We start from the raw sequence: 60,948 nt of genomic DNA, 5'->3' as shown, positions 1-60,948 counted from the left end.
AAGCAACAATGGGTGGGGTGGGGGAGGGGCTTTCCTGTGTCTGCCCAAGAGCTGATATGACGAATTCCCTCAGACAGGTGTTTCCTCCTGACTCAGGCATCCCAGAAACTGAGGTGAGCAGGTCAGTGGTTACCAGACGGCCTCAGGGAAAAACAAACAAACAAACAAACAAAAAAACCAAGCAAAAAGCTGTCCACTTCCTGAACTGCTTTCCTCGCCCTCTTACTTTCTCTGGTGATAGCAACTTAAAAATAGCATGGCCTCACATGACTGGAGTAGCATCATGGATCAGGAGGAGTTTTGAATGAAAATACAATGTTCTTTTCTCTTTTTTTTCCCTAAATAGGCAGAGGTATTTGATTTGAAAATAAAATGTTATCCAAGTCATAACAAGAGCTTCATGGCTTTGATGGCTGTCCTCTGTGGGGGAAAGAAAAGTCTGCTCTGATTTCTGGGCTCAGTCCACTGAATGAGGAAAAGTACACTAGTGATCTTGTGCACGTGGACGGACACAGACCTGGGAAATGTGCCTTCTGCAGCCTACAAGGAGTCATTTTTCATACTTCCTCTCTTTTTAAACAATGTATCTTTTTTAAAATTATGTGAACGTAGGTGCGCACAGGTGTGAGTGCTGTGCCTACAGAGTCCAGAAGAGGGCGCTAGATCTCCGGAAGCTGGAATTACAGGGAGCTGTGAGCTGTTGAATCTAGACGCCCAGACCAAACCCAGGTCCTCTATAAGCAGTGGACTCTTAACTGCTGGGCAATCTCTCCAGCCTCATTTTCTTAGAATTTTTGCATCTAAGTCGGATCATATTGGCCGTGTGGAAGCTGGACCTCACAGCCTGGCTTTTCCCACTCTCGCTGACCTCCAGCTGTGCAAGGGGCAGAGCCATTGCAGTTAAGTAAGCATCCAATTTCTTTTTTGTGAGGGGTGCTGCTCTTTCTGGAGCACTGGGATAATCTCAGTAGCTAGGAAACAGAGCCAGATGAAGTCGGTGGCTTTCACAGAAACAGGACTCTGGGCTCCTAGCAAGTTCTCGTTGGGCTGTTTTTCAGCATTCCTGCCAGCATTAGGCTGTGAAAGGTGATTTCCCTCAGGTGCAGACACATCTCCTATTGCTTTGCTGTTATTGCTCCTATTCCGCTGGGCTGTTGTCAGCTCTCTCTCTCTCTCTCTCTCTCTGTGTTCTTGTAAATGTGGAGGTCAGAGGTCAGCCATAGGTCCCCCCACCCCGTTTTTTTTTCCAGACGGGGTGTCTCGCTGGCCTAGACGGGCTGACCAGCAAGCCCTAGGGATCTTCCTTTCTCCATCTCCTCAGTACTAGCATGGACCACTATTTTTGGCATTTTAAACAGGTTCTGGGATTCAAACTTAAACCCCCACCCTTGAACATGGACTTTAAGACTGAGCCACCCCTCCTGTCCTGGGTATATGCTCCTGAAATCACCCTAGGTCTCAGCTTCTCCTACTTCTCCAGGGTCTACACTTATTTGTGTGGGTCTGCTCACCCACACAAGCGTGTGGGTCTGGGAACCCTTGCTTCTGAACCCAGACAAAATGTCAAATGACCTCGCCACAAGAGGAGAAGACACAGCTTTTTAGTGGAGCTGTGATGAATGACTCACTGAGTGATATGATGCAACAGAAAGACGGGAGAGCGGCCCCATACACTACAGGAAGGCCTTCTGCCTTCAGCGAATAGCACTGCAAAAGTAGTTTATTCACCTGGTGTAACTCATCCCCGTGGTTTACTGCCTCTGTCTGCTAACCTAGGCCTAGCTCTGGAAGCTTCTGATCTCTGTACGATCTAACGTAGGCCTAGAGTGTTTTCAGCCCCTGAGACTTACTGCTGAATGAGTTTACCCTTTCTAGGTCTTCCTGAGCTCTGGATGACTGGTTCAAACGAGCCGTTCTGACTCAAACTCTGCTCTAAAATGACCGATTCCATCTGGCTTCTCTCTCAGCCTCTGACTGAATTCTTCTGTTTGGCCTCATATTAACGTTGGTAATCTGTTCTAATCTGGCTCCTTCTTGTTCTCTGGTTCCATCTGCCCTCGCCTGTGTCTAGCTTGTTCTCTCTCTGCAACCTATCTCTCATTGTCTCTCTCTCTGCACTGCCCCAGAGCAGGGCATATCCCATTCTGTCAAATCTTTCTCTGATCCGTCCGTCACATCTGCCACTCAATTAGACATCACTTTCAAACATTGGTATTTCATGCCTCAGAGTGAATATTAGGTTTGATTTACGATTTTTGAAAACTTGAACCGGCTCAGTTAATAAGGTTCTTGTCTCGAAAGCGTGAGGACATGAGGCTAGCTCCCCAGAACCCATGTGAAAAGCTGAGTGCAGAGGCACGTGCCTGGGATCCAGCAACAGAGAAATGGAAGGTAGAGCCCAGAAGGCCTGGAAGCGAATGGCAGAGTTCCCAATAACCAAAGACCCTGTCTCAGGGCAGAGGTAGAAGGACTGACACCGAAGCTTGTCCTCTGACCTCTGTGTGCACACTTTGCTACCTGACTCCAGTACAAAACTAGAAATCAATAAAATGTCACGAATACTTTGGTAAGCAGGCATTAAACATGTTATTGGTCCTTGAAATCTATTACGTTTATTTATCTGTTATTTGTGTATGTGTGTGGGGGCGCACCTGAGGCAGCTGACTCTTTCCATCTACCATGTGGGTCCTGGGAGGTGGGGCGGGATTGAACCCAGGTCCTCTGGCTTGGTGGCAGACGCTTCTATTTGCTAAGCCATCTCGTCTGCCCAGTCCCTACTGTCTGAATTGAGCTAAAGCTGGCTTCCAATTTCAAACTGGCAAGTTATGAAGAAGGAGGATTTCTTTTTTTCTGAGGACGGGGGTACACCTGAATTAACTAGGTCCCTCTTGATGGCTTCACACAATGCTTCAGGCACACCCTTACTCAACAGACTTTTGCTGACCTATTGTCCGTCCAATTAACTAGAGATCTGTATCTGCTGGTAAAGCCTGTTTTCCTCAGCCTGTCTGATAGGAGCTGCCAGAGTCCTTGTCTGTGTCGTAGCCCTGCGCTGCAGAACCTTACCCACTAGGAACCGGGCCATTCTGACTCTAAGCTGTGTTCAAACAATGCACCAATTTTCGGATGTGCCCCTCCTGGGAATGCAAGTGCTGGCAGCTGCCCTGAGTTCCCCAGTACCTTTCCTTCTCCATACCTGGCAACTATCTTTCTGCCTTGGAGCAAGAGAAGTTTCCAGATGCAACATTTGAATCTGTAGTACCGGGTGACTGAGATGGGTCGGCGTCAGAGCAAGAATGGTGAAGGTGTGGTCATTTGATTCCAGAAACCTGGGGCAACTTTATTGTGGTCGGGAAAGGCCCTACAAAGGACAGGGACCGTGCAGTAATGATTCCAGAAGTAAAAACAAAAGCAGAAGTAAGAGTAAAACCAAGAGTATGTGTGTGGGGAGGGGAGTGAGTGGGGGTGGGGGTGGGGGTACGTCAGCAGAGTTGAAAGTGACATGGAGAGAGAATTCCAAAAGGCAGGTTTGGACGGGAGAGCTTCTTGTTTCATTGGTGAAAAACAGACATGGTAGATTCAGAATGATGACCATGGTAACAGAAGTCAAGGGACGGAGATTCCCAGACCATTTCAGAGCATGTGCCGTAAAAAGAAGGGGATTTCCAGAACACAGAAAACCAGGTGGAAAATCAAGGCACTGGGGAGGGGGATTCTGGGGAACCTTTGTGGAACTTCAGCTTTTCAGGACTCACATAAGACCTTGGATGTGCAGATGGAGCCGGGAGAAGGCAGCCCCAACGCCTGGAGGAAGGAGGTGGGTGGGGTCTGATGTGGCTCTCACTTGGAGCTGTCTGGGAGGATATGCAAATGCAGGGCCGAGGGAGAGAGTGGAAGGGCTGGATTGGCTGTGGTTGAGTTTTGAGGAGGTTGGTTTGGGAGCTGCCTGCCTGGAAGCCCTGCTTAGAAGTGAGCTGGATTGCCTGCTTTGCTGTCGGTCTTTCGGATCAAGAGTTTCAGGAAGATAAAGGCTGCTGGGATATTTTGCCCCCCTGTATTAAAACTAGCCCCAGCCAGTCAGACTGGGAACTTACTGTCTGTTTTCTAGGATGGGTTTTACTGGTAAAACTAGATGTGTCCTAGACTCTTAAGGGGACTGTTTATACTGAGTATATTTTGAATGCCAGCGTTCAAGTGGGAAAAGGAAATCACATTCTAAGATCAGCAGGTGAGAGGCAGGACTCTGCCCTACTTTTCTCTACGTGAGTCTACCTGTTTGTAAATCTTAATCAATCTCTCTCTCTCTCTCTCTCTCTCTCTCTCTCTCTCTCTCTCTCTCTCTCTCTCTCTCGTGTGTGTGTGTGTGTGTGTGTGTGTGTGTGTGTGTGTGTGTGTGTGTGTGCGCGCGCGCGTGTGCGAGCTTGCCTCAGTATACACAAGTGTCTCTGTGAGTTCGTGCTTTTCTAAATGCTAGCCCTGGCCCTCATCTGATTGACAAGGCTTGTGCTGGGCATGATGAGAAATCAGGCTGCTTGTTTGCAATTTCTTATTTGTTTAGGGTAAGGAAGTAAATCAATTGCAGACTTTTCAGGAGTGGAGGGCGAGGGATATTTACTGTCAACAAGATAAGGACAAGGAGATATAAAGACACTGGGCACCAAGGTTCACCTGGTGTCAGGACAACAGGATAAAGAAAAAAACAAAAACAGGATAAGCTCCAATTTGTTTTCATCACGTCTCCTTTTTAATCTTTCTGTAGTTCCCTGAAAGATGGCAGATGAACTCTCCCGTGTTGGGAAGGAGACCTGCAGTGAGCAGGTGAGAAGAAGCCACGTCTCTGGTCCATGCTCGCAGTTCCAGAGACGTTTCATCCAGAGAGTATCATTGCTGAGGAAGCTCCCCACTAGATTTGTCCTCCATCCAGAAAGGAAACAGAAGGTTGCTGCTCTCCCAGGGAATGACCAAGAAGCCATGAAGTGTCTTCCAGAGGGAGACTTAGACCATTGTCTACTGAGTAAGGTGAGTCAGGGCTGGCCTCTCTTAGGCACACCCCCTAATCCTCCACCCCACGGACACTGATCAGAAGGAATCCCCTGCTTCTGGAGACCATAGACGGTTCTCAGGAGCATAGGACAGCTACCCTCAGCACACTGAGGAGGTTAACTCCGTTGGGTCTTATCTCTGAGGTTCATGTGGCCAGCTAATTATCTGAGCCTCAGACTTCTTTCCATAAAATGAAAGTCTGAATGGGATCACTGGGAAATGGCTAGCCAGGCACAGGCACAATGACAAGCTGGGAGTACATGAGTCCTTGCCTCAAAAAGAAAAACATACAAACAACCCCCCCTCCCTGCAAAAAAACAAAACAAAACAAAAAGAAAGAAAACAAAAACAAAACAAAGAACTTAAGACAAAGTTTTTTTTTTTTATTTTAACTACAAAACCGATGATTTTAAAATATTGTTTAGGGGCTGGAGAGACAGCTCAGCAGTTAAGAGCATTAATTAACTGCTCTTAGAGGACCCAAGTTTGATTCCCAGCATCCATTTGGTGTCTCACAACCATCTGTAATTCCAGTTCTAGGGGATCTAATGCCGTTTTCTGTCTCCACGTGCGCCAGGCACACTTGTGGTGCATAGACATGCATTCAAGAAAAACACTTATACATGTAAATTTTTAAAAAATCTTTAAAAAATATTATTTCATTTGCAAGCTGGGCACGGTGGTACCCACCTTTAGTCCCAGCACTCAGAAGGCAGAGACAGGCAGATCTCTGTGAGTTCAAAGGCCAGCCTGGTCTATCGAGTGGGTTCCTGACTAGCCTGGACTATATAGTGAGACCTTGTCTCAAGAAAAAAGAAGACAGACAGATAGGCAGGCAGACAGACAGAAAATGGGAGAGGGGAGAAAGAAAGGGGCTAATTTCAGTTTTTGGCTCATTTGATGTTAGACTTTGTAGGGACCTTAAATACTATTTAATTTAACCTTTGCCATTGTTCCACTTACACACACACACACACACACACACACACACACACACACACACACACACACGAAGCCTCCAAGGCATATCGTTAATGTTTAAACAAAGAGGTTCAAACTGAGAGGTGGGGGACTGGCTTTCGTGTCTTTACATATAAACAAAGCAAAGATTATTATCACAATGAGACGTGGGTGCACTTTTCAGACATCAAGGGAGAATAAGGAAAATCTACCGGTACCAAAAACAATCTCCAGCGAAGTGGTTCCCCAGTGCTCCTCCACACAGAGGCAGTGTTGGCGAACATCTTCCTGGAGCCCCATGTTTTCTGGAAAACCACAACATTCCAATATTCTTAGCTCGGCATTCAAGCATTTTCCCCTGCCCAGTCCTCTGACGTCTCTGGGCACTCTCACCACCGGAAGTCGTGAATGGTTTTCCAGGCTTGGAATCCAACCTGGATTCTGGTCCAGACCAACCTGGTCTGTTTGGTCTCTAGAGCACATTCTAAAGCTTTCTCTCAGAGACATTTCAAAATACGGAGATATATCTGCATAGGAATCTAGGCTTCTGTCTCCTGTGGGGATAAAAAGAATCAGGGTACCTGGCAACCATAGGCCCTATGTCTGGCCTGGAAGTCTGGCCTGGAAGTCATGGGCTGAGTGTTTGTTAGCGTGTGTGACAGCGATGCAACCCCTTGTTCTGACAGCACGGTCCTGGTTCATCTCTTGCCTCCAAATGTGGGTCAGCCTCTTCGGCCCCCAAGAGCTATGTCCTAAACAGACCTTAGGCCCAGCTTCTCTCTTTCTTTCTTTCTCTCTCTCTTTCCCTCTCTTTCTTTCTTTCTTTCTTTCTTTCTTTCTTTCTTTCTTTCTTTCTTTCAATTCTTTTTGGTTCATTTTAATCCTCTCTCACGCAGCTCAGAGTTGGCCTAAAAGGTTCTCTACCACCCAGGCACAGAGCACTTCTGTCATCCTGGGGACTGTGGGGCTGATACTGTTCACTTGTTAAGCACCGACTTTTCCTAGCCCTGCCTTGGCTGCTGACTTAAACCTTGGAGTTTCCTTCTACCTTTTCAGAGGATATTCCTTTCCTTCCGGATTCCCAGAGTATCTTGCAAATATGTGGTCTGAAATATCTTCTGAGTCCCTTGGAGATTAAAACAAACACACACACACACCAAAAGGTGTTGACAGGCTGAGGTGCCCATAACATTTATTTAAGGTAGCCATCAACCAACCTTCATTTTTATAGAGGAAGAAAGAGGCTCATGGAGGTGAAAGGACTTGGCTGGAGTCCTGTGGCCATGTGGTGAAGGCGCTGGGGTTTCACTGGGCCCAGAGATCAAATCCCCTCTGCTGAAGTTCTCCATCTCACAGACGCACATGGAACCCCTGCTTTATATCAAATCCTGCTTTGTGGTTTGGAGGAGCTCAAAACCAGAGAGATGTTCTGCTAAAAGGGAAAGAAATGCTATGTGTGCCTAAAGGATGGCCTGCCATCGCTACAGAGTCTGTTCTTAACCCGGAGGAGGAAGGGGCTGTTTCGTGTACAGTCAGGGTGTTAACTGCAGTGTGCAGCAGACCCCAGGCTGCCATGGTGAACTCTGAAGAGTGAAGGAAGGGGGCCTTGGCTTTGATGAGAGAAGGAAAAGGGATGGAGATGAGGGCTTAGAGGATGTGTTAGGTTTCAAGTGATGAAACCCATTTACCCACCCACCCCCATTGCATAGGGGTTTTGCGCTCAGCTATGCTTTCTTTTAGGGAGCAGAATCTGAGGTAGCAAATATGATCTGTCTGTCATCTGCTAACTCTGGTGCAAGTTATTTCCTGAGCCTCCTTTTCCCCATCTATAAAGTAAGAACCATCAGCATATGCTACAGCATAGGAGGCCCAGGCGCTCCTGGAAAGACTGAGAAACCCCAGCTCCACAGTGCTGCTGCCGCTCCTGCTGTATGCGGAGGACAGACACCAGGTGGTTGAGGCAATCCTCACAGAATTAGCCTTAGCAGAGAGGAAGGCCCAGTGTCTCCTCTACCTCTGTCACTAAATGTATGTCTTTCTCTCTTTAAACTGGCAAGCTCTCAAGGACAGGAAAGGAGCCTGTTTACTCTGTGTAACCGATTATTGGACCCAAGCAATCCCAAGATTAACAGCCTAGCTTTCTGTTGTCTGGGAGGAGGTTCTCAGCCATTTTCCTCCTTGCCCCCTACCCGGCTGAGGCTCATGCACATGGACCACCTGCTCTGGATGCAGCCAGGCCCCAAACAGCTTTTCCCAGCATGCTGCTTAAGTGCCCTTCCACGGAATTCAAGGAAGGGGGTTGCGACACCGTGAGTCAGCACAGTGCTGTTACAGGGAACAGTCTTGAATTCCCAATACTTTATATTTGAAACAGTAAATTATTCACAAACCTGAACTATTAATAGTAGCAAATGACTTGTGGGTCAACAATAAGCCAGAGGCTGGGAGGGAGGGAGGGAGGGAAGAGGGAGGGAGGGAGGGAGCCAGGGATGAGACCAGGACGTGATGTCAGGCACGTAGACACACCTGGAGAGGAGGCCCTAGGCAAAACTGTGGTGGGAAGGCGTCATCTGCTGCTCTGTGTGACCTTGGAGCATCCAGCCTTCTGTGCCTGGTTGATTCAGTATGGCTTGGTTTTTGACTAGGCTCTGCCACACCACAAATGTAGCCTTTGAAAAGAAAGAAAGGACCCCTTTTGGTCGGTAGACTTTATCAGCAAGGTAGGTGAAACCTGACTAGGCCCCCAAGATCAAGCTTGATTGAATTATGTTTCACATCCGTTTTCTTCATTTCCCGCTTATACTTATTTTCAAGCTTTTCTTTGCTGGAAATACATTTGGTGAGGAGTCTGTATTGCTAGCTCATTGACACCTGAGGGACTATTAAAAAAAAAAAGGATTCTGAATTGGTCTTGGAGGGACCTGCACTGTGGTTAAACATCTGTCTTTCACCAAAAATCACTCCCTGCTGTCACTCTCAGGCCCCATCGCTGCTTTTCCTCACCTAGAAGTTGAATCTGAATCCTCTTGTTCTATCTCTCCGGGTTCAGTCAAGACAAGTGAAGGTCATAGTCCAGGGGAGTACCAGGGTCCAGGCTGGGGTTACAACCTGCCACGGGCCTGGGAACCCCAGCGCACATCATTTGAGGTCCATAGATGGCTCGGTGATACTCTGCACTGGTGAGGACCTGACACTGCTGGAATGGCCAGTGGTGTGGGAGAACCGGGCCAAGCATCACCTAATGAGACTGCACCCTGCTTCAGCAGCCAAGTCTGGGACTCTGGTCTATGCCCACATCACTGCCTGGCCCCTGCCGGGTTACCTTTGTATGCTTGTAGCACACAAGAAGAGTCAGTAGCACCGGTAAAACAGCAGCTCTAGGCTTGTTTCATGAGGCCTGACTGCAGGCTGAGGCCTTCTCTAGTCAGGAAGAAGATCCGAGGCCCACTGTGCCCACAGCACTGTCATGGAGGGTGTGGCAGGCAGGGAGTGCTGGAAATGGCATTGGAAACCCCGCACCTTTGGTCTAGTTCTACTTCTAATTGCCAGGGTGACATAGGAGAGCCACCTGCTACTTTGGTGCTCTGCTCGGTGATATCAGATAAGATGAATTCTGACGTGGACATAATTCTGAGGTTCTAAGTTTAAGGCACCTAAGTGTAAGAAGTAACAGAGAAAAATCTGTCGTCTTACCTTCTAGACAGCTGAGTCCTCTGTGCTGACTTTCATGTCTGCAGATCAGAGCGCATCAGGACGATGAGCTAAGCACCCAGATAATGAGAGAGGTTATAGGCACCTTCCAGTGTGTGTTCAATCTTGTCCTGCCTAGTCACTGCCCAGTCTGTGGTCAAGTTCGTAATGAAGAGCTTTTCTCCCCAGACGGGCTGATCCCCTGGGCGCTTTGCCCCGTCCCTTCTTGGTAATATCAGCACTATAATGGATCTTCTCTTTGTGCTGGTTATTTTTTCCTACTTGACAAAAGTTCAAGTCTTTTTTGTCTTTGTTGCTGTTGTTGTTTTGGTTTGTTTCTTGAGACAGGGTTTTTCCATGTATCCCTGGCTGTTCTAGAACTCACTCTGTAGACCAAGCTGGACTCAAATCAGAGATTCCTCCTGCTTCTGCCTCCCAAATGCTGAAATATGCCACCATGCATATTTGCACCTAGCACATAGCTAGGGTCATTTTGAAGAGGGAACGTTGGTTGAGGAAATGCCTCCATCACATTGGCTGGGGTGGCATTTTCTTGATTGATGATTAGTGTGGGAGGGTGCCGCCCACCGTGAGCAGTACCACCTCTGGGGAGGTGGTCCAGGGTTGTACAGGAAAGATAGCTGAGTAAGCCCTGGAGAGCACAGGCGGTAAGCAGCTCTCTTCCGTGGCTTCTGCTTGAGTCCCTACCTCGCCTTCCCTGCTGTTAGAATATGATTGGAATGTGTAAGCCAAATCACACACGTTTTTCCATAGAAATGGAAAGCAACCTAGGACGCTTAGCTTCTTAATGTGCGTGTGTGCTTGTGTGCATTGGATTTCTCACATTCGAGTTCTATGGGATAGATCCATTCGAGATCCATGAACTTAAAGATTCGAGGAGTTTGAGGTTATTAGCCTTGACCTCCCATGCCAGCCATTCTGACTGCAGTGTTCTACCTCGTCAGAACACCTCACATGGCTTTTTATTATGTTACTTGTAATGAACCTATGTAATTTCCCCCCACCACACTCATTTAGCAGATTAGACCCTGTTCAGTGCCCTGTAATCTAGCAGCCTGAAAATATGCATTCCCACCTCAGGCTGGAAAATTTCAATGACTAAAACCCCACCTAGCTTCCACCCTTCCTATTCTTACCTAACGCACCCCAAACTCAACAACCCCAGCCGAACACGATCCAGTCTCTCACAACTAGACCACCCAGACCCCCCACAACCTGGCCATCTTTGCACATGTACCCAAGCCATCCCTCATTCCCTGGGAGATGCCACCTCTCCAGCTTCCTGTTTCCATATTGCCTTGCTCCTACCCTGTGAAGCAGGAAATCTCTCCGGTTCCCAGCATCCCTTCTCATTCCTCTGTCTCCCCCCTCTTCTTTCCCTCTGAAGTGATGTGGTGAGTACCTGGAGATTTGCATGAGCCTTCCTCCTGGGAAATCCCTCCTCCGTGGTGTGCAGCCTCTTCCTCTCCAACTGGCACTTCCCTCTCCGTTTAAACATGCCCAAGTCGGTGTGTCAGTTTGAAACAAAGCCTCTGGCCTTGTGGGTTTTACCTGTTTGCCTCCGTGGTCCAGCTTCTTGAGGAGTGGTGATCCTTGGTCCTCATGAGTTCCCCATCCTGCTCTGGTTGGGAAACTCTGCAGACACTTGTGGGACCCTGACCTCCTCCTCTATTTTCCAGCCCTGCCACCTTACACACCACACATAGAGACAAGGTCCCATGTATCCCAGGACTTGTTGAGAAGCCAAGAATGATCTTCCTGCTTCTACTCCTGATGCACCAGGACTACAGCCGTGCACACCACAATCAGTGTCTGTAGGGCTGAGGTGGAACCCAGGGCTGTGTGTATGTTAGGACAGGGCTCACTCTGCCAACCGATACAGATCCCTGGCCCCTGGCTAATGCTGTCTTACTTTCTGCCTCCAGGAAGGACCCTTGGCCTCCAGATTAGACAGCTGTTCTCTTGCTGTTCCCCAGCATCCCATGAATGCCTTTCCTCAGCACCTGACTCTGACCATTTTAGTTCATCTTACTTGTCACTCTGTAAATCTCTTACCATGGAGTCAATAGTTCTGGCAAAAAGTGGGCATTCGGTGAAAACTGCCCAAACGGACTTGAATTAGGCACACAGGGGAAGCTCTATCTGTGAGACCCTTTAACTAAAGGTTCCCCAAAGCACCCTCCTTTATCTCTGACATCCTGCCCTTGTGTGTGCACCAAGGTGCAGAACCCCCAGAGGGCACAGCCATTCAAAGAGTGTCCCTCAACCCTGTTACTCACACTGACTATCTCAGGGTGGGCACGGCAGGAATAGAAATGGGGGAGTGGCTACTAGTGCCAAAAAGAAGCTGTTACACTGCAGATACAACTGCCGTATTCAAGATCAAGCAAGATGCATAAACCTTAAAAAGACAACTTTGTGGATTTGGTGTTTCCCATGAGATTCTCTAGCCTGTAGAGCCAGGGACCTCATTTTTGTCTCTTGCTACTCAGTGTAGTGTTGGCCATCCGGCCCGGACGAGTTTACTCTCCAAAGACAGGACTTTGTACATATCAAAGAGATCTCAGCATGCAGATTGGGGGTCCCCTCTCTGTTGTATCTGTCAGCACCCCACACTTCCCCATGACGGAGCTCTCACACTTCTGTCCTCTTATGTAGCTTCCCCAGTGCTGGAAGTGTATAGTCATGTCTGCTCTGCTGTGACACTGCATGAAGCTGTACCTTGCAGACAGCCAATGCTATATGAATATTTATCCACGGACTAAGTCTAGGGGCCGTGGATCCTGTGCAAATGGGTGTGGTCTCAGCCTTGCATTCTGCCTCTCTAAAGGATGGCTCTGTGGCCATCTCATGTGACCCACACTGGCCTTGAACTCGCTGCAGAGCCAAGGTTGGTCCTGAACTTCTGATCTTCCAGCCTCTATCTCCCATGTACTGGGATTACAGGTGTGTGCTACAATGTGCCTCCCTCCCACTGCCCCACACTTATCTCCTGCCTTTGCTGTTGCTTTAATTGCTGTTACCTTTCCAGACTCTGCCCAGGAGTAAGTCCTGGATAACTATTGAGCAACAGTATCTGTTTCAGGAGAAAGCAATGTCATGTTGGTCACTGTCCGGCCAAAGCAGCTCGACTCCATTGGAGTCCTGAGCCCTGGGGCAAGATTTTTGCCCTGAACTTGGGTCAGGCGTCACTCTGCTATGTCTTTGCTTTGTCACCTGTGTGCTGGTGCCTTCCCGGGCTCTGTAACTGTTTTCCTGATCTCCTCACACCCAGATGGACCTGAGGCAACAGCAGATTTCTCAGACAGTGGAAGAGGTACAGAAAATCGTCCACCTTCTGACTACAGAAATCAGCCACCACGACAGTCGATTCGAAGCAGTACCTGCCTCTGACACATACAATGACAGCATTAAGGTAAGCAAGGCTCTCCCTCTCTGAGGAGCTCCAGGAAGCACCCAAACCCTTGTACAGGAGGGACTCTATGTGTGAGAGGTACTTAGGCTACTGAAAACATAGTTCTGCCCCAGGTTTCCACAGCTGCTCCAGGCACAGTTTACACACATGAAACATGAAGTTTCTCTTGTGAGAGTCCACACACTCCTAGACCACAGAAGCTAGGGTTGAGGAAGCCAAAGGGCTTGACTGATTCCTGTTTGGCCCTAAGGCCAGATCTCACTCCAAAGACTGATGGTGAAGCATGCTGCCTGGGGCCCAAGCTCAGTTAAGCATCTGCTCATTTGTTAAACACAACTGAATAGATGAGAAGCTAGGCAGGGGAAGGTGAGGGAACCAGTGGGGAAGCCTTTGAAGGTGATAGACTAGGGCTCTGAGGCAGCTCTGAGGAACTAACTGTAGGAGTGCATTGTGGCCCCTCCCTGCTGAGGGATCCCACTGAGGCTAACCACCCAGACCAGTGCATGGCAGTCAGCAGGGATCTCTCTCAGACCCTAACCCACTCAGCCTGTCAGCAGGACATGCTCTTCTCCCCTGAGAAACAGGAAGGGAGGCTCTGTGTCCCTCTGAATCCTCACTACTCTTGATCTCCGTTTTTCTGCATACAAACCTCTTTCACCTAGCATTAGTTTTTCATGTTTTCCCACCAGTCTGTAAGATCCTTGATTTTAAGGCCTAGTGTATGCACATTCAGCCTATGAAGAAAGAACCTGGCACCAAGAAGTGTGACTGGCCCCATGCACCTCAGGCTGGTGGATACAAGGTCCACTCACAAGGTTCTAAGACTTGTGGATTTTGAGGCAGAATCAGATTTTGGGAAACTGATTCTAGGGTGAAGATTGTAAGACTAGCATTGATCCTGTCGTTTTAGAACGCTTGTCCACGTCTTCCTTCCCAGGTCAGTCTCAATCAGGCAAATACAGCTCAGGACTAGAGAGAGCAACACTGCATCACTCTCCCCAGACCTGAGCCACAAGCGTTCCCTTATATGGGCCTAGTTAGATTGATAGCTCAAAATATATCCCGTGTTAAACTAACATTATGTCCTGTATATTAAGCTTTGAAATGGGATTGCAGATATAGCTTAGTTGGTAAATGCTTGCCTGGCATGCTCAAAGCCCTGGGTTCGATCCCCAGCATACCTGTGACCTCGACACATGGAATCAAAGGTTGGAGGATAGGGTGCTTGGTCACCTTTGACATCTGTTTTAGTGTGCTGTTTTACTCTACTGTTGCTCTGATAAAATACTGTGGCCAAAGACACCTATGGAAGGAATAATTCTTTTGAGCTTATTTTGGTGGCTAAGCACACAGTAGGTGAGGCAGTGGGAGCACACAGTGGGTCTTCAACCACAAGCATGAAGTAGAGTGAACTGGAAGTAGAGGCAGGTTCTGAACTCTCAGAGTTCACCCCCACCCCCACATACTCATACTCATACTTCCTCCAGCTACCTCTCCAAATAGTGCCCTCACCTGGGGACCTGAGCTCTGAGGGAACATCCAGATCAAATTTGACACCAGCCTGAGATATGGGAAACCCTGTTTAAAAAAGCCAAACAAAACAAAAGACACATAAAACGTCTTTAATTTTACCTTGGACTAAATTGGACAAGTCTTTTCTGCTCAGCGTTTGTGTGACTGGAAATGCAGTAGTTTTATCTCGTGTTGTTGTTGGGGGAATGTGGGTGTGGGTGGATATATCTGTTCAGGAGTGTGCTCCGTGTGTGTGGCTGTACCTGTGGAAGCTGTAGAAGGCAGCCTGGGCTGTCTTCTTGGTGGCCCTGGATTTACATTTTGAGACAATGTCTCCCACTGAACCTGGGGCTCCCTGATTCACTGATAGTGGATATAGTCAACAAGCCCTAGGGACCCCCCTGTTTCTGCCTCCCCAGTGCAGCTTCACACCTGACTCTTGGGAGGTGCTGGCGGTTGGCGCTCATATGACAAGCACTGTGTTGGCAGACCCGCCTGTCCAGCCCCGAAACTCACGTGCAAGTGGACTCAAATCACGTGAACGCTTTGCATTTGTAGTTTAGGTGTCTGACCTCCCTGTTTAATCCAACCTCTGAACACCAGAAGTCATATGGTATCATCATCTAAAGCTTCGAATGTTCTCTGAAAGCGAGGTGGGGTCAGTTGCCGTTGAGTTGGTCACTGCCAGACCAGGGACCAAAGTTTGCTATTGTTGGATTTTCTATAACTTTCTTCAAAGAAGATGTAGCTGGATGAACAAAGAGGCAGGCAGGCAGCTGCCTGGGCACAGACAGAGTTCAGGGTCCCTCGGGAATAGCCACACTGTTACCCAGTTTACTGTGTCCTTTGCCTTGTATGCCTGCCTGCTCTCTTCCTGGACTGCTTAACTGGTTTCTGGAAAGCAGGAGTGGGTGGATTTACATCCATTTTCCCACCGAACGCAGAATCATCTCAATGGCTCACATTGTCCAGACAGACAGACTTTCTTCTCACCTTGGATTCTGTAAGGGTTAGTCATTCACACTGACCCTGGGTCATGGTGACAGACAAGAAGAAAGCATGACACTTTAAAGCCCTGTCACATTCTCCTTAATACCAGAATGCTCAGCTACCCCAAGGCTAGAACCATTGAACAAACTGCCACAAGAACTCAAAGTTTCTCCTCTTCCATTCCCTGTCAGTCTCCCCAGGTGGTCTGGAGCCCCTCTGAGCTTTAGGTCCCTCAATGGGGAAGTGGCATCCGAGTTACCTGTTGGTGTGACTTCAGGGAAGGGATGGGCACAGCCAGAGATTTGGGTTGTGTGTGAGGCTCAATGGATTTATTTCTGCTTTCCTTTCTTCTCCTGAACTTCGGGTTCCCTCCAGAGTTCTGGGTTTTCTTCATGCTTAACTTGTGGCCTCACAAACCCCAGAGCTCCTTGAGTCAAGTCACGCTGTCTGCCACAGCCCCACGTGGGTCAGTGGCAAAACAAAACAAAAAAACGTACTTCTCAGCGATCCCCAGGCGTGTTCTGCACACCTCATCACATTGCTGAGGGTTGCACGGTCACTTGAGCTGCCTGACTGGACAGGTCTGCACCCCTCTGCCAATCGCCTCCCCCAGGGTGTGAGCTCAGTTCCTTCTCTCTGCTTCTGACCTCAGGTTTTGGCCCCCAGCCTCTTCCACGTCACTGTCCCACTGAGAGGCCTCGCAGGGTACAAGGGGGTCCGGACACCACGCTGGAGATACTACAGCTTGCAAGGCACCAAGCTCTCCTGCCCTCTGCGGGACCCCGAGGGCCTGCAACAATGGCTGGAGACTGAGACGTTCATGAAGACCCTCTGGCAATGGCACAAGGCGGACGTGAACATTGAGGGGGACATTGTGCCAGCCAAAGTCCTCCAGATATTCCGGATGCTGGTGGAAAATGCCGTGAGAACCTGTCACCTCTCAGGTGAGCTGGTCAAGGGGAAGGGAGAGGGGAGCTATAGCCAGTCACCTTTTGCTCTCTGGCGATGGTGGGGGAGGGGGCACTAGTCTGTTAATGAAACCCCCAGGGCAGGGATTCATTCTCCTGAACGTCTATGACTTAGAAATTACCGTCCTGACAAACACACCTCAGGCTGTGGGTTTGCTCCTCATCCCCAGACTCATTGCACTTATCTAAAGCAGCAGATTACTCACACCCCAGACCATGGTTATCAGCACATTTCTGTGCAATACCAAGCATCTGACTGACTGCACGCAGGGTGTGGAGACTGGATGCCTGGAAAGCACCAAGCTACCACAGCAGAAGCCTGAGGACACACTGACCTTCACAACTGCAAACACTGAAGCCACAATAAGCACAGGGTGACTTATGCACACACAGATGCACACACATAAACACACATGCGCACGTGGAAAAACTGACTAAGTTCCTTAATTATGAAAGTAGTTATAAACCGGTGAGGAAGGTGAGCTGATGAACAGAAATAATGGCACACAAACAGAAACCAGAAAGGAAGGAAAGACCAACCACACAAGCACAGGGATCTTGGGGGAAGAATATAAATAGTTAATATGTAATATAAATGTTAAAAATTCCAGCAGATGCCAGGCACAGTGTGGCTGGTGCGTGCCTGTAATCCCAGCACTGGGAAGGCTGAGGCAGGAGAATTACTACAAGTTTGAAGCCATCCAGGGTTACATAGTGAGAACCTATCTTATAAAATTAAATATTTGGGGCCAGAGAGATGCACAGTTAAGAGCAGGGGCTGCACTTGCAGAAGACCCGAGTTCAGTTCCCAGCACCCATCTCAGGTGACTCACGTCCACTTTAACTCCAGCTCCAGAGGATCTGATGCCCTCTGCTGGCCTCCATGGGTACCTGCATGCGTGTGTACGTAATACACACATCATATAATTACAAATAAATCTGAAGGAAAACAACAATGACAAAGAATCCCAACAACAATAGGAGCATTAAAATTCCGAGCAGATTAACAGCTATCAGAAGTCTGAGCAGGGTGGCCCTGTGGGGTTGGGTGGGTCAGGTGAGATGGGCTTTCTCCTGTTCTTGGGAGCATTTCACTTTTAAAGGACAACTTGTCCATTATTTATCTTTATGAAGTGCTTACCTGGCCATTCAACAAATAAGCTTTTGCAAACACACAAAGAACTGTGACCAAGAAGATCCTCTGCTCTAGGTTTGAAAACGGTAACCAACTAGGAAAAAAGAAATCTAACTATCCAAGAAAATTGGTCCAGTCCATGATGGCACCTGTGCCTGGCAGACTGCATGCAGCCCCTGCCAAGCGAGACACACGCGAGCACGCACATCTTATGAAAAATTACACAAGCTACAGAACTCGGTGTCAGATGATACATTTGTAAATGTTTGTCTGAACAGAATAGCTCTGAAAGTCCCCCATCCTGGTCATATCTCATGGGTGCTATAGAAGGCGCTTGTGTGGATATTTAATTCTTGTGGCAACCTGAGACTGGGGTAACATGCAGCTTAGCTGGTGGAATATTTGCCTGGCATGGACAACACCTGGGATTCGATCACCGGCACTGCGTACATCTGTCACGTTGGTGCACCTCTGATCACTGCACTCTGGGAGGTGGAGAGAGGGAGGGTCAGAAATTCAAAGCCATCTGTTTGCTGCATAGAAAATTCAAGGCCAGCCTGGGATACTGGAGACCTTGTTAAAATTAAAAAAACAAAAAAAAAAAAAAAGAGGAGGAGAAGGAGGAAGGAAAGAAGGAAGGGAGGGAGTGAGGGAGGGAGAGAAGAGAAAGAGTTCTTTTCTGAAGCTGCCTGAGGGTCACGCACTAGAGCCACACACATCTGCAGAAGCAGAGAGTAGTCCAGGCAGCCCAGCTCCAAGTTCAATGCTAACCTTCAGAGATGCTCCACTAGTGAAAGTTGGGATGGGAGCGGCAAGCAGGGCCAGGCCAGTGTGGCACTTTCAGTGACTAAAGCTGAAGCCACACTCCTTATCCATGTCTTGTCGGGGCCTCTCTGGTGAGATGTAGACCATGGGCCATTTATCACACCTAGCTCAGGACAGCTTGCTTTCCCCAGAACAGTCAAACACAGTTTACAGCTTCCTTTCCCCTAAGAAGGAAAGACTGAAATGACAGACCTTAGTTCAAGATACCCACCCTTATCTGTAACAAAGCCAAAAAAGAAAAAGTCCAAATCACCCATGTGTTGGGGCTGGAGAGATGCTCAGTGGTTAGAAGCACTTGCTGCTCTTGTAGAGGACCTGGGATCAGTCCCCAGGATCCAGTCTGTTATCTCTAGTTCCAAGGGATCTGATACTTTCTTCAGGCCTCTGCAGGCTGCTACATGTATGTAGTGCACAGAAACTTGTTCAGGCGCACAAATACACATAGATTAAAATAAAATAAAAATCCATTGTTTTGAAAAGAGAACCCCTGGCAATGAGGTCAGGCTGGCTCATGAGCTGGAAAACTCACCACACATTTCTTCTTCTGTGCCTGCTTGGAAAATGAAATAACGGAAACTCCCTTCCATTCACCTGGCCCCTTCCAGCTGTGACCCCTCCCACCCACCTGGCCCCTTCCAGCTGTGACCCCTCCTACCCACCTGGCCCCTTCCAGCTGTGACCCCTCCCACTCACCTGGCCCCTTCCAGCTGTGACCCCTCCCACCCACCTGGCCCCTTCCAGCTGTGACCCCTCCCACCCACCTGGCCCCTTCCAGCTGTGACCCCTCCCACTCACCTGGCCCCTTCCAGCTGTGACCCCTTCCACTCACCTGGCCCCTTCCAGCTGTGACCCCTCCCACCCACCTGGCCCCTTCCAGCTGTGACCCCTCCTACTCACCTGGCCCCTTCCAGCTGTGACCCCTCCCACTCACCTGGCCCCTTCCAGCTGTGACCCCTCCCACTCACCTGGCTCCTTCCAGCTGTGACCCCTCCCACTCACCTGACCCTTCCAGCTGTGACCAAGAGACTGATTCAAATGAAAAGCAGGTTAGTAGGACTCCCCTGGAAGGCACCCAGGGAAGGGTGGGGTCAGTGCCAACCTTCCTGACATGAGATCGAAGTCCTTACCCTCACCTGCACAGGGATCCCTGCTAAACCAGCACTGAGACAGAAATGTTAGATTCCATCTCACAATAACCAGTACACTTCTTTTCCATCTTATTCTCTGACCTTCCTTCATTGAACTTTCTGAAAAGAACCTATCTATCAATTTGAATGGAAACCTGCTGGGTTATAACCCAGAGGTATTGTGATCAGCGTTGAGGCCCTAGGTGGAGTCTCCCCCGACACTCACATATGCATGCATACATGATCTCCAGCATAACACAAAACACGTGCGTGTGCACACGCACACACCCCAAAATAATATGTGCTTCAAAGCTTTGGAGTTGTGGGGAGAAAAGGCAAAGACCCACCCGCATGAGCCTTCCTTGTGACACTGTGATGGGGCAGACTGTCTGGTGTCTACAGAACTGACACTGACAGTCGCACTTACAGCTTCCAGAGCATTTGCTCACTGCTTCCGGCCCTGCTGCTTGTGCAGAGCAAGGCTTTCTCTTCTCAAGTGTCCCTCTGGTTCTCTCCCATCAGGCAAAGTCACTGTGCTAGAAAAACGCACTACTGTTTGGGTTGCTGTGGAAACGTCCACAGGCCAGGTGGAACTGGAGCTGGCCCCCACTGTGGAAATCCCCACCACCTGGCCTGAGAAAGCCCAGTGGCCTCGGTGTCTGAAGCGGTGGCCTTCCCCAGAGAGAGTGGAGTGCATCAAGGTATGGGTGAGCAGATGGGGTTCATTTGGTAGAGTGCCATGAGCTTTGCCAATAACATTGAGCACATTACTGAGCATGTAGTGTCCCTCCCACCATGGCAGCACTGACTGAGCTTGTCAGAAATGCAGGTTTCTTATCAGAAACCCATAGGCGAAAGCTGGTAAGTCCTCTAGGGCTTTGACATTGGTAGAAACAACTGCCATCAAGGGGTCTGAGCCACCCCTGCTCCCTGAGTGTACCAAGATGCTTTGCATTCTCCCATGATGCCTTTAGGCCTCAGTGTTTTGGCATCCACATTTGAGTGAGAATAGTCAGTGTGTGTTTGTCTTTTTCTAGCTTATTACATTATGCATATTAAACTCCAATCCCATCCTTGCCCCTGTGAATGACTGAATTTGATTCTTTTTATTGGCTGAATAATATTCCATCGTATAGACATACCACAAGATGTGGGCAATGGGTCCCTCCAGCTGTCTGAGCTGTTCTCCACGTGAGCCAGCTTCCTGTGTCTCACTTCCTATCCTTCTTTGTTTTCAGTCATTTGGGTTTAACTTGGTGGCCCAGTCCACCTATCACTGGCAGCTGAGCTTCTCCCAGGCAGAGCGGGTGCTGTGTGAGCAGCTGGATGAAGATGGAGGCTGCCGCAGGCGGTGTTTTCAGGTCCTGAGGCAGCTGAAGGAGGATGTGTGGTGTCCAGGGAGGAGGCCGGTCATCACCACCCACCACCTGCAGGTGAGCACGGGTGTGGCAGGGGGTGGGGGAGGGCTGTTGGGGCAGCTGTCTCTAGGTAGGTCCCAGTGTATGTGTGATGGGATCAGGATAGAGTCATGGGAACTGCTTTCAATTCCCAGATCTCCACACCACATGCGTCTCTGCTCATGGAGACACCAACCCCAGCTGTGCATCATAGCAACTAGGTTTTCTTTCCTGCCTTCCTGACCTCTGCTTCTCAGCCCCGTTCCCTCCTCCTTTCGTAACACTAGGATTTATTGAACAAATTAGCACATTGTATCCCATCACATTTGTGAGGTGTAGAGTTGAGACACACCAAACATCCACCATGTAAAGCCAGGTGATGAGCGTTCCCCTCTGGAATGTTTATCCCATCTGTGTGTCTTTGAACTCCCCTAGTTATTTCAAAAAACTGAATGGCTGTAAACTGCAGGCCTGCTGCCATGCTGGAGAGCGTGTAAATGTGTTCCCGCCATGGATTTTGGTGGAACCGTCCAACCTTCCTTTGTCCCTTCTCCCTTCCTTCCTACCTTCTCACAACTGCTGTCTTCTTTTGTGGACCCCACTGTATCAGTGCTCATGTGACAGAGTGTGCAGTGTTCATCTGCCGTCTGCTTCCTTATCTCCTGGGCTCCCCACCTCCTCCACGCTGCCGCGTGTGACAGGATGTCCGTGGATGAGCAGTATTCCACTGTGTAGACGTACCACGTTTTCTTTATTCTTTTGTGGATGGACACTTAGGTTAGTCATTTTTTCTGGGCTAGTGTGAATAATACCGCAGTAACCACAGAGTGTAGGATCTCTTTAATATTCTAATTTCTTTACTTCTGTATATGTGTCTGTGTAAGTATACGCTATGTGTGTGCAGGTGCACTAGGAGGCCAGGAGAGGGCGTCAGATCCTGGAGCTGGTTTATAGGCCATTGTGAGCTGCCTGAGGAGTCCTGGGGACTGAGCTCAGGTCCTCTGGGTGAGCAGATGAGCATCAAGTGTTCATCCATCCAGGACTTCAAATATACACTCTTTTAAAACTGATTACTTTTGGTTGCCATGTTTAATTGCATATATAATTGGGTTTGGTGTGACACCTTTGCATATGTGGACAAGGTACATCACCCACATCCAACCTCCCTTTGCACTGCCCCCTTCCCCCCACCCTGTCCCTCCCCAATCCCTTACCCCACCCCAACCCCCTTGCCCACCCCCTCACCCCAACCCTCCTCACCCCACCCCCTTCACCCCATCCCTACCCAACCCCCCTTCACCCCACCCCTCTCCAGATTCCCAGCCCTCCTCCTACCGTATTCAGATCGACTTTATCTTTTAGTTTCCACATGTGGGAAGGAACACGCAGTGTCCATCTTTCCAAGTCTGGTTCATTCTACCTAACACATGTCCTTCCATATGGCTGTAGAGGACAGGGTTTCATTCTTTCTGGATGAACAGTCCTCCATTGTGTCTTAGTGCCCTGTTTTCCCTGTCTGTCGCTGTTGGTGACACTTGGCCTGATTCCGTACTGTTCTTGACACCAGTGTCAGTCGAAAGGATGGCAAGCAAGGCAGGGACCGAGCCTCGCAGAGCGTGGTAAGGAGCGCATCCTTAGCCAGGTGCCCACGTGACCAGCAAGAGCAGAAGGATGTCTGGGAATATGAATGGGCTAGCCTAGCCTACACAGCTTCAGGCCAGCCAGGGCTACATAGTGAGACCCTGTCTTGTATTTTTAGCCACCAGTGAGAGGAACTGTTATTTTGATAAAAAGACAATGAAAATTTGTATTTTACAAAGAACTTCAGATTGGCTGGTAATTGGAAGGCACAGACAGGTTAGACTGCCACCAAAGTGTGGTGGGGAGGACGGTGGGAGGGAGGTGAAGCTGAGTGGCAGGTCTGAGAGGCCAATGAGCAGGAAGATGGGAGGTTGAGTTGTGAGTGACACTGCCCCAGGTTGTATCTGGCACAGCTGGCTGGATACGCCGGTATAAAGGCGGAGCAGGTTTGTGGCAAAGGCCATGAGCTCAGCCTGGGCATGTTGAAACTGAGGTAACTTGCCAATACCCAAGACTAAGCAGGTCAGAGGCAGAGTCTGGGCTGGAGAAGGTACCATGTGAGTCCTCCATCTTACTCAGAAGGTGGCTCTGCTCTGAGCACTAGGTGGGGGAGAGGCAAGAACAGGGAGGGACCCTCAGGAATCCCCAAAGCACAGATACGTGCAGTGCAGAGGAGTAGCTGGGTTGAGAGGAGAAGGCTTGGAAGACCATTGTCTCAGAGGCCAAAAGAAGAGTTGGTTAGAGAGGGAGGGTGAGGGCCACTAACTTTCTGACCCACTGGCAGACAAGCAGGGGTGAGGCTGAAAGGGCCTATGGTTTGATGCTTGGAGATCTTGGGCTAAGAGGGTAGCATTCAGGATTAGTGGCAGAAGGCTCCCCACTGGAGTGGGTGAAGGGACAGAGTGAGTGGGAAGAGAGGAATTAAGCAAGGCCTGCAGGGGAGAAGCTGGCCATGGGAGAGCAAATAGCTCTGACCAGGCCGAGAAGGTGGCCACTTCTAAGAGGTGAGTCGCTCCTGTAGGGTTCCTGAGAGGCAGAAGCCTGTGAGAGAGTGGTGGATACAGAGAAGAGACCGCCATATTGACAGAACTCTCTGGTCTGGGAGATGAGGGCTTCCATGTATCCCTGCTAGGAGGCAGGGGGCCTCTGCTTGGATGGTGGTATGACTCACCAGGAGAGTGTTGATGGTTGGGATGTCAGAGGAAAGCAAGAGAGAATAACTTGGAGGTACGAGCCAGTTAGGTGAGCCCCAGGCCCAGGTGAAGCAATGGGTCATTAGTTCCTGGTGAATCCAGTTTTCCCAGGATGCCTTGTTCCTCCTCCCATGTAAACTCAACTTGTTCCCAATGTCTCTCTTCCACAGACCGTGCTCTTCTGGACTTGTGAGAAATACCCCCACCTCAAGGACTGGCAGGTCTTCCACCAAGCGTTCCTGCGCCTCGTCCGGAAGCTGCACAGATGCGTGAGCCAGCACTTCCTGAAGCACTACTTTGTTCCAAAGAGCAACCTCTTTCAGTCAGCTAACCCAAGTGAGCTGGATGCTGTGGCCCAGAAAGTGGCCTTCTTCCTAAAGAATCCACAGCTCGAGCTGCCCTGAGATGGTCCCGGGAAGCCTTGCTTCATTTCTTCCTGCTTGACTTGGTTCTCAGGGTGGTTCCTTTGACAGCTGCCGGGATCTGATGCTAGAGAGAGACCGCCAATGACAGAATGAGTCAGCCCAGCTCACGAGAGACAAAACTGCTCCTGCCCCTGGCCACACAAGCATTTCAGCTTCCCTACCTCTCCTGGGGACAGCTCTCACCCAGCTTCCCTAGTGACTGATTTTCCTTGCTCAGGAGGTAGACTCAGGGCAGGCCAGGCTTTAGCCTGCTGCTCGTGAATTCTCCAGCTGGCTGGACCAGAACCCATACAATGACAGACAGCTCATCGGTGACTGCTGTCCTTCATGACTCTGTGCTTCAGCTCCAAGCAGAGGCCAGGGGTCCAGGCTCCTGAGCTGTTCTGCTGCCCCTCTCTCAAGTGTGGGGAGTCATCGTGAGGCTTAGGGAAAATCCTAGAGAAGGATGCAGCTGGAATTCTCTCTACCTGTCACTCTGCCACGGTCAGGCCTAAAACTTGCTTCCATTTCAGGAATGAGCTCTGTGCTGTAGCCCTGCATGGATCCCCTCCATGTCCTTCACATCTGGATGTTAGCTCAACCTGTTCAGTCACTCACTGACACATAAATACACACTAAGCACTGAGAATACAGAAATGAAGAAGACTCACTGGAGAAGACAGAAAGCGAACAGCAGATTGATAAAGTCGGTCACCAAACACAGAAGGAGTGAGGGAGAGAGTGTGGACTGCTAAGAGAGGCCAGAATGGTGACCTCAGGCAGGCTGGGGTGGGTGGGCAGGCATCTCTGGCTGTGTGAAGCTAGGGCTGAACCAGTACTGTTGGGTCCTGGGATCAAAGGTGCAATATTTACCTACAACAAGAAGAAAGATTTCGTGGTCTGAAACACATTTCAGATGGTGGCTCTGGTGACTGTGTCAGGAGGTGCGGAGGTCCTTACTCTTCAGAGAATTTCAAGCCCCACAGCATCACACATCTGTACAGTCTGGGGATTGTGCTCTTAGAGCAAATGGCTTCCTTTGACATTTTCCTAATGTTGGATCCGAAGGACGACCACCAAAGATCTGCTCGTCCCCAAAGACAACCAGAGCCGAGATTCGATGCAATCAGCAAGAGGTTTATTGATTCCGGCGCACCAGGGTTCCTCAGCCTTCAAGCAGGAGAAGGAGAAGAACCCTGTCCTACAGATACAGGCTACTTTTAAGCACAAAAGCCACAAAAAAACCACAGGAATGGGGATGGGTACATCGAGGCACACAAGGATTGGTTGGAACCATTTGCCCTTTAACTTCATTGGTTCACATCATGGTCACATTGTCTTTGGTGACTGGAGCAATGCTGTGGTTTTGGGTGGTAGAAAGTCCCTGACAGTCCTGCTTGTCATGAGACTACCACCTGCTGGTCATAGGACCACGAGGACAGGGTATAACTAGGTCATAAAACCACAAATGGGTAACTGGTGGAATTCCCGGCAGGGGAATTTTTCTTAGGGGAGGGGTGTAGCTTGTGGAATTTTCCTTTAGTTCTACACTAATGCTTCTCAATTCCAGGGAATCCTTTGTGAATTTTGAACATTCTCCCTAAATTTGCTTAACAAAGTAATATTCTTAAAGGCACAAACACTGCTTTGGAGGCTTTGAAGAAACCTGCATGTGGAAGGCTGAGCCCTAAACCTTTGACGTGCTGAGCGTGTGCCCTGCCAATGAGCTGCATTGACCTTTTATTTAGAGGCTGGATCTCACTAAGTTGCCCAGGATGGCTCTATTTTTTTATTAGTGTTTTTTATTAGAATATATTAATTACACTTAATGATTTGTTTCATGTGTTATTTTCGTGCATGTATAAATTTTGTGTATGTGTGTGTGCGCATGTATGTAAGCCAATGACTTTACTAAGGGTTTTATCCAGAAACATGGGTCAGAGACAAGTTACAGAGAATGGGCACCTTCTAGTGGCTACACCACTGAAGGAACTGCCATTAACCGCTTATAAATCATCAGAAAGGAATGGGAACTTGTGACAGAATGGTGGCAGTCCAATCTTGTATGAGTGAACATGGCATCTGAGTGTTGAATAGTATCATGACTACATTGTAGCTGAAGACAGCAGTCCACAACACTCCACCCCATCCATCAGCTGTCCTTTCTCCATCCCATGACATTTCCCAAGCTGGCTTTGAACTTACCCTGTAACTCGGGCAAGCTTTGAACTTGCGATCCTCCTGCCTCAGCTTCCCAAGTCGCTGGAATGATAGTCCTGTACCACCACTTCTGATTATGTTTTAGTGAAAAATCAATATTGTTTTCTTTTTTTCAAAAGTGCTACAACAAAATAGTGAGAACCCCAGATAATCACTCAGTAAATCATAGTTTTAAAAGGTTGAAAACATGTCTTACTTAAACTGTGTGACTTTTTTTTTCTTGGAAGCATGAAGAAAGCAAATGTTGAATCACCAGGACTTCTAGTCATTGAAAGCATTAAAATATATACACAATAACAGTAGCAAAAAAGAAAGCTGGATGTGTTGTTACTTAAAAACTGTGTGGACTTTAGAAAGCGTGGGCCCAGAGGCCTGTGAGACTAAGTGTTTTCCCATTAGAGCTGTGCACTGTGGAAGTTGTAGAATGTTAGGTCAATTCCTGGCTGTTCCTACATCTGGCCAGCAGAGGGCAGCAGACACTCACAAATGAAAAGAGCCAGGTCCTACAAGTCTTTCATTTTCAGGACTGTTGGTCTAAAAGCCAAGCCCAGCTTCCTGCTAACAGGTGGTTTTCTACTGTTGCTAAATTTCTAGCCTTTTATAGTACCTTAGCTAAAGCTCCAGTCTATGCTCAAAACTGAGCTCTGAAAGGGGAGCCTACAGAATAGCCCAGCCTGGACACTGCAGATGTTCAGCTCCAGGGTTTCTGAGGCTGGATTGCACGGGGCCGCGCAGCAACGTCTGATCACAGCGTTCCTTGGCTTTGGTCAGTTTCTGTCTTCATTTTTACAATAACAAAGATATGTTCGTGTGTCTCTATGTATACATGCCATGTGTGTGCACGTGCCTGAGGATTCCAGAAAGAGGAATTGGATTCCCCCTGACATGGGTACTGGGAACTGACCTTAGATCCTCTGTCAGAGCAGCAAGGACTCTTAGATGCGGGCCCACCTCTCTGGTTTTCTCCCTTCCTTTCTTCCTTCCTAAAAATTCTCCAAAGGACCTTTTCCATCTCCCACTCACATCCAGTAGTGGGGCTATGCTTGCTCAGGGAACGGTGGCATTCAGCCATTCGGATGAGCCTGGCTGCGTGCCTCTTACCTGTGATGCTGGGTGAGCATATGGCCTTCACCAGTTGCTTGTCCTCTCTGAGTCTTCAACTTCCCTGTCTCCCCAAACAGCTGCTGGTGCATAAGTCATATCCTCCCCGAGTTCACCGACTGAAGCCCTAATCCCCCGCATCCCACAAGACAACTATTAAAGAGAGAATTAAGTTAAAGTGTTGTTGCCTGTTGGGAGATCCTTAATCCCGAACGGATGGTGGCCTCCAAAAGGCACTAGAATTCACAAAGGTGGCACTAGAGATGTGCCAGAGAGAGAGAGAGAGAGAGAGAGAGAGAGAGAGAGAGAGAGAGAGAGAGAAGCCACTGTATGCCAGAGGACAGAAAGGACTGGTTACAGAGACCACAGAATTTAGCCCTGCCCATACCTTGACCTTGAACTTGTGACCTCCAGACCCTTGACAAAACGTCTTTAAAAAAATTCTCCGAAGCACATTGAAATCAATAAAGGGGACAAATAGATATGGAAACCTAGTCCTTGATACAGGATGACTTCTGTGGAAATACTTGTCACATCTGTCTTCTTCCTTATGCACCACCCCTTACAGCCACACCACCCCAAACACACTCTTCAAAACAATAAGCAGCCCTGGGAGGACAGGGGATGTAGCTCAGGGGCAGAGCACAGGTGAGCTGCTTTGAGGTTTTAACTTATTTTTTATATTAAATTCTGGAGTGTTTGTTTTTTTAAAGAATATAGGTAGGTCTGTAAGAGAAAAAGAGTATAAATAATCTAAACTACTATAGAAAAAGGCCTTTGCCGCAGGACCCTTGTGGTTTCCGCCAGAATGGGCAATTCACAGAACTTAAGAAAATGTTGGTTGTATCCAGAAGCAATTTCAGAAACAGACCTGAGGTTGACAGCGGATGTTCAGTAGGACCCCATGGGCAAAGGTGATCACTGACAAACACACTGAGTGTGTGGTGGTTTAAAAAAGGTGATCACTGATAAACACACTGAGTGTGTGGTGGTTTAAAAAAGGTGACCACTGATAAACACACTGAGTGTGTGGTGGTTTGAATGCATATGGCTCCCTTGGGATACTTTGGGCTCCCTTTGAATACTTGATCCCTAGTTGGTAGAACAGTTTGGGAAGGATTAAGAGATGTGACTTAGCCGGAGGAAGTGTGTCCCGGGGGGCAGCTTTAAGGTTCCAGCAGTCCACCCATTCCCAGTTAGTCTTTCTCTGCCTCCTACTTACAGGTAAGGAGGTAAACTCTCAGCTACCACTCCAGCACCATGTCTGCCTGCCATGTCTCCCCACCATGACAGCAGGTCCTGGACTCATGTCCTCATAAGCCTCGAAGTAACTATTTTCTTTTACAAGTTGTCTTGGTCATGGTGATTTGTCATGGCCATTGAAAAGTAACCAAGGAAGGTTGCTTAGTTGTAGTCACATTCTTAACCACAGAGATGGTCTGAGAAACCCCACTCCCTTCACATTCCATGCAGACAACTTTTAAGGCAGCATTTTCTCCTTAATTCTATACATGCCAAGAAGATATGTGAATATAAAAGTTCAATAAATGTCAGGTCACCTGGTCACATGCTGCTTAACCCTTCTGTGTTTAGGATTTCCCTGCATTTTCCCAACATTTACTGAATGAGTTGTTTTAAATCTCCCATGATGTCACAAGTCTTCAGTTTCTTATGTTTTCCATTGAGCTTTCCCTTCGTGTTGAGACTATGTTGTTAGGGACATGTAGGTTCAGTAGTGTTAGTATCTGTCCAGACAACAGAGGCCTTTTCTAACCATGTAATGCTTTGCTTACATTTTGTTGGAAAGGCTCCATCTTATTTTGGTTAGCGCCTCTCAGCTTACCTCTACCTTCTGATCAGCATTCTTTTGCTTTTGAACCTTAATGGTGGAAACTGAGCTCATTGGCTTGTGTTTTGGGGGGCTGTGTGTTTATATTTCATGATTAAACACACATGTGCTTGGTTGCTCTCCTCTTGGATTCCAGCTGACCTACTCTGTGTCTCTGTCTCTTGACCTACTTTCTTGACCCTGTTGAAATTAAGGTCATATGGTCATATTCTCTCTCTCTCTCTCTCTCTCTCTCTCTCTCTCTCTCTCTCTCTCTCTCATCTATCTATCTATCTATCTATCTATCTATATGATATATATATATTCCCCTTCCCCCATCCCCTTCCCTTCTCCTCCCCTCCCCCTCCCCTCTCCTTTCCTTGCATCACTTAACTAGGACTTTCTTGCTTTGTCTAGGTTCTCTTAACAGTTACCTGGGCTATGAACTGAAATCCAGGGTTGGCCAGCATCTCCACTCTAATCTGACAAGGATATTAGCAGGCTCGGGTTTCCATCACTCCTTCTCTGCTGCTTCTGTCAATTGGGATGTTGGTTTTAGCCCATCTGATACTCCATACACATAAATACACGAACAAAAATGGAGATTATTTTTATCCATTACTTCATAAAGCTCTATTTTATTTGGTCCACACATTTAACACTACCTTTACTCTCTGGCATTTCAGATTTTATGTCACTCCTTCTCAGTCCCAAATATGAATGCCGAATGTTCTGTGTTGAGAGTTCTCACACGGCAGGGGCAGAAGGCTGAGAATGAGCATTTTCATTCTTCAGAGAAAGGTCTACTCTTGGTTACACAGTTGTCCTCAGCACATAAAATATGTCTTCTGTTACCTTCTGGCTTCCATTATGACTATTAGTAAGTCATCCGGTTGACCATTTGTCTACAAGGTATCTTCCTCTTCTTTGTTTTTAATATTCTCTCCCCATTTTGTGTGTGTTTGAGTGTCTGTGAGTGTGAGTGAGAGTGTGAGTATGTGATTGTGTGTCTGTGTGGGTGTGTTTTGTGAGTGTGAGGGTGTGTGGTGTATGTGTGTGTATGATGTGTGTGTGAGTGTGTATGAGTGTGTGTGTTTGTGTGAGTGTGTGTGAGTATGTATATGAGTTTGTGTGTGGTATGTTTCTCTTTTTTTTAAATTAGATTTTCTAATTTTAAAACACAATTTCCAACAATTTAAAGAATCATTAGCATTTAACTCTAAAACTGTCTCTACTCATTCGTCCTATGGGAAATCTAATGTGGTTCTGAAGTTAACTCAAGATTTGTGAGTTTCAGCTTTGACAGTTCACATGGTTTTATCTCTCTGAACTGCATTCTGGATGGATACACAGTTGCACCCATCTTTCAGTTGACTAATTCTCTCTTAAGCTGCATCTAATCTGGTATTGGTTGTGTCCACTGAACATAACTCTACTATTTTGGTTCTTACTTTAAGAGTCTGTTTGGTCTCAAATTTGTGTGTTTATGCTTTAGGGTAGTGGTTCTCAGTCTCCTAGTGCTACAACCCTGCCTCATGTCGTGCTGACCCCAACCATAAAATTCTTTGCTACTTCATAGCTATAGTTTTGCTGCTATGATGAATTGTAGCATAAATATCTAATGTGCAGGATATGTGATATGCAAACCCCAAATGGTCGTGACTTACAGTTGAGAACCACAGCTTCAGAGTCTCCGGTTCGTGCTCGTGTTCTAAGTGCCTCTTGTACATCTTTAAATATAATAAATGATTTTATTCCATGTAAGACCATTCTAATATCTGAAATCACCAGAGTCATCTCTGGTGTTTTTTTTAAACAATCAATGATAGTGTCTGCGTGCTTTGTTAATTTTTCATGTGCACTGTTTATTCTCCCTTTAAATATCATCTGTGGGGATCGCTTGAGGTCTAGACTGAAGCTGAACTACAAAAAAAGATTTGCTTTTAAATCTGCCAGTTATCCCACAGCACAGCCAAGATCATTTAAATTACATTTCATGCTCGTGGGTTTTCAAGCCAACAAATAGACCAGACCAGAGAAAAAGCATTCAAGGTCACCTTGTGGTCACAGATCCTTGGGGGGGGGAGGGTCTACATGATTTCCCACCACTCAGTGATAATGTCTAGGTGTCCGAGTCTCCTTCAGGGCACACTCTCATCCAACCCATTCTGGAAATGTTGCCTTTCAACCCAAGTTAATCAGGAGACTCCAGGAACTGCTAGATTTCCCTCTCAAGCAAGCCACAGGCTTTCTTCTCCATCCTTGGAGGAAGCCAGCCCTTGATGAAAGGCTGCAGACCTCCAGGACTCCACACCAGGCCCCAAGGACCAACGCTGTCTGCCAAGGTCGGTTCTTGGACTTGCTTCATCTTGAGAGCTGGAGGAATCCTATTTCTACATCAAGAATGCATTTAGAAAGGTTTTACATTGAACCCAGCATCTTAGCCCTATCAGAAGTCCTGTGAGAAGGTGCAGCACTGGGAGCTATCCTAATGAACTGCAGTCTGTGATAGCCTAATCCAAGTCAGATGGACCCCCACACCACACACACACACACACACACACACACACACACACACACACACACCACTTTCTGACTACGGTCCCAAGTTAAAATTCTTCACATATCTAGGCCAAACCATCACCTTGCTGCTCTAGGCTGCTGCAAATCTGGTCTTGTCTCCCATCCCACCAGTCTCCTCCCACCCCCCAGCTCACCCCATGAGCTAGAATTTTTTTTAAATACTTGCATACTGAATCATGTTCTTTCAGGGCTCTACTCCTTCCAGTAGCCTTTCATCACCTCCTTTAAATTTCTCTACCATGGCCTGCCAGGCCAGCATGGTCTGGCGCCTGCCACCAGTCTCCTGCAAGCTATTTCCCCACACTGGCTCTCTTGCTTTGTTTTGAATATACCAAGTCCACTCCTGCACACCTTGCACCTATTTGTCCCTTGGCTCACAAGCCTTCCACGCCATATGCTGACATGGCTCCGTCTTCCCAGACCAGCTTAACTCTCCGTGAGCTCCCACCACCCTGTTCCCATCCCCATCTGGTTAGCTTGTTTTCCTATTGGAAAATAATTCCACTCAGCTGGGGCTTGTTTCAGTTGTTCGCTACTGTATTCTGCACCCAGAACTATGCCTTGTGCAGAGCAGATGCCTCATGGATGCTTGCTAAATGCAGACTCGGATGGGTGGATGGCAGACGGGTTTTGCAAGCGGCATGCATCTGCTGCATCGGGGCAGGGGAGCTGTGCTCGATCTCAAGTTTCCCGATGCTCAGGAAAGGCTCTTCGTAAAGTAATTTTGAGATGTTGAAAAATCACGATGAGAAAGAAAAAGGCTCCAGAAGCGCCTGCCTCCTCTCTCTGCAGAGTGCAATCAGATACAGCAGACCCGAGATTGCAGGTTGATGGTCCTGCACCGCAGCTCCCTACAGCTGGTGTCTGCTATCCTAACTGGGATCCAAGGTGCACTTCGAGGGCTTTGTGGGCAAAACACGCACTCTCTGCTTGTATACAATGCAGGTCAGATAAGCTTTCAGGCTTTCTCCCTTCCTGCCAAGTCTGGGAACAAATAGTAGTGGTCTTGTCAGAAGCCCTCCCTCCCCATTGCTTTGTTTCAGAGTCTAGACCATTCATTTCCTCTCATTCAACAGCTTTGCCTGAGAGGGAATCACTTTCCTTTGCCAGCTTTAGATTTTAAGTCTCAGATTGTAGATCACGACTCTCCTGTCAGGACCCAGCCCACTGTGCTTCGATACAAAGGAATCAGAGATTGCTGCTGAAGTGTCAGGAAACTGTGCTGTAATTGAGAAAATCTCCTCTCTCAAAGACAATCCAATGTTGCTCCGAGTGTAGACTGAAGCCTTTTCCTCCCCATTGGAGGGGGATGGGAATATTCTGCGGGGCAGTCAATATTAGTGCGCCCAACAAAACCTAACCTGTGGTTTCGGGCCCAAGAGGCAACCACGGATGGGGAACTCGATTAGTGAATCATGGGACCAAAGGGTTCTGGGCTCTTTTCTTTTGTACCCAAGCCCATAGTCTTCTCTTATTTTACTCTTTCCTCTTTTACCTCCTTCTAGAAATATTCTTCTTTTGTTCCCGTGGTGACGGTAGTCTGACCTTGGCTCTCTCTGTGTAGAATCCATATATGTGAAGCCTGTCCTTTGTGATCAGGACACGTGTTCCAAACGGGGATGTGACCAGGACACGTGTTCCAAACAGAGTAAGGATCTCCAGCAGAAGATGCGCAGGGCAGGCTTAGCGATTACTGCTGGCTGATCGAGACCTGCTGTTTGGCTGTGGCAGCCCTGCCTGTGCTGCGCCGTGGAAGCGTCAGGGGGCGCTCGCGGCTCCTTTCTGGCTGTCTGTTGACACCAGCAGTGGTAGGTGGTAGAAGTATAGAGCAGCTCACCACAATGTGGACCTCACCCACGCAAACAGGCTCTCCTGACCCACAGGCTCTCCATAAGGCTGACAAAGGGGAGTGTTGATTGCATGGGAACAGTTACAGTACAGTCCACCCTGGATACACAGTGGAAAGTACAAGAGTCCCTCACCCCACTCCGCATGCGAAGAACAGATGGGTAGAGGGTGAGAATGTTCCAGAAAAGAACGGTCGGGCCCCTAAGATTGACGGATACGTGTTCTGTAAATTTCCGGTTCTTTGTGCTCTGTGCTTTATCTCGTTTGATTCCTTCAACCATCCTTTGAACTAGGGTAGGCATTATCAATTTACTCATAAACATTTGAAAAAAAAATTACAGACAAAAATAATCCAAGGTCACAGGCTGCGCATGCGTATATGTCATTACTAGTCATTCACTGTGCAGGTGACGGAGAGGCACGTGGAGAAGCCGACCAGGATGGCTTTCCAAGTGGAAACCTCCCCGTTCCTGGTCTGGTCTGAGGGTAGGGAGTGGGGCAGGTGCCGGTCCTTGCTTGACCCGCCCTGTCAGCAGCAGCAGGTCCTCACAGAAGGCAGATGGGCAGAGATCTTGAAGTGACAGGGGAGGAAGACTTCTTAGGATTTGCCCCGGACTGAAATTTTCAGGTCGCACCTTTGAACCCTGTAAAGTCCTCAAAGCCTTCTGTTGCAGAAGCTAATCATTCACGCACTCTCTCCACGGGCCTGGTGACCTTTGCAACGGAGTTAGCGTTTGTTTGCTTTTCTTAAAAGGCCTGTAATTTATGATCCGCACAATGCCCTTTCAGCCGGGAAGAAAGGAATTTGAGGGTCCAGAAAGACTTGGTTTTCTTCCAGCCCTTCACCTCCAGAGCCATATTTCCTCCATAACAGTGTATAACATTGAGACTGGGAGGAAGCGGGGAGGCAATTGATCTTCTGTAGTGTCTCATGGAGATCCAGGGAAACAAAAACAAACCAAAACCAGCAACAATAAAGTCCGATCTATCACCATCAGGTACAGAAGAGGAAGATCGTATTTTCGGGGCACAACTTGTTTACCAGTTGTGCACATGGAGAGGTGCGTGTATTGGGGAGCTTTCTGTTAAAACAGGTCTGACAAAAGCATTGAAATTCATATCACTGGAAATTCAAAGGCCTCTTCTAAGAACCACAGGAGACAAAATGTCTACCTGATCCAGCAAGTTGTAGGACTCCTGTGTGTTTCTCTACCCGACTCCCTACCTCCTTGACACACCCTTAACACCCTCCTTCCCTTAGAGGGTTCTAATGCCCTTTGTCCTTAGTGAAGGAAGGAGTCTCCAAGCCCCTTGCTAGGCCAGCATTCTGCAGATTGGAATTCTTCAGGACGCCTAAAACAGTACCCTAGCTGGGAGCAGAGGTGCACACCATTAATCTCCGGAGGCAGGCAGCCAGGCCTCTATGGATTCATGGCCAGCCTAGTCTACATAATGAGACCCTATCCATGACAAAATGAACCCCTTCCCACCTTAGTTGCCCAATCGTGTCCTGACTATGGCTCAGGGGTCCAGAAGGACAGGCTGGACCACATCTTAATCTCACATTTTGGCCACCAGCTGGAGATTTTCACAAGGCAGTTCCCATGAGATGCTCACCCTGTGATGCACAGGGTAAACATGCCATATGGCTTTGGCCACCGGACCCTCCCAGTTCTGTTCTGTCTTCCTAGCACCTGACCTCAGAACTTCAATGTCACCTTTGAAGTCTCACAATCCTTCAGCGGCCATGTTCCTGACACACACACGCATTATCTGTGACATATGTTCCTATTAATAGTACCAGCACCTCTGCCTGGACACCCTTGTCACCTGTTAGTGTGGGCTCCTGCTGCCAACACCCCACCCCAACCCCAGCATCCTGACATCTTTCATTCCCCATCAGAGCCACCCACTGATCCATGGGTCTGGCCAGCCTCTCCTTTGGGGCAGGAACTGCAATGGACACTTCTATTCACACTGCAGTCAGACTCCTTGGTGCATACACACAGCCCTGCTTTCTGCTGTCTCCTCCATATTTAGTCTGGAACACGAGTGAATCTTCTACCAGCCTGTCAAATCTCCAGCCTTCTCGTGAAGGCACCCTTTTCTCAACGCTTTTCAGAGGCTTGTGCAGGGTTCTGGGTTCACTATCTGAGACCAACAAAACCAAATTCACTAAGGATCCCATTCTCCTATGTTTATTTAGCCAAAAATAGGTGTTGTGCATGGACATCATGCCAGACCCTCTTCCAGGCACCGGAAAGTCAAAGGCAAATGAGAGAGCTTGTGTTCTGTCTGCCCTTGGAGAGCTTGCTGTTGCTAGGTGACAGAACTAAACAGGTAAATAAACAAAAGCCTGTAGGCTGCAGGTGGGCAGTGGGAGGAGCCCTTATGTAGCTTGTACCAGGTCTACTTGAGCCATACTTGTGTGTCACGAAGTTCTCCTTTAGGACTCTCTAGGAAGGCATCTGAGTCCCACTGATCTTAAAGACTTCCCTGGTACCCAGTTTCATCACGTCTGTGTCTCTGTGATGAATATTTCTAATTGTCAAGTGGACAGAGGTTGGAATTACCTATGAGCATGCCAGTGAGGAAGCTTCCAGAAAGGTTTAATCCAGGGAGGACCTTGAATGTAGGTGATGCTTTGCCACGGGCCCAAGGGGAAAAAACAAACCAGAAAACCACACAAGAACCCTCAGGCCCCTGTCTCTGCTTCCTGATCCACTCAGATATGAAGACTCCTCCTCCGCCAACCCTTCCGGGGCCATGATAGACAATACCTCCAAACCACAGGCCCCAAGTAAACCCATCTTCCTTGAAGTTACTTCCTATTGGGCGTTTAAACACAGCAGAGAGAAAAGCAACTTAGCCTGTGTGTCATATAATTAAACAAATCCCTTAACCTTGCTTTCTAAGGCATCATTTTATAAATAAGGACCATAGAACATATATGTATATATATGTATGTATGTATATATATATATGTAATGTGATGCCATATATATATATATATATATATATATATATATATATATATATATATATATATAGTGTATGCCAAAGGACAACTTTTAGGGGTCGTCTCTCCTTCTGGCCCATGGGTCTTAGGGATTAAACTCAGCTCACCAGGTTTGGCAGCAAGTTCCTTTGCCAGCTGAGTCATTTTGCTGGCCCTGAAAATGGTTCTCATAAAGCCTACCTTACTGACGTGGAACTCGCGCTATGCTAACTGGAGAGGAAGTGTCTCCCTCCTGCTCTACCATGAAACTGAATGACCCTAGCACCCTGAACAGACTTTGCTTTGGGACCAATGGAGTAAGCTACTCACCCCAGTGCAGAAACTCAGGGACAGAGGGATCTCTAAAATCTTACCTCTAAATCTACCCTTCGAGATTATGATGTAAGAAGAACTCAGATATTCCCAGGATACCCCTAAGCTGCCTGAGAGGCGAGGGTTTCTTCCTTAACCCTCCCGAATCGCATGTCTCCCAGGGTTCTGCGTCTTTTAGTCTGTAGGGCTTGTTTCTCCACACATGGAAGCCTCAGGATCGCCCTGGCTGGAAGGCAGCCCTCTGCTTTGTAATCTAGAAACTAGGAGACAATATGGCCGCAGGTGGTAGCATGCGACTGGTGGGCTAAAACCCCAAACTGCCGCTCTCCGGGCACAGGTCACAAATACCTGGCAAGCTTCTCTCCTCTCCTAGCACCGGAGCAGTCTCAAGTTTACAGCTTCCATTCTTCCTGAGAACCCTGCTGACTTCATGCTGGGGTCAGAATGACAGGGACAGCTGAGCCCCAGGATGAGACAGTTGGTACAACATCTCTCGAAGCACTGTGTCACTCCAACAAGATGTCATTTCTTCAGCATCAGGGCCATGCTGGGGACCACCACGAAGCAGTCTCAGCCCTTGGTTGAGCCAAGTTTCCAGGGCTTTGGTAAATGTCCCTATGGCATTTTGAGTCTTTTAAAAATTAAGTCAGTCTCCTGCCATGACTCCTCAAGGTTGACATCTATGTCTCTGACAAATGTTAGCATTTGATGAATGTTAATTGACTTGAAAGGAGAGGAGGGAAATGCAATAGTGTTTCAGTACGTCTGTCATTCCTAGCCTGACCTTTCACCTCTTCATCTGCCTCTCCCAACCACTTCAGGCAGGACCCCATGGGTGTCAAGCAGGATCCCATGGGTGTCAAGTAGGACCCCATGGGTGTGCTTACTCTCTGAAAGCAAGGGATGGCCTTTCTGACCTTTGATACCATTGCTCTTGAGTTCACTTTCTGAGTGACAGAGGATTTCACATCCATCTCCACCTTGGAAGAAGCACGGAGCCAGGTGAGAAGCTCTTTTGGCAATGGCCTGGACACATTAGTGTGTGTGAGTTTCATATCCTGTTACTGTGATAAGATGCTCTCTGACTGACTCTGTTAAGGGAGAGTAGGTTTAACTGACTCACAATTCCAGGTTACAGTCTGCCACTGTGGGGCAGTCAGGACCACAGGAGCTTGAAGCAGCTGGTGGCATCTGCAAGCAAGAGCATGGGAAAAGGCCGTGTTAGTACACGTGGTAATTGTCCATTTTAATTGTCAGCTTGACAATCTGGAATCACTGGAGAGATGAGTCTTAAAGAGGTGCAGTCTCAGTAGCCTCACCTATGGGCACACCTGTAGCGGATTGTCTTGACTACATTGTTTTCGATGTGGGAGGAAGATCAGTCTGAAAGAGGATAACACCATAGGTCTGGATCCTGAACTGTACGAGAAAGAGAAAGTGGGCTGAGCAAACGCCCCCATTGGACTTGAGAGGAAAGTGGTCCCCTAACATCGTTTCTTTCACAGAGTCCAAGGCAGTTTTGCTGCTACCGTGTGCATTGCTGACCATCCAATACCCCAACTGTAAGTGGTGGACCCCACCCACCCAGCTTTGCACTGTGATAGTCAGAAAACATGTATCTATGGCTGTCCCCTCATTGTACAAAGTTCCTGGGTAGCTCTCATCCCCCACCCTATATCCCCTAGCCCCTACCCCTCCCTCCCAATCCACCACCCCCAGAATAAATTAGTTGGAATTCTTTTGTTGGTGTTTACAAGTTGTTTTGGGTTTGTTTGTTTTAACTGAATGATAGTGGAGCGGGGAGTCAAGGGATCCCTCTGGGGCGGTGACAGGAGAATGATGCTAGAAGCATGAACAGCTAGAGAATGGATATCATACAGCTGGGGGAGGGAGGGGATAGGAGGCGGAGGGTAGAGGAAGATTGATGTATAAAGACTGTTAATGGGGTACCAGGTGCCAATGAGGTCAGAGCCACAGGCTTCTCACAGCAGATTCTTGGTCTTGGCTAGGAACAGATGATGACCCCAGTATGCAGCTGTGGGGCTTCAAGGAAAATTGCTAGCCCAGCCTTCCTGTGTTTCAGACTCCTTATTACTTTCCTCATCTTAACATTTGGTTACGAGACCCTGACTCAGAGCTGCTCTGGCAACACTGAGAGCTCTTGTGGGTGAAATATGAGGACTGTTCGAGCCTATAGTTCACCTCAGCCCAGGAGGCCACCGCTACTTCAGACAGTGCCCCCCACCCCCCACCCTCGGGGCATGCCCCCGGGTCATCGACAACAGGAAGTCACAAAAGTCTAAGCACCTTCTACCCACTGCTCTGTGCATGAAGCCCTCAGGCACTGTGGTTTTCCTTGCCCGGCAGCATTTGAGTGTGACCTACACCCTAAGGAAACACAGATAAAATGTGTGATCATGGACTTTCCTCATGCTAGAGCTGTGAGTCCCAGGGGACAGTGAAGGTGTCTGGTACTTAGGCCTCTAGTGCAGGCATATGACCCCCGAGTCCAGCAAGTCAGGAGCTCAGGAATGATACAGTGAGAAACACTTCCTTTTTTGTCTGAAAGTAAAAACCGAACACAGTAAAATATAGCAATGGGTCTTCTTAGTCGCATTTGATCTGGTGAAATCTTTTATTCCTGTCATGTAAGTTTCAATCCCAGGACAGAAGCTCCTCTGGAAACTAAATCCACCATGCAAGTGAAGGTTCACACATCCCCTTTCTGTGCTCTGGCCTTCTGGCAGATCTACTCAGTCACATGTGACCTTCTCTGACTCAGCCCGCAAAGGAGGCTGGGAGCAAGTACCCCCTTGGAGCAGTCAGGCTTGCAAAGTCCTCCCAGTTCGAGGGTCCCATCCCCCCCCCCGTTTTTCCTATTGAATGAGATGGGCAGAGAAGGCTGCTCATTGGAGTCCCCTTAAACTAGCTTCGGTGGTGTCTTCAAGGCAAAAGACCTTTCTGAGTGGATCGCTAGGGCACTAAAGATGCTGAGTACGGAGACTGTGCGCAGTGACTCTGTGCGCGGTGACCCTTTGCTTCTGCTCTCTGTACTGCAGTGGAAACCTGATGGGTATTTGGCAGCCTCGGCCACCAGCCCAAGGCCGGCGCGTTGGGCACTGAGCATGCAATCTCTAAGTGCTCTGGACTCCTTTGAGAAAGAGGACATTAGCGCTGATGTTATTATATAGTAATGAGAAAATGTTCCTATGGCAGCGCTTTCTGGCAGAGCACAGTGTACTCTGCAAGGAAATATGGTTACAGGAATTATGCTTTTATGTATCTTCCCTCCAGGATATCAAAGTTGACAGCCGGGACTCAGGCCTACGGTCATTTCCAGGGCACCTATCTGGTCCTCCTTCAACCTGCTCTGGCCTGGGCTGCTGATGCCAGGTGCCTTCCCACTTGTCTTCTCTCCGCTCCCGCGAGTTCGCGGTGTACAGCGACTGTGCAAACACTGGACTCGAATTTCCTTGTTCAGTTGCTGTGACACAGCCAGAGGTTAGGCAAAGTTTGCTTTGATTTTACACACAAGGAAAAGCCAGGTCCGGAGTGGTTAAAGTCATTTGGTCAGTGGCACACCAGGGGATGGAAATCCAGGCAACTGGGGCTCCATAAACCGGTAATCTGACCCCATGCTCCGCAGCTCCACAGTCAAGGGCTCCTGTGTGGGTCTAGACACAGAACAAATTGTAGTCATCACAGTGCTGGCATCCTGAGCATGGGGTCCTGTGGAGCCAAGAAGTACTATTGATGAGCACCCCTGCTGTGTAGGAGAGGAGCCCCCCACCCCAGGCAAGCTCTGGGTCCCACAGAGTGGACCGAGAGCCTTGGACCTCAGCCATCTCCTTTTTGACCTATTTCTATCATGTGTAGTTCTAGAAGGAAGGCCACCCCACTCCACAGTCTAATGTCATCCCAACACTGAGAAATGTTATCAGCTTCTTGCATACATCCATTGAAAGACCTACTGGAGAAGGACACCCCCTCCCCTCCAAATATGAGTTCAGAGTAACTTGGAGAATGCACTAACTTTAAGCTTGAGTCTCTAGAGCTGACAAAACTGATAGCCATTGAGAAGGGGGTGGGGTGGGATTGGATGAGGAAAGATTGTTTTTAAGGATCTGAACAAATTATTATTTGTGTCACCGAATTTTGTTCCACAGTATGAATGCCATTCTGAATATCAGTTTGATAAAATAGTGTTTCCACATATACAGAAACAGGAGAGAGCTGAAGTCTATTTTGCACTGCATTTGCAGAGTGTAGCTGTTCTGGTGCTGGTGGTAGGTGGTGGGCAGCTTTGAGTCCTTTATTATGTCTGTTCTGGCTGAAGCAAAATCTCATGGATGATGAAACCAATAAAATGTGTCTAAGCATTTCCTGCTTTTCATGTATAGGTTTCTGTATCTTTGGATAGACTTTGTATTTGTTTTGCTTTCCTTTTGAATTTCATGAATTTAATTTATGAGATAAACAAAATTCCCAAGAAGTTGCCAGGGTTGCCAGGGCCCCCAGAAGTATCCTTGTGTAGAGGAGCTGAGCTAGGAGCACCCAGCGGCTGCTCGAAGGCTCTCAACCAGCTCCCTGAGCATGGCCATTAGCCAAGGAGGCCATTCCAGTGTCAATCTGGTGCTTTGCTAGAACATTGACCAAAAGCACCGGAGGAGAGGACAGGGCTTATTCAGATGGCACTTCCAAGTCACTTTCCATCTCTAGGGAAGTCAGAACAGGAACTGAAGGCAGACAAGCTTGCTCTTCTGCACAGCGTTACCTCTAGCCAGGAATTTCACCCACAGCCAGGAAGTGCTGCAGGAACCACAGGGTACTGCTTGCTAGCAGGCTCACTGACAGGCACATGCTTATACCACAGGACCACCAGCCTAGGAAAAGATGCTATCCCCAGTGGGCTGGGCTTTCCTACATTAAGTGTGCCAAAGTGTCTATGAGTGTGAGTATGCATGTGCGTGTGTGTAAGGGGCCAGGGTAGGCTATGCATTTATGTGTCTGCATGTGTAAGGAGGTTGGGTTTAAGGTTGTGTGTCCCTGTGGATTGGGGTCTGTTCTCCTGGAAGTTTCAGTGATGGTACAGACAGTGTCCCCTTTGCCTCTCCTCTCAGCCCCCAGCAGCGTTCTGCTGCTATGTTCCTGGAAGACACAGCCTCCCAGCTCTCCCTGTCCTCACCCTGGTTTCTTGCTCTCCCCACTTCCCCACCCAGGCTCTCCTGGCGTCCCCCAAGCTGCAGCAGAATGAAGGTGGATACCATGCTGTTTGTTGGAGAGCACTCATTCTTGCACAGATAAAAGGGCTAGTACTCAGGATTCCTGGAGCCTGGAGGGTATGGCCACAGATTTCCATATCCTACCATCCCCTTCTCCCTCGACCTGAGTCTCCCTCCTACCAGAGCAGGAGCAACCTAGGGGAAGGCCCTCCTCTTCTCTGTTATGAGAAGGCCCCCTCCTCTCTCTGTGTTCTTATCACCCGGCATTTGGGTGGTTGTGGGGGAGGGGTGTGCTCTTCATTAGATATTGCCAGTGGCTTCCAGTCCACTTCCAGTTTAAAGATTCCAGTCCATTCTGCCCTGTACAGTTGGGAGAGCTGGGGATTGGGCTACTGACCCTGTGAGACAGATGCTCTGAAGCCTGGTCTGGGAGGGAAGCTCTTGTCACCCATCCAGAGGAGCTTCCTTCTGTAGTTCCATGTCATTCCTATCTGGGCAGGGTCACGCTCAGACTTCTCTTGGAAAACTGCTGGGCAGTGTGCCTCCATGTGCAGTGTCTGGCGTGGAAAGCACCAAGAAGCTTTACAACTGTGGATATATTGCCAAGGCCTAGGCGACTTGTTTTGTCTGCCTGTTAAATGGGGAAGAGTGAGAATTAAATCAACTGCTCTGTGCTAAGTAATCCGAATAATATCTGGCAGGTGGGAGGCATTAATGTCTATTGTTAGGAGATAGTCTCTGCCTGCCATTTTGAATTTTCTCTGGGTCTATTGGAGGGAAGAAAGGACAGTTATCTTTTGCTGTGTCTGAGATGGGAAGAGAGGAAGGTTCTGTTACCCCTGGGAAGCACCCACTGTCATGGTGAAGTTCCCCTGGGACTGCCTCTCTGTCAAGGCATGAGAGGACACAAGCAGTCACAGATGCCCCCTCCTTAGACAGTGTACCTAGCCCATAGCCCGCCTACTCTAAAATCTTTTCTTAAAGGCCATCGGAGCACAGAGAGCCTCTCTAAAATTTGTTTCTTGATAAGGCTGACAGACATAGACCTAAAATTAGACCTCAATAGGATTTTAAGTAAACACTTTCTCGGCAACAATTTGGATCACTATTCTCTTCTCTCCTGGAGCAGCGTGACCTCTAGGGAGCCACAGAGCAGGAAATGTCAGCAGCTTCAGAATGTAGGAGTGAACCCTTGGGAGAAGGTCATCTTGGGTACTAGCCTGGCTTCAAGGATCTGCTGCCTCAGTGCAGGGGCCCTCAGCCACACCCTGGGTGGCCCCTGCAGTCCACCACACCCAAGGCACGACAGAGCCCTGCTCTACTGTCTGGCCACAGCCCAGCAGGGAGGAGACAGGTGGCCAGAGTTGCCTGTCGTCTACTTTCACTCTTTAGAATGTAGCTTTGGGTAAGGATAGTGAGCATTGAGCCTGTCTAGGGATGCAGGGGCCAGACAGGGTGGTACAGGGGTTCCTGGCAGCACTCAAAGGAGGCTAGGAGCTCAGATATCCAAATATCCTTCCTGCTCCTTCTCCCTGCGAGATGATATTGTCAAAGAGCCCTGAACTTGTCTGTAGCACTGCGGTCTTGGGTCCTTTCTTATAGAGGAGGGACAGTGGGAGGAAGAGAAAGGGCCTGGAAAGAGGTGGGAATGAGGTGTGAGTGTGTGTGTGTGTGTGTGAAGGAGAACCAAGGAGGGTATCCTACCCAGCGTCCTCTACTCTGTTTCCCTGTTTCCTCACTAGGGCTCTTCTGCATGGGGCACCACAGCAACGGGTAACGTCATCTGAAGGGCAGGGCTGGGCTGGGTGGGATGGCAAATATCAAGGCCAGAAACATCCCAGCAAGAGTGATGAGAGATTAGTAATGCAGGATGGCACCCAGGAGTGGCGGTCTGACTCAGGGGCGCCCCCTGTCGGTCTGAGGAGCAACCAGCTCCCCTCAGTTTTCTCCCGGCTTTCCCTTGAATGGACTGATTTCACTGTTTCCTTCCTGCAGCCACAGTGAATTATTATTGTACTTTCCGCTCTGCTTCTGGTTAGGAATCTGAGGATGGAAAAAATAATGCAATCTCTCATAATTAATTCAGATGGTTGTCCCCGGGGCCGCAGCTAACTCCAGGCAAAGAACACTGCTTTGAGGGAAAGAAAGCGATAAGCACAGCCTACATGGACCATAGGTAAAGGCTCAGCCTGCCACCGAATGTGGGTCACATTGACACTGCCTCACACCAGCTTTGCATTGTTAGCTTCTGTGTCACACAGCCCCTCTACCTACAGTCCCTAAAGACTTTTTGTGTGCCTGCTCAGAAGGGGATATGAATGTGTATGAGTTCACCCGTGTGCTTCAGCCCTGGTGCACGTGGAAGCCAGAGGCATCTTATTTTTGGAGACAGGGTCTCTCCTTGAACCTGGAACTTACTGATTTGACTAGGCAGCTGACCAGTGTGTGCCTTTCCCAACTCCTGTCTTCCCTCCGCCATTCTTCACCACCGCAGCACTGAAATTAGAAGGCGTGTTTCCATTATCTGTTTCCGGGGTGGGTACCGGAGATCGATCGTAAATCCTCCTCATGCTCGCACTCCACTTGTCTGATTGGGCCATCTCCCCAAGGGAGGTTAAGAAGGAAACCTTGAAGGCCAACTGTGAATCAAGGCTGCTTCCCTTCCTCCACAGGTCCATGTCCTGGAGGGGAGACCCAATCATCTGATGGCGAGTCTTGGACTGAGCCCTGCTGTGGGGTACCCCATGTCACCTCAGCTTTCCAAGGGTTGGTAGATTGTTATGAAGGGCCGCACCTCAATGTATTTGGATGGAACAAGTACACAGGAGCCATCCTTTTTCCTTTACTCTTCCAATTCAACAGGAGATGCTTTAAAATTAACCTTAACTTGAAGAATTAAGGCGGGGGCGGGTAGGAGCCTTAGGTAAGAATGGAAAGCAGATGAAACCCAATGCATTTTCAAGGTGTCTTTTTCTGTTTCAATTCTGCAGGTTTTCAAAGCAGGATTGAAGTGTAAAGCCGAGGGAGGTTTCTCTGACATAGCATTTACATAAGAAACACATTCAGAAAAAGAGGCTGTGATTCCGAAAGTGTCCTTATTATACAGTTCTAAAAATTTCCCTTGGGCTGAGGGAGGCTTAAGTGAGTTGGAGAGAGGAGGAAATAAAAACCCCCTTCTTCAGAATGAGAATTGCTCCCAAACTCAAAACTCCACCTTGAGAAACAGGCCTGTTGTGGTCGGGGAGCAGACAGAGCCTTCCTTGTGTAGGGGGCTCCACGTTGTCTAGCCTTCCTCACAATGAACCACCTCTTCCTACGTCCTCTTGACAAGTCCTGACTTTGAACTTACTGCTAACTCATAAGCCTCTGCACAATTCACAAGGAGGCCTTGTTTGCGACGGTTTCATATTTTACTGCAGAGGTGTATCTATGGGACATTTAACCCAACCGGCTGCAGGACTCAAAGTTAGTTGGAATAGTACAAAATGTCACAGACCTTCACAAGCTCGTACTGTCATCATGTGTGTTTGACTCTGATCTTCTGACATCAGTCAAATGGCTGTGTAGTCTACTGCATGAATTCCACATGTGTAAGGGTAATAGTTATTGGCACATGGTCCTGGTTGCCTATCACAACAGAACAAAGCACCCCCAATTCACTGGCTTGAATAGCAACCCTTGTATTATGCAACGTGATTTTGTCAGGAGTTAGGGCAGGGCTCAGCTGCGTGATTCTCCTGCCCAAGGGTGGCTTTGACTGGAGTTATCTGATGATATTCAGTGCTGAAGTTGGTCTAGAGGACCCAAAACAATCTTTTTTTTTTTTTTTTTGGTTCTTTTTTTTCAGAGCTGGGGACCGAACCCAGGGCCTTGCGCTTCCTAGGTAAGTGCTCTACCACTGAGCTAAATCCCCAGCCCCTCCCAAAACAATCTTAATCACATGACTAATACCTTGGCCAGGAAGCCTATGAGACTGGACTCCAGAAAGTCCTCTTTCTACGTATAGCCCCTGGGCCTCCCCATGCAGTCACTCTGGCAAGGAGGTCAGAGTTCATGTCTGAAAGTTCAGGGATCCAGGACTGGGCACACAACGCCCATATCACTGATCTCTAGTAAAGAACGTTTTTGTGAATCCCAATGTGGCAAACCTGTTTATGTGGTCCTCTCTTGTGCAATGGGTTTGTTCATAGCCTGGTTCATGTGACATGCTGGTTATGAAAGTGTTGCCAAGATCTATGTGGCATGGGCATTGCCTGAGAATTTAGAAATCTTAATTTTGGGGTCCCAGAAATTCTAGAGCCAGGACCCTGTTACTGGTCTTTGGCCACTTGGTGGGTTCCTCCACCCTTCGCCTGCCTCTTTTCTTCCATCCTTTCAACCCCCAACACTAGATAAAAGAGAACAAGGATATCAAGGAAAAGCAAGGGATCCCTGGATAAAGTCAGGAGTAGGAAAGGGAGCGATGTTATCCTTAGACAACTTCCTGCTGATTAAGAATATAGAGTTCCCTGGGGCAAGTTTGATCTTTGCTGTCAGAATATCTAATTTTTTTCCTCTTGTTGTTTCTTCTTTGCCCATGACTACTTAACAAACTGCAACCAACCAACCAACAAATACCAACCAACAAATACCAACCAGCAAATAACAACCAACAAATACCAACCAACAAATACCAACCAACAAATACCAACCAGCAAATACCAACCAGCAAATAACAACCAACAAATAACAACCAACAAATACCAACCAACAAATAACAACCAACAAATACCAACCAGCAAATACCAACCAGCAAATAACAACCAACAAATAACAACCAACAAATACCAACCAACAAATAACAACCAACAAATACCAACCAGCAAATAACAACCAACAAATAACAACCAACAAATAACAACCAGCAAATACCAACCAGCAAATAACAACCAACAAATAACAACCAACAAATAACAACCAACAAATAACAACCAGCAAATAACAACCAACAAATAACAACCCACCCCACTTCTCAGGCTCCCCACTCTTAAACGCCCTCTGAAGTGTACCTAGAATCCATCCACAGCTGGCAAAATTATGCCCCTGCTAGAGCACAAGACAAATCATAATCACCAACTGTGGAAAATCTGAAGCAGCCCATGTCCCACACCTGGGATTAAAATGGAAACATATTCTTATAGTATTTCTGTGTTGTTTAAAGAAACCCAAATTCCAGAACTCTTACTCCAGGACCCAGCAAGCTGAGTTTTGATAAGGCCTCCAGGGGAAGATTCTGATGTACAATTTGAAAACACTTGTCCCAGTGGACTAAAATTAGTTATAACAATCAAATCAGCAACTGAATTCCACTTAGAGAACCCATGGCCGTTGTGATGTCCTGGCAGGACATGTCCAAGGCAATCATGGCAACACTGATATGCAGTCAGTGTTGAGAAGCAGATGGTACATCAGAAAGCTGACCCCAGACAGTTAGTCCATGAGCTTTCAGTGAATTAGAAAGACAAACAGAACAACATGGACCCCAGGCCTCTGGGTAACGGGGTCACAGAGAATGGACTTAGAATTTCTATTGATGAGATGAAACACCACAACCAAAAGCAAGCTGGGGAGGAAAGAGTTTATTTGGTTTATACTCCCACATTGTAGTCCGTCATTGGAGGACGCCAGGACAGGAACTCCAACGGGACTGGATCTGGAGGCAGAAACTAATACAGAGGCCATGGGGCTGGGGGTTGCTGCTTGCTGGCTTACTCCCCCATGGCTTGCTAAGCCAATTTTTTTTATAGAGCCCAGAAGCATCAGTCCAAGGATAGCCCCACCCACAAAAGGCTAGGCCCTCTCCCATCAATCACTAGAAAATGCTCCATGGCTGAATCTTAAGGAAACATTTTCTCATTTGAGGCTTCCTCATCTTTAATGACTCCAACTTATGTCAAGATGACATAAAACTAGCCAGTACATTGGACCACACAGAAGTCTGTCCTCATTCCCCTCCCTGATGTCAAGTAACTTAGAGGAGGAAAGGTTTACGTTAGCCCCTAGTAAAAGGATAGTGCCTTCTTGCATCTGAGTGGATCAATAAGCCAAAAGAGGAGAATTCTGGTACTTAGCTGGCTATCTCCTCTTCCTAATTTTCATTCAGGTGAGCATAGCCCTCTTCCCACTCATGGGATGGTGCTTCCCACCTCCAAGTTAGATCTGCTCCTTTAATTAATTCTCTCTAGAAAAGCATTCATAGTCATGCCCAAAGGTGCTCCTTATTTATGTGCCAGGCATTTATTAATCCAGTGAAGATGATAACTAAAATTGGACATCGCATTGGATCAGCACTAGTGGTACCAAGTGGGAGCTTTTACACATGAAGAATTCCAGGCTATGGCAAGATTGTGTGTGTCTACTAGTGCAATAGAAGCATGATCATTATGGGATAACCAACAGCTTTCTGATTGTATATTAGGCCCACCCCCAACCCCCAGAAGGCATGCCTGGTACTGAAAACGTGGTAAAACAAAACAAAACACAAAACACATGACTTGGTAGATCCTAGATTCCAGGGGAACAACCCACTACTGTTGTTCACGATGTCACGCTGTCTTCCAAACAAATATTTATCTCCACAGATTTGAGCTGTTCTCAACTTTAGTCAGGGAAGCTTTCATTTTGAAATGAGTAGTCGTTAATGTACAGATTCAGAAGTGGTCAAAACACTGAGCATAAGTAACTGTGAGCGCTCAATTGTGAAGGTCTCACCTACACCACCCCTGCCTCCATCTAAGGCACAGGGAACGTTGTGGAAGATGGGGCAGAAAGAATAAGGTAGATGGCGAGAATAGTTGTAAAATGATATTTTCTGGGCATGGTGGGGCTGAGGTATTGACACATTGCAGCTGCAGTTACCTGCATGGCACCTGTACAAGATCAAGCCAGTCAAATTCCAACGAGGATGGGGAGAGTTTCCTCCACTGGTCCAGGTCCAGATGGGGTGAAGCTGTTGTTTTAAATTCAGGTTCTTATTGTCCTCTTCATACTGCTCAGTTCTAAAGCCTCTACCTACCCCTCACAGTTCCTAAATGCCCCCACCTACCCCTCACAGTTCCTAAATGCCCCCACCTACCCCTCACAGTTCCTAAATGCTCTCACACAACCCTCACAGTTCCTAAATGCCCCCACCTACCCCTCACAGTTCCTAAATGCTCTCACACAACCTTCACAGTTCCTAAATGCCCCCACCTACCCCTCACAGTTCCTAAACGCCCTCACCTACCTCTCAGTGCCCCACCACGAAGAGCTTTCTTCTACTTGTCAGTATAGAAAACTAATAGCCAATTCCACTGATATTTTCCCTGCCACATTTGGAATCCGTGGCTTGCTTTAAACTAACTAAACCTCCTGTATAAGTGACAGCGTTGTGATCAAATATGTTAAGATAGTGAGAGTCTTCTCAGCCCACCTGGTTCTGACCGTACATGTAGACTGTCACTGCCCAAAAGCTCATATTCAAGAGTGGAGAGTCTGGAGGAAGGAATCAACATTTATTCAAAGGGCTTCAGGGGAGAGGAAGAAAATCAGACAAGGTATTGTGTTGAATAGCATCGTGGCCTAGCGCATGCCCCTGCCCCCAACTCCCATAGCCAGAACATCAAAAGCTACCTTGACCTTTTTTTTTTCCTGGTTTCAACTTTACAAACAATTACATGCTTTGCATTCCTTTATGTATTAGGCCAAAGTCTGAGGAATGGCAACGCAAAAGTCCTCATATACTCTGGGTCCTGAAATCTGATAAAAGATTGTTTTGTACTTAACATTTTAACCTTAGATCGGGCTTCTCTTTCTTTCTTTCTTTCTTTTGGGGGAGGGGTTCTTTTTTTTGGAGCTGGGGACCGAATCCAGGGCCTTGCGCTTCTTAGGCAAGCGCTCTACCACTGAGCTAAATCCCCAACCCCGGGCTCTCTTTCAAATTTACAAGCTGGGGTAGAGAGAAGCCTCTATTAGTTACCAAAGCATCATGAAGCATCATGAAGGGAAAATGGCCATGTAGAAGGATAGAGAGAGGAGGAGGCCAAAGAAATCTGCCAAGGACCACTGGTCCCAAAGGAGTGTCTCCTTCACTCAACATAAGAGACTCCTTAGCCGTTTGGCCATTTAGTCCAGTGTCTTCCAAGTAGGTTGCAGTGGAGGGTCTGCTTGGGCCCCTTCACCAACCTCACCATCTCGCTTGAAGAGAAGGCACAGGGGTCCACGTGAAGATGCCCCATCAGGTTTCCAGCACTGTAGGACTCTACCCAGTGCCCGGTTGGCTGGGCTCCTAGCAAGTCAGTTCCTAATGGAGATGTCTGCCATTTTCACAGGGTGCTGTGTTTTTCTATTTTTAACAAAGAACATTGCCTAGGAGATAAGAAAAGATTTTGGCTTTTATAAAAGGAGAAAGTCACATCAATGTCAGTGGAAGAATGATTTGTCCTGTTAGAGTAATCCATTTCCTTGTTGAGGTACAGGTGGCTGTACTGTGACTAGACACAACCATCAGAATGACTCTTCCTGCCTGACTGGAATGCTTTAATTAGGTATATCCTCTTGTGGGAGCACAGGAGAGGGAGGACTTGTGCCGGCTGGGATGTTTTCCAGTACAAACACAAGTGACCAGCTTTGTTGGGGGAAAAGTGTTGGCAAACTAGATCAATCAAGGAGACATTCTTGTAGTGCAGCAGAATTGCTGGGCTGAGGTGATGGCTCAGAGCTTATGGACCCCAGTTCAATATCCAGAGTCCCTCCACCAAAAAGAAAAAAAAAACAACAACTCAAGGAAAGCTGGCTGGCCAGCCATCAGTATGACAGCAACTATAGGAGTGACTAGATACATGGTATATTTATGGGTCTGGACATAGCTGGTGGGACTCTATAGAATTGACTATACCTGATCTAACTCATGCCCTAGGTATGATTTTATCATCAATTTCTTGATTTATGTAGGAACTCCCATTTCCATCAATTAATTTAAAGTGTTTGATTGAAAAGCTAATGCAGTCTCTGGTTTTCTATTTGAGATGGTGTCTATTACCAGCAGTGTCAGAAGCAGTGAAAGATAAGATATACTTGATGTGCACAGGAAATAGCCAGGAGGTTCTCATGGCAAAGTCAGGGAGGAGCAGTGTCAATTCCTTGCAGTCCCTTCAGAAGCCTTCAGACTTTTTCTCTGTGGGTGGGATTCCGTGGTGTGGGGTTCTAGGGCAGGAATGACATTTAAACGCAGACTTGAACTGAGTTTGTTTGAAATGAGGCCATAGGTAGGGAAAGAAGCAGGAGAAAATATAAATGGTTCCAAGAAAGGGTGAGGTCCTAGAAACATTCTGAAAGTGAGTCCAGACATTTGTGCTTGTGTTTGGGTGTGGGAAGTGAGAGAGAAGAGACAAAGATGACCTCAAGGAACTGAGGAATGGCATTGCCACTGCTCAGCTCAAAGTAGGAGGGAAGAAACTCTGTGTGTGTGTGTGTGTGTGTGTGTGTGTGTGTGTGTGTGTGTGTGTGTGTCTGTCTGTCTGTCTGTCTGTCTGTCTGCCTGTCTGTCTGTCTGTCTGTGTCACTGTGCCTACCATATTGCTGGGGAGGAGTTAGGAAGTTAGTCTGGAAATGTTAATTGTGTCAAGCCCACCTTGAAGGTTAATAGAAGATACGAGCATTGGGAATTCAGTAGAAAAGTCTGGGCTGAAGATATAAAATGGGAGTCAGCATAGAGTGGTGACATTTCTAATTGAGACTCTAGATAAAGCTACCTAAAGAGAAAGTGTAGGTAGATGGGAGTTAACATTTTTATGAGAGGAGATGACTGAACCTCACAGTCAGGGGGAGTTTAAATGCTGTGGACCACAACCAAATTATCTTAGGTTATTTTTAGCCCCCTAGAAAGTCATCTGTTTCCTGCCCCAGTGTCAGAACTGACCATTACCCAGTCTCAGACATCTTGCTACAGAAACAATACAATAACAATAATAACTTCAACGAGAACATCAGTGCAGAAGTGAGAACAGAGGTCTAACTGAACTGGACCCACGAGAGAATGGCAAGAAAGGATGTGTGGAGGATGAGAAGAGACACCCCACCCCCACCACAGAGTTGTGATGCAGAGAAAGCTGAGACTGAAGATCATAGTTTGGTTGTCTGGTTGTGTACTGATTCTGTTTGCTGTGATAATGACCCATAGACAGGGTCATGTCTAGGAGTGAGGTCCTTGGGCAGGTGAAGGGGGTGAAATCCAATGGCCGAGGGGGAGATTGTTAGTGGGAGCATTAGACCATCCACAGCAGCAAAGTAAATCACAGCACAGGGCAAAGGGAGATTGAAGTCAAGTTTCTCTGTTCCTAGTGAAGCAGGCAAGATGGAGGAGCTAGCTGTGGGGAGGTATTAGCCTGAAGAAATGTCGGTTGTCTTGGACAGTCATGTCCCCAAGGGTTGGTTCCCTAATTTAAATTCAAGCACTCTTGGCATCCACTTCTCCTGAGGATGGGTTGACAGTGAAGAATCCCAGGCCTCTCTTCCAACCTCAAAAGTCTGAAATTCTGCAGCTAAGTCTAGCAATCTGGGCCTCAATACATCATCTAGGTGAGTGTGATACACACTTACACATGAAAGTCATTGGTCTAAGAAACAGGGTATAGCAAGATATAACAGCAAAGTGATAAGAAGAGATTTGCTGGCATCAGTGACGATAAATCTGCAGTCTCCAGTCATGGCCTCCATCCAAGCCATCTTCATCTGCTCAACCGGTGTCCAAGCCAAGAAAGGGTACCAGGCCCTTTAACCTAATGCAGCCAGGAGAGGAGTCTGCAGGCGAGTTTTTCTGTCTTGTAAGTGAGCCTAGCACTCTGGGTCTGGTGGGAGATGCCTGGGTTTCTAGCATTCAAAAGGCTGAGGTGGAGGGATGGAGTTTGGGGTTAGCCTGAGCTACAGAGTTAGATGCTATCAAAAACTAAGTAGTTAGCAAACTAACAAACCAACTAATGAACTAACTAGCTAGCTAACTAACAAGTAAAGAAGATCCATTTTCATTCCCCTCAAGGCAGTCTAGCACCATGCATCTACGTCACCATGGAAGGAGGCAGCCCTGGACCACTTCTCAAATGTCTCAGCCGCAGCATCTTATTCATTAATGCTGATAAACAGCTGCTTCCCATCAGTGTCTGAACTCCGCCTTGAAAGTAGCTTATAACATAGAGCTCCACACAGGCGTAATTTCAACACTATACGGACATTTTATTCAAAACACATACATTTTCTTCATACACACCTTTCCACAGTGCGCGCGCGCATACACACACACACACACACACACACACACACACACACATGCACACACACACACACACACAGAGAGAGAGAGAGAGAGAGAGAGAGAGAGAGAGAGAGAGAGAGCTTTCACCTCAAAGGAATTAAGGAATAAGTTTATTCCTGTGTCAAAGTCCAGGAACATGAATTCAGGATGTTTCCAAAGACAAGTTCCACCATGGAAGGGGTTTTGTGAGATTTTTATTAGCAGAACAAAGAAAGTTGTAAATCAAAGCATTTATCAAATACTTGGGTAGGTGGTTAAAGCAAGGCGAGGATGACTTTGCTATAGATCTCAGATGCCATTCACAATGTTTTTAGCTTTTGGGTTGATGGAAGCAGGAAGATTCTGCTAAGAATATGTTTTAAGGGTTTTGACACTCACAAGGACATTAGGTGAGGCCCAGGGGTGAGTCGTGAATGGCGTTCTAGGCTAAAAGTAGCCTGGGATGGTTTGGCTGTTGACTATAACATTGTTTTTTTTTCTGAGAACTTAAGTTTACACCAGGAAGTTCAGAGGGCATAGAAATGATGGACTTTAATAGGAGGTTCTCATATCAAGTCACCTGCCACTTTGCAAACCCTTCACAGGTACCCTTCCAGCTCGCCCTGGGTCCTCAGAGAGGTACTGCTGAGAACCCAGGGAGTCTGGCCCATTGGGTCAGTAAACCAAAGAAGCCTGCACCCCAGGTAGGCCAAGGAGAATGTGAGAACAGAAGAGCGGGTCACACAACCTAGAACGACAACCACAGCCTTCAATCTGAGTCTGTAACCTGTGTGGATATTTTACAACCCTTTCAGGCCTTCCCCAATAGGCTGGTTAGTTTTTGTCAACTTGACACAAACTAGAGGCACCTGGGAAGAGAAAAGCCTCGATTGCTGGATTGACTTCACAGACTGGCCTATGACACGTCTGTGGGGACATTTTTTTGATTGCTTGGGATCCTGGACTGAGCACACAGTGGTGTGATGAGCCGCTGTGCACTCCTGCCATCCTGCCTTCCTCACGTGATAGATGGTACCATTGAACCAGGAGCCAGAATAAACCCTTCCCTCTTCACATTGCTGTTTCAGGCATTTTGTCGGTGCAACGGGAAAAGCGATGAATGTGTCACCCACCACGACCTTGTGTGAGGCCTGGGTACAGCCTTTATCCTATCAACAGCCAACCTAGTCAACAGCCAACCCAACTCCCAGTTAGTAATTTCCGAAGCCCACTCAGACTCCCCATTGTTGTAGAGCAGCTCACAAATGCCGCTGTATAAGAACTGCACGTTCACCAAGCCTGGACAGAAGCAGGGCCCAGTGTCCCGGGGCCTGTGAGACCTTGAGCTATACTTGGCCAGGTCTGAACATTACTTTAATAGTTTATTGGTATTGAATGTGCTTGAATTTGACCTGCCTTTCCCATGAGAAGCATTCCTAAAGGTGACAGCAGGAAAGGCTCAGTGAGGACACCAGGGAAGGCGACATAAGTCTGTGAGAGGCAGGCTGAGAATAGGAGGGAGAGAGCTGATTGCAGGCAGTAAGCGTAATAAAAGGGTGGCAGGGAAGCCATAAAGCAATCCACTAGAGGAACAGGGACACAGCTATGCACAGAGGGCAGGTGACCAATGGACTATTGAAGTTGCGGCCCAAGGACCTTCAGCGTATCAAGGTTGGGTATACCTGCACTTATTTGCAAAATGCCAGTTAGAACAGGTTGGCACAGGGAAGCACCTGCATGTGAGAACCACCCATATACAGGTAGCTATAGAGACTGATACCCACTAGAGTTGTGCCAACAGACCAGAGGGCTCTGCTACAGAACTGAGAACTTGAGGAAGCAGAACGGTCTAGACCTTGGCAAGGTCACATCACCTCCTTTAATAATTCCTTTGTATAATCCAGCACGCAGGGCTCTTTGCAAAGACCTGGATTTCCCAGAAGCATACTGTGTTAGCATTCAGATCCTGGCCATGACCTCTTGGACGCAAGACTTGGTCTTCAGTGACCTTAGGCTGGGCAGAGCCTTCCGTGAGTTCACTCCCAGCGAAAGTTTCTTGGGTTGAATACTGAGACCCAAATAGATATGTAGGGCTTGGTGAGCCAGATAGCCTCACTCACAGCTCTGTCCTAATTATAAAAGAAGCCTTGAACAACTCATAAAGAAAGGGGGACTATGTAGGCTGAGAGAACACTGCTATGCGCAGAGACACTTGGTCACACACTGTCTTCACTGTCACAAACCCTATTCTGAGTTTTCAAACACTTAAAAATATGAAAACCATTCTGAGCTCATAAGCTGTGCAAAACCACACAGGAGTCTAGAGGCAGCAGTGTACTTCACCCTGGTCTAAAGTATCAAAGATGGCCCATTTCCTGTGCCCTATTAGAGAAGGTAAATAAAACCGTCCCTGTGGGCACTTCCTGGTCTCTTAATGAGCACTGAGTGCACAGTGTCCTAATATTAGATCACTTTCACTCCCACAAGGCACACTCATAGACACAAACACAGAGGGCAAAGATGGGTTATTGTTCTGGACAGGAGGATGTGAAATGGGAAGGGTCTAGGTTGCCATGGTAACTGCAGATGCTCTTTTAGGGACACTGCTGCTCCTAGGAGAAAGGAGATTGTCAGCAACATGATTCCGGGTTTTCTTGCCAGCCTTCAGCTGCTATCTCTTCAATGTTTATTAGACCAGGGTGGAAACAGCAAACTAGCATGGCATGTCTACGGTCAGACAAACAGCAAGGAAAGCACATCCAACCTCAGCCTCACTCCTCTTAAACGTTTACATCTCTAGCACACTTTAAAAAATGATCTGTTTATTTTTATATTTACAAATGTGTATGTTGCCTGAATGTAAGTGCACCGTGTGTGTGTGTGTGTATGTATGCGTGTGTGAGTGTGTGTGTGTATGTGTGTGTGTGTGTGTGTGTGTGCGTGCATGCTTATGAGTGATGTGTGCGTGTGTGCCCTCAGGGACTCGAAGAGGGCATTGGATTTCCTGGAGTGGAAGGAGTGGGAGTTACAGATGGCCGTGAGCTGCCATTTGGGTACTGGGAATTGAATCTTGGTCTCCTGCCAGATCAACAAAAGCCCTTAACTGCTGAGCCACCTCTCCAGCCCCTCTAGAACATTTTAGTTGATCAGCTTCTTTTGGGTTTCAGTTCTCTGACTTTCAACAATGCCACAGGGTCATCCCCTTGTTGAGAGTTGAGAGCGCTTTGGGGGTTTGTTTGAGTTTCAGAGTCAAGATCAGATCAAGGTTTTTTGTTTGTTTGTTTGTTTATCTTGAATGGATTTCAAGCAGTTTTGAGTATAGTAAATGTTGGCCTCCATGACATAAAGATGGAGGAGAAACAGTTGCATCCCCCAGGTGCAACAACCACTGCCTGGTTCCCCATCTGCTCTTGCCTTGTCTCTCCCAGGAACGCTCTGTACCAAAGGCTTAGGTTTCTGGATGGATCAAACACCCTGTGGAAGCAAAGGCCTTGGACCAAGTCCTTCTCACCCCCAGCAGCTCTGACCCAGCTTGAGGCTGGGGAAAGACCAACTCCCCAATACAGGGCAAACTCCCTCAGTCTGGCAGGGGCGATCTCCCTCTCTCTCTCTCTCTTTCAATTCCTATTTATATTTCACTTGGATTTACTTATCTGAGGTAGGATCTTGCTATGAATCAACCAGGCCTGGAACTCACTGTACAGCCCAGGCTGTGACCGAGTACCTGGTGGCCTCCCGTCTCAGCTTCTCAGGCATCGATCGCGCCTTTACCATCGCGACTGGCTGAATGAGGACATTTATGTATCTTTTAACGACGCATAATTAATGATATTCCTGCTGAACAGTAGCTTTCCAGATTTTTTCCCTCTTGTCTAACTCAATCCTCTGATCCACATCTCCCTGTTGATGCAGTACCCCCACACCTCCAGTTTCTGGTGACTTCTCATTCTTTCCTTGGTCTCTTATTTTTGAGAAAGTCTCATGTACTTTTTTTTTTTTAATCATTTTCTTTTTCAAACAAGAATTCTTGTAAGCCTAAGCTGTCCAATTCTCCAGGTAGTTAAGGATAGCCCTAAATTTCTGGCCCTCTTGCTTCTACCTTCTAAGTGCTAGGATTATAAGTGAGTACCATGCCCCACATTTATGAAACATTGGAAATCAAGCCCTCTACTTAAGATACCCTCATTGGTGCCTACGCCTCATGTTCCTGCCCATGAATGCTAGGCAAGTACTCTGCCAACGGCGATACATTCTCAGCTGATAAAAGAAAAGACAGAATTTAGAAGAGGATTTAGTGTCAGGGAATCCCAGGAGGTTTCAAACTCACTGCACCGGCATTTGAGACAGAGCGAATGGCACGGGAAGCTGTATAAATGGCACCGGAAGCTGTATAAATGGCACCGGAAGCTGTATAAATGCTGCTATGTTAGGTGCTCCCTAGGTGGGATTGCCCTCAACCTGAGGCTTTCAGTGTTATAGGCCTGGCACGGCTGGAGTCTGTCCCCAGACGTGGCCTCTCGTTTGGTAAAGACATTCTGTGAAATGTTAAGTGCCCTGACCGTGTGTAAGATGAAGGCAGCCTCTGCCTCCCTCCTCCGGTGGGTTGGAAGTGACTGGCTCTTCAGAGGGACATCACCGGAACTTGATTTGATTTCAATTGTTTAAAAACACCCCGGTGGCCTTTCCCCACAAGTCCACAGTTATATCTAGAAGACAGCTGAAGTTTGCCCCTGCCTCCTGCTGGTCTGTGTTTTCCAGGTGAACCCTGGTTGTCTAAATTTCAGTGTGTGGACTGTCCAGTGAGTTTCTTCAGGGTGACTAAAATTGTGACCTCCTACATACCCCCAGGGCAATGACTCTCTCTCTCTCTCTCTCTCTCTCTCTCTCTCTCTCTCTCTCCCTCCCTCCCTCCCTCCCTCCCTCCCTCCTCGGTCCTTCCTCTTCTCCCTCCCTCTTTCTTTCACTGCTCCCCCTCAGTGACATCTTTTCTGTCATGAATGAATGGTGACTTGGTGGTTGTTTTTTTGTTTGTTTGTTTGTTTGTTTTTCCTGGAGGGGGTTCCTGCCTGGATTCTATAGTTTCCTCCCTCAGTTAAACGTGTTTTTTGTTTAACGGTTAGGCTTAGGAGCTGATATGTTTGGGCGGGGCTTCAAATTACTGTTCTGGCCGCTGTGAATTCTATCTTCTCATCTTAAACATGAGACCCTTCCCCATCAGGGGATTTTCAGCCTGCCGGTTCCAGGTCTACACAGCTCTTCCATTTGAAAGTCTCTCTGCCAATGTTTACTGCTAGCATTATGTTTGCCCAGAAGCTACAGTCTGCCGCATCTTCTGGGAAATGGAATTTATGTCTCCTGGCAGCAGAAGGAGTGACGTCACCAGAGCCCTGTGCTCATCACTGTAGGGCACAGCTGCTGGGGGGACGGCTAAGGTGGAAGGGCCAGGATGGGTTTGCATAAACAAATCCTGCTCTGAAGACCTCTCCCTTCCCTCCTCTTCCTGCACCCTGCCATCCACCATTCACACTCAATCTCAGAAAACTGACACCCTCCAAAATAGCATTGTGGGCCTGGGGACAGTGGTGGTGGCTGTGAAGGCACTAGGCTGGAGTGGGTGGTAGCCACGCAGAAGAGAACAATGAGGTCTCTCCTCAGAGCGAGCTCTCCTCAGATGACCCCCTGGGACATGTGTTGTTAGCTTGCACTGCAGGTGAACTGCATAAGGCACCTTGAGGCTGGGTCCAGTGAGTGTCTGGCAGAGTGGGGCTGCAGCCAACTGGCTCCTCCCTCTGAAGGACTATGTCCCACTCCCCCCCACCCCAGGAGGTAAGGGTGGGGCCCTGGGTGAATGCAGCACCCATCTGCAGCCCCTTTCACATCTGCCTGTGTGAACATCGCCCCCAAGCTCCAAACCTGACCTGCTCAAGGCAGAGAGACAGAAAGTGCAGCAGCGTCTAGCAGTTACTCACTATCTTCTATGTCCCCATTTGTCAGCTTTCCTCTAGCTATTTTCTCTATGAAGCACTGGGGTCCTCTCTCTGGGCCCCCTCATTCTCTCCATGCTTCCAAGTCACACAGGTCCACGAACTCAGAGGGGTCCAACACTTAGTTAACCACTGAGAGTCTGAGACTCTGAAGTTTTGAACACAGGATTCTGCATTCTCAGTTTGCCAACAATGTGGTCGATGCTATTGGAGTCTTTCTGACACACAATTTTTGTTAACTAATACTACCCCATGTCTGTCCCTTCTCAACAGAACCCCAGTCTCTCCAGTTACCCTTGGGGACCTCTAATGACAAGGAGAGGCACAGAGGATGGTTAAAGTGCCTGGATAAAATAACCACAAACTCCCAAGACTTTGCTATGGAATTGATCCAGAGATGACCTCAGGACACAAGTCTTGTCAAAGGAAGAAACCAAAAGCATACTCTGGGGAAGCTTAGGCATTCTACAGAAAATGGCCAGACCTGGCTGGCTTGCTCCTTGGCCTCCCCATTTTTCCTTCTATGAATATGTGCACAATTACTGGAAGCCCAGTGGCCCTTTTATAACATAGAGAGAAAAGCCAACACATTATGGATGGAAAAGAAAGAGAAGGAGGTGTGTCTCTGGAGGTGTCTCGAACTTCCTGTCAAGACGATGTGAAAAATCTCTTCTTTTTAAAAAGACATTGTTGGGATATTTTTCTTTCATTCACAGTCGAATGCTTTGTGAATTACTATGCTTTGCTGTTACTCTGTTCCTTTACTGAAATCCTGACCCTTCCATCTACTTAAGATACCCTCATTGGTACCTACGCCTCATGTTCCTGCCCATCTGTTCGGTCTTCCAGGGCAGGATGGGAATGCTGTATTCATTTGCTGGTCACCAGTTTAATGGAGGGCTCCCGTGTGTTGGTTTACATCTTCTGGAGTCTCCCCACCACTCAGGGCTTTCTTTCCCACACAGGCCTTACTTGGATGTTGGTGGCAATCCAATCAGCAAGTCCTCCTAGAAAGGGGGGGGGGCACTAAGACTGCATTGCTTGAGTCAAAGATCCTCACTACACTCCCAGCCATGCCAGCCAAGCCAGCCAAGCCATGAGAAGACAGACGAGGGGCGGCTGCCTTTTCCTGTTCACAAGTCATTGTTTCCTGCACCAACCAGTCAGATCCCAGGAGCCTAGGCAGAAGGAAGTTGCCCTGTAGAGCCTTGCCGTTTGGGAGAATTTTCTGTGGTTTCCAGTAAAACACTGTGAAAGGTCTCAGA

General features: G+C 47.9%; 1 protein-coding gene across 2 annotated transcripts; it reads left to right on the top strand.

Annotated features, from left to right (window-relative positions):
- Positions 1–3,657: 3,657 nt before the first annotated feature.
- Positions 3,658–26,662, top strand: Mab21l3 (mab-21 like 3). Of its 2 annotated transcripts, none has more exons than XM_087619993.1 (7): positions 3,658–3,817; positions 4,760–5,019; positions 12,989–13,129; positions 16,284–16,575; positions 20,209–20,387; positions 20,925–21,119; positions 24,028–26,090. In XM_087619993.1, the coding sequence occupies exons 2-7, from the start codon at positions 4,771–4,773 to the stop codon at positions 24,259–24,261; spliced, it is 1,290 nt and encodes a 429-aa protein (XP_087476119.1). In that variant the 5' UTR covers positions 3,658–3,817; positions 4,760–4,770; the 3' UTR covers positions 24,262–26,090.
- Positions 26,663–60,948: the final 34,286 nt, after the last annotated feature.

This window comes from Rattus norvegicus, chromosome 2 (genome assembly GCF_021556685.1).
Source record: "Rattus norvegicus strain SHRSP/BbbUtx chromosome 2, alternate assembly SHRSP_T2T, whole genome shotgun sequence".
Taxonomy (NCBI): domain Eukaryota; kingdom Metazoa; phylum Chordata; class Mammalia; order Rodentia; family Muridae; genus Rattus; species Rattus norvegicus.
Note: the sequence above shows the minus strand (reverse complement) of the source record. Positions and strands in the feature narration are given on the sequence as shown.

Excerpts from the sequence above, each read along its gene's own strand:
- Mab21l3 (XM_087619993.1), top strand. The coding sequence starts at position 4,771 with ATGGCAGATGAACTCTCCCGTGTTGGGAAGGAGACCTGCAGTGAGCAG. Across the intron at positions 16,576-20,208 it reads GAGAACCTGTCACCTCTCAG|GCAAAGTCACTGTGCTAGAA; the intron begins GTGAGCTGGTCA and ends CTCTCCCATCAG. Across the intron at positions 20,388-20,924 it reads AGAGAGTGGAGTGCATCAAG|TCATTTGGGTTTAACTTGGT; the intron begins GTATGGGTGAGC and ends CTTTGTTTTCAG.